This window comes from Orbicella faveolata, unplaced genomic scaffold (assembly GCF_042242905.1).
Source record: "Orbicella faveolata isolate gen_17 unplaced genomic scaffold, um_ofav_v1 contig_24, whole genome shotgun sequence".
Taxonomy (NCBI): Eukaryota; Metazoa; Cnidaria; class Anthozoa; order Scleractinia; family Merulinidae; genus Orbicella; species Orbicella faveolata.
The window spans coordinates 13619197-13691112 of NW_028301552.1; the positions used below are offsets into that span (position 1 = coordinate 13619197).

Sequence of the window (71916 nt, forward strand, 5' to 3'; positions counted from 1 at the left end):
GCCAAAAAGTTATGTTGCGGAGACAAAATTTTGTCCAGGTAACTTGAGCCAGGAAATTCAGGTGGTTTGAGTTTGTGCGTCTTGAAGCAGGGACAAAATGACCTCAGTTTTCAATGTCGCATCGTGTGCACTGCTCTTGCAAACTTCCCCTGTAGACAAAAACCAAAATCCGCTTCTTGTGTACCAGCTCTCGTACTGTCACAACAACATGCTTTCTATGCGTATTTAGTATAAATCTACTAGCGTTCTATCACGAATGCATTCGCTAATGGGCTACGCCACTCACTATCTATTCTGTGATAGATAGTGAGTAGCCTAGCAGTGTGCCCTTGTCAACAAAATGACGGCCGCTTCTTGGCGTTTTCGAAGTGTCTGTGAAGAAGATTTGGATAAAGTTTTGAACGACTAGTAGATTTATACTAAAACAATTAGATTATTCGCTCTCGATTTCTATGCGTGATAGAAATCTCGAGCTCATAATCTAATTGTTAAATACGAAAGGGCTTGTCCGCGCAACATGTGCCTTGTGAATCCCACTTAAACCTTTTTCGGACCGAATTATGGAATTGGAAAGTCCTATATCCGAAATTGCAATTTCGACCGATTTTTCTGATCGCACGTTCTTCCTCGTTATCGAGAGAGATGTTGAGTGTGCACAAAACACATTACTGGTTTAACATTAAAATGGTACATCAAAATCTACACCGTATTTCCACGAAAAAAACGCCGCCTTGGTGTAAGCGCAGAACATTAATAAGCGCCACACCCCAGAACACAGCTCGCGCTCAAAAGCTGGGCTTACTACGCTCCTTACTTCGCCTTACGCTCATTTGCATTGATATGGCATTGAACTTATAGTTACAATGTATATCCATGCAAAAAGTACCCTCGAGTACTGAAGTGCCGCATCGAAACGTCGAAGAATTTAATGAGCGTTCTTTGAGTATTCGTACCTTTTTCGGAAGGTCAAAACAGCTTATCATCAATTAATATACCCAATTTGTCCCCGCGTATATGTACAAAGGTAGGAAAACTTTCAAAATTTCGCAAGGAAACGTCGTTAATTTGAATATTAAAGCGCGTTTACGTCTGTGGACCTCCTACATGTGCCATAGGACGGATGGAGTAAAGGAAAAAAAAGGTAAACTTTGCCTGCTTATTTGTCAGACATTTCTCCCAAAACATTCAGATTTACCTTCTTTTTGTTCCAGTTATAGATTGATGAACGTCCACACTACGCCAAAGATAGTTGAAAACGCAGCTTTATTTCTACGACTAGACCTACCGTCCACACTAATCCGTCAGGAAAACGGAACTCTTCGAAGACACTCTTCAAACCAGAGGAATTTGAAAACGCTGGCTCTTCGTTTTCGTTTGGACGGAAAACATTTTGTAGACGGAGCTTTACGAAAACGATGACGTCACGATAATCATGTGATATCCCTGCCCGAGTTTTCCTCAAACACAAATCCAAAATGACCAGTGATTGTTGCGTTTTTAAATTCCTCCGGCGTAGTGTGGACGGAAAACATTTGATACATTTTCAGAGTGTAAACACTGTTTTCAAATTTCTCCGGCGCAGTGTGAACGGGGCTTAAGATTCTTGCGTGCGCTTCCAGCAGCCAGCACGTCACAGTAATTTGTCACACCCCCCCTATTTTCGCATAATTGTGATGACGAAGGACTGATACAGCTTAACTTCGATCACGTCAACAACATCGATATTGCATACGCGATTAATCAACAGATTACTGAAAGTTCACTCCAGGTTTCCTCCTGTTTCCGACATGAAACATTTTCCACAGCCCTCTTACGTCAAAATGTGCGATACTAGCACTGCCGACTCGTGATAGAGAAGGTAGCCTCTGAATTCCTTTTAGCTTTTACGGTACCTGTTTCTCTTTAATAACTGTCGAGTTCGAACTGGACCCATTCAACCGGGATTGATATGTTTCAAAAAGATCATTTTTGTTTTGAAATGAAAAATTGAAGCTGTCAGTTTTTTTACAGAACATTATTAAATTGAGGAGAAACTAAGTCTGCGAGTGCGTGTTTTTGTCATTTTCTCGAGTGCGTAAGCTGGACTTGTGGGAGCGAAATTGCTCCGGCAATATTATGCCTAAGATATTGATATATAACATTATTGCACGAAACGGAATCGGTAAATTATACTCTTACTTATATATACTGTGGTAAATTAAGATTAGTTTTCAGCCAATCAGCGCGCATCCGTGTGCGTGCAATATCATAGTATAAAATGGATGCCTCATTTCATCAGTTTTACGCGGACATCAGATTGGAAACATTTAAAAACTTCTGTGTTGAGTAATATTTACATTAAAAGATAAGTTTTGATATAATTTTGGGCTGCATGCACTGACTGATTTTAATGAACTACATTCAAAAAGCTTATTTTTCCCGTCAACGGTAAGTTATAAAACATAGCGTGAATTTACGAGTGACTGAAGATCTCTCTTGTTCAGTTTTCTCTTCTGACGTCAATAAATTGATCGCTAGCCGAGCATGTCACGTATCACAATATAGTGGAGGAAATGGATTAGACCCTCGATATTCTATTGATAGTTACATTACTTATATTGTAGCAAATTTACACTTGATGCTTGCGTTGTTCCCTTGTAGTTAATCAAGGCCGAACATCCGGACATCAAATGTCAATATACAAACGTGTAAGGCGTATGTAACCGAGCCTCATTCAAAAATAGATACATTACATATATAGCCACCCACTTCAAAATATCACGATATAATGGGTTACTATCGAGAGCTTTGATTTAATGACAAACACATGACGCTCCATAAGTCAGCTGTCCAAAAACTCTAAAAAAGAAAGACAAGTAACAAGTTAGTCGATCTTTTGTTTTTCCGAGATGTTGAGCTTAACTTGATAAAACACGTATCCGAACTGCCTACTTTCAACGATTAATAGCTGGCAAGTAGCCGACTGAAGTTTATACTACTCTTGAAGTTTCCGTTACAAAGTGCCTTCCTCAGTTTTGGACCTGCGAATTCTATTTAGCGCGGTTATATTCTAATACCCCGCAATAAGTTCACGGGTCTTACAAAATCTAGCACTGATTTGTTCTAAAGGTGCATGCAAGGGATGGCTGAGAAATTAAGCGAGCAGAGGAATTTAATACAGGCAAAACCAAGTAAAATTTTATAACTGCTTGTTTAATATGCTGAAACATGAAAGCTAGAGAACACGTTTCAGCTGTTAAATTGTACAGGGGTGCATGATTTAAGTGTACCAAACTAGAGCAAAATTCTGGCATAAAAAGATACTTTCTGTTCCGGGCTGGAGTCAAGCTATCAACAAAGGATTATTTTGCTACGTGGCAAAAAGTCTATCTGCTTATTTTTGAGGACTCTCAGTCTTCCATGAAGTCACGTGATTATCAGTAAACTGATTAACATTTTATTATAGTGCTATCAATAGAATTATTAGATACATGTAAAAGCACTAAATGACCACGTCCTTAATTAATTTTGCTGGTGCAAAAAAAAATTTAGCTGTCAACTGAAGAAAGTTTACATTGAATTGCAAATCATCATGCCCTTTGTCTCGGAGGACCATGTGAGCGTGTGTTGTTGAATCGGTTTCGAAGACAAAATATATATTTCCATGAGCATTGTATAACTTCACTCAAGCCGTGTTAAATCTTTGTATATATATGCTAGAGAGATCTTTTAAGCCGCGGAAAGCATAGACTGGTATGTATAGCGGTAGTTAAATGAACATACGCCTTATTATGAAAAGAATTTGATAGTGCCTTGTTCAAGTTGTTGTGACGGCCATCTTCAATTTGCACGGTGGAGCAAGACCGGGAGGAGATTGACAATCGCTTTTTCACTGACAGAGAAACTAGTTGTAGCTAGTTTTTGATATGAGAAATAACATTTATTTAAAGCGTCCAAACAGATCAAAGAAGGAATCTTTACAGCTGCAAGTTAATCTGATTTAAAGAGCGATAACCGAAACAAAACCAGAAACCCCAGCGTATTATCAGTTAAGTATTCGCAATGGTGTATGAATAGTAAATTGGCCTTAAGACTTATGGCCTTTTGGTCCTTTTGGGCTGTTAGTAACCCCGTCAAGGATAGTGTAAATAAATAAATAGCCGACTAAAATATTGTATTGTATTGTGTTGTATTGTAAGAAGAGTAAGTATTGTGCCGTTTTGTTGTAAGCAGCTTCAGTACAATGTAAGTAATTATACGTTTTGCAATGAAAAAAAAAAAAAAAAAAACCATCAAGGATTCTTGCTAAGTTGGGTTACGTTAAACGCTTTTTACCGGAACTAATTAGAAAATACAATCGTGAAACCACAACTTCCGATCGAAACTCCGTTCTTTTACATCAAAGACGACAGGAACAAGAAAGTTTCTAGGGATTGACTGTGGAGGTGTTTTCTGACAAAGGTCTTCTTACGCTTGTTAACTTGGTTAATCACCAAAACAAGGAAAACGCTATACTGAACAATGGGAAAACACTAAGATTACATAAAGTCCGGGATATGACGTCACAAGCTGAAGAACATCGTTTATACTACAGGTAATGAAAACCAAAAATATATGCCTTGATTCAAATCTCATTGCATAGATAATCTTGGGACAGCGTTCATTTACTATAAATAACTAAGCTGATGAAATAGTTCTTAAGTAAGCTTGATGAAGAAAACTTAACTGATGTTAAGGTCTCGATGAGTAACAACCAAAAGTAATCAAGGGAGAAGCGATTTTAACACTGACACAGAGGTCCGGCGATACGTACATTACAACTAACTCAAAGGGAAGTCCGTTTGTCCATACACCAGGTACGTAGCCAAATCAAATATAAACGACTTGTGAATGCATTACGTCTGAAACGATTGTTTGAAAACTGAAGGGTAAGATCCAAGGTTTAACTTAACATTTCCTGGTTTCAGTTCTTACAATTCTCGGACGCGTGCGGGAAAGTCTACTGTTGTATAGGTCGTTGCAGCGAAGAATCAGCGAAGTTTATGAACTAGGAAAGTCCTATAACAGTTGACTTCGGTTATATTTGAATCCTGGTCATTTTATTCATTCATATTGCCGTAAAATCTATACGTTATGAGTTCAACCGATCATTGGTGGTGCTTTTTCGCCTTGATTGCCGGAAATGCTGACTTAGAAATACGTGAATTTTCCGCCGTTTGCTTTCGTCAGCTACACTATTAGAACAAAAAATGCATAGATTGCAACTGAAGTCCCATACACCCAAATCTATTAATAGCACTTGTAATAAAATCAAGTTGTTGTTGACATTGCAAGTAAATAATCAAGATCTGAAGATGCGACTAGTTCACGATTCCTCTGCTAAAAAAGATCCCTTGCACACCACTAATGCTGCAGAAAGTCGGATCTGTGATTTGACTGACGAGGAACTACATGTAAAGGTATGTTCTTTAACAGCTCTATTTACTCATTACATCACTACAGAACAAAACTGGCAATACCTTTTTCTTACTGGTTAGCTTCCGAGTGACGGTTACTGACAAACATCACTAAACAGTTCAATTCTCTCTCGATAATAGCAAATCTTTAGCGTACTTAGTTAATGACAATAATTAATTAATACGCTGTAGAAATCACTCAATTCTGAAAGACCAATACACTTCATACGCTCTTAATTTCCTTGCCGCCGAAGAAATTGAAAATTGTACCGGCCTTCTTGCAATAAGAGAGTTTTCGCTTGACCTATAGCTAAATATATACGCGCTAGGCTTAGAAGACTGTGCCAAGAGTCAGACGACAGATAGCGAGGGTGGCAAAGAGTTTATGCGAGACACGTGATGAGGGCAAAATTAGCGTGTAACGCGTGAAAAGCAACGAAAACACATACGTGATTAGTGAATTTATGATCAAAAACCGTTATTAAGCTATGGGACGTATGTGTAACGCGTGAATTTTGTCAAATTTTGTCAAACTCTCGAGTGAAACGGGATCACAATCCTCCTTCGTCCTGCTAGTTACGATTGATTGCAGTCGACCCAGGGCAGTCGATGCTTTGAGTGAGTCCATAATTTTACCATTTCTTTGAATAAACCATATGATACGTGTATCGAAGGATACCTAAATTCGCAATTAGCCAGTCAGAAGCCGTGTCAGAACTGTCTTGATATCCACGAACTCTCGGCCAAATTTGGGTACGGTAAATACGTACCTAATTATTCCATTTTTGGCTCGCTTTGGCGGCGTTGTATCTGGAAATGGGTATTTTGGCTGGAGTATGTCTAGTCAAACTCGCCTGATTTGCCGCCGAAGCCTAACAAAAATTGTATGATTAGGAATAGGTTATATGACCAAACCTTTCACGGTCACAAGTCAAAAATGCGCACACTAGAGATATGCAGATTCAGCTGCTCGGTACAACTATTAATAGAAAATCACTGAAATCACCAAGAATGGCTTATCCTTTGATACACGTAACTATGCTCTCGTGTGCTCAAGGCTTAAGCAATTAATGAACGAGTCATGAGGTGATGTAACGAAAGTGAAAGACTGTAGCTTTGTTTATCTAATCCTGGAGGCTTAAAAATGTCAAAAATCGCAAGAATTTCTTCCGCATGAATACTTGACGATCTTTACACATATTTCTTACGCTAAAAAACCTTCAGTCGCCGAGAGTTACGTAAGAAAGTGAACCCTATGACGCAAGAGTGATAAAAGTCGAAGATAAATTCAGCTACCTTAACAGCAAGTTTGATCGAAATGAAATTAAGCTATTACTCATCGACTTCTGGGAGCAGTTTTTCTCATTCCTTAAAAAAAGAAACCCTTGTTTGCTTGTTGTTCACTATGAACAAACCTCAACAAAGATAATTGTAGTTAGTAATATTCCACTAGAAAATAAAAAGCATGTGATTGTTGTTTTTATAAATTAGAATGAATTGCATGCGTTGGCCGAGACAAGTGCCTACTTGATCAGAACCGTTATCGGAAAGGTGCGGCCGGCGGAACCACCTACGCCAAAATGAATCTCTGGAATGAATTTCAGATCATGCCAGAAAAGTTATTTTCAGTTGAAAACTGACTCGTTCTTTCAGGCGTAGATAGCACGGATTTGACTCGTCACTCGAAAATTATTCTTTGGGGAACTTGCGTCAGTCATTGATTAGTTTAAAATGTCATTATTACTAGGAAGCCTATCTTGAGCCCGCACCACCTGCTCTGCTCAGCGAGTGGCTGTAGTAGTTATCCTTTAGTATGATCATCCGTCCTTGAAAGAACTGCTCACTGACAGGACATACAGTATATTATTTCGAAACGTGTCGAATTGCGGAACATAACCGGAAAAATAAGTACTATTTATTTTCTTTTTTCCGCCTTTTTGGAAAGAAAGGCAAGTCGACATATAACCTGGAAGAGTTTTAGCTAATCTAGCTAGCATAGCCTAGCACTTTGAAAAGCGTCTGTAAACGAGTTGTTTTGCTGAAAATTTATGCGTGACTGAGTTTAAACATTGAATCAAAGCCGCAAACAATTAGCCAGTTTCGAAAGCCTGATCGAAACCTGTTCTAGTAGTCTTAAGTTTATTAGAGGAAAGATTAGAACTCACGAGGAACGAAACTCCATTACACCGGTGAAGGCGATAGATTGATAACAGTTGGGTTATTATCAGCCTAACTGCATGAGTTATCCACCAACGTGATTAATAATTGTACCCAGCGAGGTTTGTGAATGACGTCAATGATTGAAAATCAAAGCTCTCAGAAAGCGCGACTTTGCTCAGCCTCATCAAGGTTAACAATGTGTACAGAAGAAGAGATTTCACACTTCAGTACTCAAATACAACAAGTGCACCGAACATGTCTGAAACACTCGTATAACGATAATTCAGTCACACGTTATCGACACATGAACTACCTCACGTCGTTTCAGCGACTGTTACAAAAGACCGACTTATGCAAAACAGCGATGATAACCATTAAAATGATGCTATGATTAGGATTCTCATCAAAAATCGCGGGATGGAAATAAGTGAAGGCATATTACAACAGACCAGTTTGCTTAAATGTTTAAATTATCCCTTCTTTTCTCTCCTGATTCTGCCTAATTTTCGCTACTGTTGACATACAGATCAGTCCTGTTTTCTCTACAGAGCTACTCACAATAATGGCGCCCAATTGCTTACAATTTTCGTTTCTAGACCGGCGCTATTCATTTCCGGATGAAATCTCAGTAAAACCAGTCTTTGCAAGCAAGCTGTGCGCGGACGCTGCGGAGCTGTTAGACTGAAAAGAAATCAGAGAAAAGGGAATATCAGGTCGACGTGGGTCCAACCTATTAATAGTATCGGATTAGATGTTGATTCCGTCGCCAGTCATGGACACAAGTCCCTCAAGGAGCAATCTGTCTTCGCCCTTTAGACAGCAGTGGCATGTATGTGGAACCCCACACTTACCCATCATTGCGTGACTCTACTCCGGAACAAAGAGTATCATTTTTATTACACATTTATGCGTTTTAATTACTTCCTTGTAAAGAGACACTGACATCAACTTTTGCTTTGCTTTGGTGAAAGACTTGAAAGGGATTTCACTGAGCAGTGTCCTTGAGGACAAATTTAAGATCTGAATGAGGATTGCTTACGAAATACTCAGAGGTACACATTCAGGCTGACTTACTCGCATTTCAGTTATTTCCGTCATCTGATGCATAACAACACGTACTATTCATCTGCCTTCATCTATGACGCCGTTCCTCAGTTTATCAACGTAACGTGAAAAAAGCCTAAACATCACGGTCATCTTCAATAAAACCTGGCTATTTCCCAAAAAGTCGCTTGGCTGATTCATGTGCACTCCATTGAGGCTTACTTGTTTTTGCTATACGAGCCCTCGGCTGCGCATTTTAGTTCGCAGCTGAGAAATTGCCTGACTGACTTGCAATTGGCGCACACTTCTTTAGCTTTCTCTCACAAAATATTGAGTCCGACGTCGTTCGTAAAGTCGCTCGTGCGCCGAAGCGAAAAGCCAAATACCAGCCCTTAAGCGCGAAACTCAAACACTAGAGCCTGCTTTCTAAACTAGAAAATACAATCTTGTTAGCAACTTGGTATCGGGATATAAATTAGCTATGATGATGATAATTTGATCATCAGGCCTTCGTATCTTGTTATTTTCGTGATTTCAGTGCCAGAAATTGTAATGTACGTAACTCTTGGTGATTGGTGGGATTAAACCTTAATTACGAATCGGCATGACAGTGCAAAGATTTTCTTCCAAAATGCTGACGACTCGGTCACAGGGCAAAAAATAAAAGCAATAATAATATAGCTATTAATAGATTTGAAATCGTTAATCATGTGACGTCAGGGTTTAGTTCCAGTTTATGTCACTCGACATTTCGTGACACCCCGCATGAGGTGATCTGATGACGTCACAAAAGTGAAAGAGTTAAGAAATCCAGGGAATCAAAACAGTATTACATTGAACAATCTTTCACATTGCTAACGTCTTTCGGACGTTAAGCCTTGCGTTAATTGCTGTGACGTGTATGCAGCACAGGTAACGAAAATATTCGTTAGCCATGATGTTCAGGCGACTGACATATTGCAGGTTGGTTTTAAGCTCTGACTCACACTGTACTGTACCTTCAGTCGAGTCTACATATAGTCATGATAACTAGTCAATATCCTCTCAGGATTTACCCCTGAACTCTTATTAAACATTGGTGATTCAATGCTTTTCGCGATATTTAGAAGAGAGGGAAGGATTTTGTATGTAGCCTGTAGCTACAGAAATTCCGAAATCACTGAGACTTTGGTGCAAATCCAGCCGATAATTTCTCATCAATTGCTCAGACATTGTGAAACCTTGAATGACCCACAGCATTGACGTATTCAACGCCTGGATTTAACGTATATTGCTGATACGATGGGTTACAGGAGCTGGAACTTACGCAATTTCTGTGCTTATTGTCAGTGTTAATAGTTTGACGTTTGTTACGGTAAAACTGATATTGATTGTTGCTTTTTTAAATTCCCGCGACGTAGTGTGGACGGGAAACATTTGATGCGTTTTCAGAGTGAAAACGCTATTTTCAAATTTCTCCAGCGTAGTGTGGATAAGGCTTACGATTCTAGCGTGAGCTTCCAGCCAACACGTCCTAGTAATTTGCCACCACCTCCACCTATTATTACAGATAATGACGAAGGACTGATACAGCTTAACTTCGATCGCATCAACAACATCGAAATTACATACGTGATTAATCAACAGATCACTCTTAAAATTCATTCAAGGTTTCAGTCCTGTTTCCGACATGAAACATTTTCCACAGCCCTCTTACGTCAAAATGTGCGTCGTTAGCACGCAGACGTGTGACCCTGAGAGACGGTAGCCTTTGAATTCCCTTTAGCTATTACAGTTCCAGTTTTCCCTTCCATAATTTTCGAATTCAAAATGAAACCATTGAACCGGGGTTGCTATGTTGAAGTAAATATTTTTGCTTTGAAATGAAAATTAATTCAGTTTGTCAGGTTTTTTGGTTGACCATTTAGATTGTAGAAGCTAAGCAATAGACTGCAAGGCTGATACTACGTGAAAAACGTTTCGAGACACCAACATGACAAGAACCGATAAAGTAGGATCACAACAGCGGACAGCTGTTTCGCCCTTCTTGGGGCTCGTCAGCACTGTGTAGCGAAGATATGTAACGCCAGCCCAAAAGCCAACGCACATAAATTGCAAAATGACACGTGCACTAAGAAACTAATGCTGCGAGGGTGTATTTTGAGCCGATTTTCTCGAGTGTCCAAGCTGAACTTTTGGGAGCGAAATTGCCCAATATTATGGCTAAGATCGTACATTAAGATATTATTATATAACAATATGTACGAAACTGAATCAGTAAATTAAACTCTTTGTTATATATACTGCGATGAATTGAGATGAATGTGATCAATTGAGACTAGCCAATTTTCAGCCAATCAGTGTGTGTGGGCGCAATATCGTGGTGTATAAAAATGAATATGCATTATTTCATCAGTTTATGTGGACATTAGATTAGAAGCGTTTAAAACTTCTGTGTTGAGTAATGCTTGCATCAATAGATAGGTTTTGAGATAATTTGGGGCTGCATGCACTGACCGTTTTTATTAAACCACATTCAAAAAGCTTATTTTTCCTGTCAAAGATAAGGGATAAAACATAACTTACGAGTGACTGAAGATTTCTCTTGGTTTTTTTTTTCTCTTCTGACGTCAATAAATTGATCGCCAGCCGAGCATGTCACGTATCACAATATAGCGGAGGATATGGAGGCTTAGCAGACCTTCGATATTCTATTGATAGTTACATTACTTATTGTAGCAAATTTGCACTTGATACGAACATCCGGGCATCCAACGTCAATGTACGTGTAAGGCGCATGTCACTGAGTTTCATTCAAAAATAGTTACATTACATATATAGTCACTCATTTTAAAACATCACGATACTTCGAAGCACCGCGATAGATACCGGGTTAATTAGAATCACGAGTTTTGATGTCAAACACCTGACGCTCCATAACTCAGCTGCCTAGTTCTCAAAAAAAAAATGTCATAATAATATAACAAAAAATCAGTCCATCTTTTGTTTTATTAAAGTACTATTGTTAGAATTATTAGAATAAAGCACTAAATGACCACGGCCTTAATTTTGCTGGTGCATGCGAAGATCTAGCTGTCAACTGAAGAAAGTTTGTACTGAATTGCAAATCTCCGTAGCGGTTTGTCTAGACCATGTGAGCGTGTGTTGTTCAATCGGTTTCGAAGGCAAAATATACATTTCCATGAGCATTGTATAACTTCACTCAAGTCGTGTCAAATCTTTTTTTTTAAATTTTTTTAAATTTTATTTTATTGATAAAAACATATTACAATATTGCAGCAAATTACAGAAGTAGTGCAGAAAAGAAGGTTGTTACAACTGATAATATTCTAATGAAAAATAGTCGATAATATATACGGTAGTAAATATTACAAAAAATATGTCTCTTTACCTTTGTAAAAATGTATATAGCCGGGGAAAGGGCAACATAGTCACGTCAAGTCATTTGTCTATTTCAAGCTGGATAATAAATTTAGATATGAATTCAGAAGTATCTTGTTTCTTTTACATTGTTTTGCAAGCATAGTGGTATTGCTTTGCATATAACAGAAGAAGACGCAAATCCTTTGTTTGGTTATCAGAAAGATTGGTGTTTGGTGTTGGTAAATTGAGAAAGCATTGTAGCGGGGTTAGGCTGACATTGATTTGGTGTAAACTATTGAACTATTGAAGAGACTCGTCACATAATTTCAAGAGAGATTGACAATCAAAGAATGCATGTTCAATAGAGTCAGTTTCACCGCACAGAACATATTTGACACAGTCAGTTATTCCAAATCGATTAAGTTCTTTATTAGTGACTAATACTCTGTGCAACAACTTGAAATAGAATTGTCTTAACTTATTATCCCGAGTGATTTTATAATTGTTTTGGATACAGTTCACCCAATTGTCAGCAACTTCAGGACAATTTTTCCGCCATGATTTAATAGCAGTAGGTTCTGTTTTGATTTCCTCAACAAATAGTTTATAAAACTGCTTGCAAAAAGTTTTCTTTAAATTGAGAGTGATATCTTTAGATAGTTGGAAATCGAAGTTTTCGCAAATTGAATTCAGATCCCCAAGGTCCATATGAACTGATGCGTAACTTTTTAGATAAGCGGGAATAGCTGAGGTGATTTGGTAGTATTGCAGAAAGTTAACTTTGATGTTATATTTATCGCTGAATTCTTGTGGTGAAAGATAATTACCTTGATTGTCCAGCAAGTCTTGCACAAAAAGAACATTACTATCCCGCCACACCTTCCAAAAGACCGATTTGTTTTCTATAGTTATATCTCTGTTGTTCCACAAAATGAATTCGCGTTTCAAGGGATCTTCGTGATTGCTACGCAGTTCTTGAAAGTGATCAAGGAGTTCTCGATAAAAGAGAGGGATTTTTCTGTCTAATTTCTCGACACTGTAATTACAGTTTAGAAGAAAAAGGAGCCCGCCATGTTTATCGAAATAGTAATTAGGGATAGCCGTCCAGGTGTCATGAGAGTTATTTAAGAGTCCACTTATCCAACTGAGACGTAGCGCTTTTATAACATTCCTGAAGCAGGGAAAGCTTAGCCCACCCTTAGATAAGGGGCGGAACAGAACCTGTCGCTTGATCTTATCTCTCTTATTCTTCCATAGAAAAGCAAACAGTTTACTTTGGGTTTGTTGTATCGCTGTTTCTGGGACAGAAAGCATGGAGGCAGTATAGATTAGCTGAGACAGACCTAGAGATTTTGCTAGCATAGTTCTTCCAAAGAGCGTCAGGTCCCGCGACCGCCATATATTAAGCTTCGTTTCCATTTTCCTTATTTTGACATAAAAATTATTGTTGTTGTTGGCAGCTGCATCGTGGGAAAGGTAAGTTCCAAGGAATTTTATGGGATCTTTTGGACACTGGAATTTTAAAGGCTCTATCTTATTTTTGCTCGAAGCACCAATCCACAAGGCTTTTGTTTTCTTTTTATTTAATTGCAAACCGGACAATACTCCAAATGAATTAACTATATTCATGGCATTTCTAAATGACGTAGTATCTTCAAGAATCAGGGTTGTATTATCCGCAAACTGTGAGATCGTAGCGTTCTGTCCATTTCGAAGTTCGATGTCCCAGCAGAGTTGGTTTTGGCGTATTTTGAGGGCTAGCATTTCGACCGCTAACACAAACAAAAGAGGACTCAGGGGACACCCTTGACGGACACCTCGAGAAACTTTGAAGTAATTAGTCATGAAACCCGCATTCATCACGCCACTTTTAACATTATTATAAAGACTGGATATCCATTTTGTAATATTTGGACCAAAGTTGTATACTTCAAATCTTTGTTTCCCGTACTGGCATATGCTAGAGAGATTCTCTAACACCGCGGAATACATAGACTGGTATGTATAGCAGTAGTTAACCGTATACATACTCTTTATCATGAAAAGCACTTATAGTACCCTGTTGTTGTGACGGTCATCTCCAGCAAGAGCGAGAGAAGATTGACAATCGCTTTTTCACTGACAGAGAAACTAGTTGCAGCTAGTTGTTGGTATGGGGAATAAAACTTATTTAAAGCGTTCAAACAAATCAAAGAAGGAATTTTTACAGCTTCAAGTTGATCTGATTTAAAGGCTTTAAATCAGATCAACTTGAAGCTGTAAAAATTCCTTCTTTGATTTGTTTGAACGCTTTAAATAAGTTTTATTCCCCACACCAACAACTAGCTGCAACTAGTTTCTCTGTCAGTGAAAAACCGATTGTCAATCTTCTCTCGGTTTCGGGTTCTGTTTCGGTTATTACGGCGTAATAACCGAAACAGAACCCGAAACCCCAGAACTGTAAGTTGAAGTATTCGCAATGGTGTATGAATAGGAAATTGGCCGTCTGGCCTTTTAATTTTGGGCCGATAGTAACGTAGTCTCCTTCGCAGCCGTTTTTTGGAATGTCACGAGCGTTCCGTGACATCCCAAAAAAACGGCTGCCAAGGAGACTAATAGTAACGCCAACAAGGATCCTTGCTATGTTGGGTTACGTAAAACGCTTTTTTTTTTTTTTTTTTGACCGGAACTAATTAGAAAATATAAACGTGAAACCACAAAAATGCCTCATACTAGCACTTCTGATCAAAACTCCGCTCTTTTTTTCAAAAAAAAAAAAGACGGATTGACGTCAAAGACGAACAGGAACAAGACGATTTTGAGGGATTGACTGTGGAGGTATTTCCTGAAAAAATTCTAGCTACGCTTGTCAACTTAATTAATTATCAGAACAAGGAAAATGCTACATTGAACAACGGGAAAAACACTAAGATAACTTAAGATTACTTTAAGTCCAGGATGTGATGTCACAAGCTGAAGAGCACCGTTTATACTACTATGTACTACAGGTAGTGATAAACAAAAAATATGCCTTGATTCAAACCTCATTGCATAGATAATCTTGGGACAGCGCTCATTTAATATTAATAGGTAAGCTGATGAAATCATTCTTAAGTAAGCTTGATGAAGAAAACGTAACTGGTGTAATAAAGCTTTCGATGAGAAACGACTAAAATTAATCAACGGAGAAGCGATTTTAACACTGAGACAGAGGTCCGGCGATACTCTACAACTAACTCAAAGGGAAGTCTGTTTGTCCATACACCAGGCACGTAGCCAAATCAAATATAAACAACTTGTACCTGCATTGCGTCTGAAACGTTTGTTTGAAAACTGAAGGGTAAGATCCAAGGTTAAACTAAACATTTCCTGGTTCCTTACAATTCTCGGACGCGTGCGCGCGAGTCTACTTTTGTAGAGGTCGTTGCAGCGAAGAATCAGCGAATGATACAGTAGCTAGGAGATGTTCTATAACAGTTGACTTCGGTTATATTTGAATCCCGGGCATTTTATTCATTCATATTGCTGTCAAATCTATACGTTATCAATACAACCGATCAGTGGTGGTGCTTTTTCGCCTTGATTGCCGGAAATGCTGACTTAGAAATACATGAATTTTCCGCCGTTTGCTTTCGTCAGCTACACTATTAGAACAGAAAAAATGCATAGATTGCAAAGTTCCATACACCCAAATCTATTAATAGCACTTTCCAATAAAATCAAGGTGTTGTTGACATTGCAAGTAAATAATCAAGATCTGAAGAAGCGACCAGTTCACGATTCCTCTGCTAAAAAGATCGCATGCACACCACTAATGCCACAGAACGTCTGGTCTGTGATTTGACTGACGAGGAACTAAAGGTATGTTCTTTAACAGATCTATTTGCTCCTAAGACTAACTTCAGTACAGTACTGGCAATACCATTTTCCCCTTATTTTAATAGCAGTTCAATATTCTCTCTCGATAACAGCAAATCTTCAACGTACTTAGTTATTTATTAGTAACTAATGCGCTGTAGAAATTACTCAATTCTGAAAGGTTTTTAATTTACCTGCCGCCGAAGAAATTGAAAATTGTAGTCGCCTTTTTTGCAATAAGAGAGTTTTCGCTTGACCTGCAGCTAAATTAATATACGCGCCAGGCTTAGAAGACTATTGTAGCTAAGACTGTGCCAAGAGTCAGACAACGTTTTAATTACGAGTTTATACGCGACACGTGATGAGGGCAAAGTTAGCGGGTAACGCGTTAAAAGCAACCAAAAGACATACCGGTACGTGATTCGTGAATTTATGGTAAAAACCGTTATTAAGCTAAAAGTATGTGTGGCGCGTGAATTTTGTCAAATTTTCTCAAACTCTTGAGTGAAACGGGATCACAAGCCTCCCTCGTCCTGCTAGTCTTGATTTCTTGAACAAACTAGTATGCCGTACGTGTATCTACCGATACCTAAATTCGCAACTAGCCATTCAGAAGCCGTGTCAGAACTGTCCTGATATCCTGCTATATTACGTAACTGGCCTGATGTGACTACGAACTCTCGGCCGAATTTGGGTACGGTGAATACGTACCTAATTATTCCATTTTTGGCTCGCTCTGGCGGCATTGTATCTGGCAATGGGTATTTTGGCTGGAGTGTGTCTAGTCCAATTTGCCTGCCTGATATGCCGTCGAAACGTTCCAAATAAGGTATGATTAAGAAAAAGTTTTATGACCAAAACTTTCACGGTCACAAGTCAAAAATGCGCACACTGGAGATTTGCAGATTCAGCTGCACGGTACAACTATTAATAGAAAATCGCTGAAGTCACCAAGAATAGCTTATCCTTTGATACATGTAATTATGCTCTCGCGTGCTCAAGGCTTAAGTAACTAATGAACGAGTCATGAGGTGATGTAACGAAAGTGAAAGACTGTAGCTTTGTTTATCTAATCCTGGAGGCTTAAAAATGTCAAAAATCGCCGGAATTTTTTCCGCATGAATAATTGACGATCTTTACACAAATTTCTTACGTTACTAACAACCTTCAGACGCCGAGTTTTCCGTAAGAAAGTAAAACCTATGACGCAGGAGTGATAAAAGTCGAAGATAAACGCAACTACCTTAAAGCAAGTTTGATCGAAATGAAATTAAGCTATTACTTATTGCATTCTGGGAGCAGTTTTTCTCATTCCTTAAAAAAAGAAACCCTTGCTTGCTTGTTGTTCACTATGAACAAACCTCAACAAAGATAATTGAAGTTAGTAATATTCCACTAGAGATTAAAAGGCACAAATTGCTTGCGATGCACTGCAAGTTATGTTTCAAGATCATTACACCGAAAGCATTTGCCAATGTTAACAGTCAGTAGCGTGTGCCGTAAATCACTGAAGAAAAATGACGTAAGCAGTACAGCACAGCATCATGCATCAACTCTTCTCTAGAATTTCAGAGCAGTTACGCGGAACACGTTTTGGAAATAACAAAATCTTTCAGCGGGTAGTGCAAATGACCTTAGTATTGACGTTCATGTAACGGATATCGCTGAAACGACACCTTGCAGGAGTTGTAGTCCACGCAATAACTTGCAATTATTACCAATTATTTTTGCATTGTTGTTTTTATAAATTAGAATGAATTGCATGCGTTGGCCGAGACAAGTGCCTACCTGATCAGAACCGTTATCGGAAAGGTGTGGCCGGCGGAATCTACCACCAACGCTAAAATGAATCTCTGGAATGAATTTCAGATTATGCCAGAAAAGTTATTTTCAGTTGAAAACTGACTCGTTCTTTCAGGCGTAGATAGTGCGGATTTCAATCGTCATTCGGAAATTATTCTTTGGGGAACTTGCGTCAGTCAATGATTAGTTAAAATGTCTTTCTTACATTTCTGGGAAGCTTATCTTGAGCCCGCACCACCTGCTCTGCTCAGCGGGTGGCTGTAGTAGTTATCCTTTAGTATGATCATCCGTCCTTGAAAGAACTGCTCACTGACAGGACATACAGTGTATTATTTCGAAACGTGTCGAATTGCGGAAAACAACCGGAAAAATAAGTGCTATTTATTTTCTTTTTTCTGCCTTTTTATAGCTTAAAAAAACTCCTGAGAAAGTCAAGGTAAGTCGACATGTAACCTGGAAGATTTTTAGCTAATCTAGCTATTGTAGCATAGCCTAGCAATTTGAAAAGCGTCTCTAAACGAGTCGTGTTTCTGAAAATTTATGCGTGACTGAGTTTAAACATTGAACCAAAACCGCAAACAATTAGCCAGTTTCGAAAGCCTGATCGAAACCTGTTGAAGTTGTCTTAAGTTTATTAGAGGAAAGATAACAGCTGGAGGATCAAAACTCCATTGATGAAAAGGCAAATTAAACAGGAAATGAGGTCACAAGTGAGCACAGTTTACACTGTGTGGGCGATAGATTGATAACTTGGGTTATTATGCTTTGAAATCAACCTACTAATCCACCAACGCGATTTGCAATAATTGTTACAATAACCCAGCGAGGTTTGTGAATGACGTCAATGAGTGAAAATCAAAGGTTTCTTTGCTCAGCCTCATCAAGGTTGAACAATAAGAGACTTCACACTTTAGTACTCAAATACAACAAGTGTACCGAACATGTCTGAAACGCTCAGTGATAATTCACACGTTATCGACACATTTTGAGGTCAACCGGAACTACCTCACGTCGTTTCAGCGACTGATACAAAAGCCGAATTATTCAAAACAGAAATGATAGCCTTTATAATGATGCTATGATTACGATTCTCATCAAAAATTGCGGGTTTGAAATTAGAAAAGGCATACTACAACAGACCAGTTTGTTTAAATGTTCAAGTTAAATTGTCCCTTCTTCCTCTCTTCATTATGCCTAATTTTTCGCTAGTATAGACATACAGATCACCTGTTATCTCTACAAAGCTACTCATAATAATATCGCCCTTGCTTACAATTTCGTTTCCGAGCTCTCTAGACCGGCGCTATTCATTTCCGGATGAAATCTTAGCAAATTAAAACCAGTTTTTGCAAGAAAGCTGTGCACGGACGGTGCAGAGCTGTTAGACTGAAAAGAAATCAGAGAAAAGGGAATATCAGGTCGACGTGGGTCCAACCTATTAATAGTATCGATTATATATTGATTCCGTCGCCATTCATGGACACAAGCCGTTGCATGCATGTGGCCACGCTTATCCATCATAGCGTGACTAAAGAGTGTCATTAATTTTTATTACGGCGTTTTAATTACTTCCTTGTAAAGAGGTACTGAGATAAGCTTTTGCTTCGTTGGGTGGGATTTCACTGAGCAGTACGTGTGTCCTTGATGAAATAACTTAATTTCGTTAAGACAAAGCTCTTATTAATGAGTGGCGCGTACGAAATACTCAGAGGTACGCATGCACTTTCAGGCTAACTTATCATTTCAGTTATTCACGTTATCCATGCATAACAACAACAGTTCATTTGCCTTCCTCTACTACGCCGTTTCTAAGTTTATCATCGTTAAAAAAAAGCTAACGTCAAATCGTGTTTAACATCGTGCCACTGTCAACTGCAATAAAACCAAGGTATTCCCTTATGCTACGAATTCTGCAAAGTTCGTTGCTAAGAAATGACTGACTTGCAACTAGTGCACACTTCTTTAGCTTTCGTCTCGCAAAACATCGAGTCCCTACCAATCTTTGTACAACTTTCTAAACTAGAAATACAGTTTTGCTAGCAACTTGGAATCGGGATATAAATTAGCCTTAGTATCTTGTTGTTTTCGTGATTTCAGTGCTAGAAATTGTGATGTACGTAACGTTTGGTGATTGGTGAGATTAAAGCTGACGAATCGGCATGACAGTGCAAAGATTTTGTTCCAAAATGCTGACGACGCTGTCACAAGACAAAACAATAAAAGCAATAAGCAATATGGCTATTAATAGATTTGAAATCGTTAATCATGTGACGTCAGGGGTTAGTTCCAGTTTATGTCCCCCAACATCTTGTGAGTCCCTGCACGAGGTGACACGTCAATCAAAATTATCTGATGACGTCACAAAAGTGAAAGAGTTGGGAAATCTAGGAAATCAAAGCAATAGTCCATTCGTAATGTGCACAATCTTTCACATTGTTAACGGCTTTCGGAAGTGAAGTTTTGCGTTGTTCTGACGTGCGTGGAGCTCAGATAACGAAAATATGTGTTAACGATGATGATCATGCGACAAATGGAAGGAAAATTTACAGGGTTGGGTTTAAGCTCTGACTCACACTGTACTGTTCCTTCAGTCGGGTCCGCATATGGTATAACCAGTCAACATCCTCTCATTTACCCCTGAACTCTTATTAATCTTAGGTGATTCAGTGCTTTTTCGCGATAGTTAGAAGAGGGGGAAGGGTTTAGTTATGTAGCTTGCAGCAGTACAGAAATTACGAACTGAGCCGGACTCTTGTCATGTGCAAATCCAGTCGATGAGTTCTCATTTCTCAGACATTATGAAACCTTGAATGACCCACGGCATTGACGTATTCAGCGCTCGGATTTAACGTATGTTGCTGATACGATGGGTTACAGAAGCTGGAACTTACGCAATTTTCTTCGCTTAGATTCGTCAGATTCTTAGTTTGACGTTTGTTTATTGTAAACCTGTAACATAGCCGGGGAGTTTTACATGATTCTAAGTCACGCAATCGGCGCGCGGTTCTTACCATTTCACAAACAAAAAAGCTTTGAAGAACGGCTGTTAGAATAAGAGTTGAAAATGTTGCTAAGAACATGAAGGATATTAAATTTTAGCAAGTTTACTAGGAGCTTACATGGTGAGGTAAAAAGCCGGTGCGTCTTGATGGCAATCAGGTGTCACATCATGCAAACATCACCAGATTTGCTAATAATAGCGTCAACTGATGGCGTGACCGAACTGTCGTTGTGTGGCCTGCAGTTGGTGCTTGTGATAGCGCTTATTCTTTATATTATCTATTTATTGCCTGTATGCAAACTCAGCTAGTTGTACGCTTGGCGAAGCTAGAAAGGTTTAGCCTCTTTACACTGATGTAACATATTTAAATCATTGCAAAATCTGAAAACTGCTAGTGCAGGTGGCTGCCGAGCGGCAGATTTGTAGCCGCCGACTGTCTGAATTAGGAGACACATCATTTTAGCCTGTTTCTGCATTTGAACTTGTCTTATGTTTCAGTATAAGCTATGATGGGTTTTCCGCCGTTTATTTCACGCAAAATTAAAATCGGATCTCTTCGCATACTGTTTACAGAGTAGTCACGTCTGACGCATCACAGTGCCGGCTCTGCAAACAAGATTTCGCAATGACGAAACTTCAATCCAGTCTTGAACTGGTTAAATGACATCAAACCGGTGCCTAGTAAACAAAAAACTGTGCAATCAATTCAATCGTTCGATAGCCATACATGACACGTAGTGAAGGCTGATCGTCACCTTCAGTGACATTTTGGATGTACTTTTCTCTTGACGTATATGGACATGAAATGGAAAATTCCAAAAGTAGACTAATATAACGTATTACAGCGTGCTTACGTTACGGCCTCTGGTCTTTGCAAACCGATCGATGCTGACAAGTAGCTGAATGCCCGGGCTGAATCGTTGGAGCATGTTGAAATGTCAAGGCTAATGTGCGGGGTTTTGCTTGTCTGCAAGTCTCGCTATTTTCGTAGGCCGGTTCGGGTTTGTCCCTAATCTCAAGGCATCCCCGTGACCTGGATGATATCAAACAGAAGACCTTTATTGTCCGTGTTTTCATTCCCCTCCTTATTAAGAGAAAATAGCTGATTATTTGTGTAAAAGTTCATCGGCGATATTTGCAGGAGGGACTTCTAGTTTCCTAAAACACGATTAAACGTACAATTTATTCAGACCGAATGTTGTCTGGCGTCGGTGCATTTTTTGAATACAAAATCGGCATCTGTCTGTCTTCACAAATCGCATTTAAGAAACATTTCCAGACAGCTTAGCTGTGTAACAGCCTTTTTTGCTACCACAATTTAATATTCTCTCGCCAATATTATTTAACAGCTTTTCCGATGGCCGGTGTTTTCGTTTCAGCTCGGCAGACTTCAGTTTTGTGTTTACATTTTTGTCTCGATTATAAAACTCTACTTTTTAAAATTTCTAGCAAGGGAGTACCGGAAAAGCGTTCTCTGGAAAGATTAAAAAAAAACCAAAACAAAAAAAGCAGAAAGAATCGATAAGTCGAAGGTAGATCGTGCCTAGAATTGAATTCTTCTTACGTTATTTCGCAATTCACTCTATCACGGCAAACCCAATAAGATACATAATTAACTACGTCACGCGCGTTCTAGAATATTCAGTCTGTCTCGTGCAAATCGCTGAAACTTGAATAAAACCGAAAGAAAACTTTTCTAAACGTTTTTATTCGCAACTAAGAAGAATTTATCTACCATGTTAGACAGAAAACTGAGCCATGGACCTCCAAAGATGAAAGACTTAACACTCGATCGCATCGTCGTGTACAAATAGATCGTGTTACTAGTCGATTCGAGCTCTTTGTCTTGGTTTCTTTTGCTAATGTTACCTAGCAACAGAAAATCAACCAATCTTGTGATTGGCCCGTGAAGCTTGCTGACGTGCAGTGATGTTTTGCTAATTTTAGAAGAAACGTAATGGTTGTGATGCTAATGTATTCCATCGAATAATATATATCTGCGTTTGCTGGGGCTTTCCCAGAATAAAGGTGATCTCAACAAGTCATATCTGGGAAAGAACCAGTGGACACGCGCGAAAAGTGAACCATTGTTTGATGCTCGATTACACCCACGTGCTGGATTTGGATAAAACCTCAGCTTCGAACATGTTGATGCGACATTTGAATTTGCCACTGCCTATGGACACAAACTCCAGCGACGAGCGAAATTTTCTCTCTGGAGCCGCGAAAATGCCAGTCCCTTATCATCTAGATGAATCCGACAGCGATTCCATCGTAAGCTGAAAATTTTCATCTGATTTTTATTTTCTCTGTTTGCGGGTTTACCAAAGCGAGTGCTCGCTTCGATCGAGTGTTCGCATTGAAACTCGAACGGCGCTTAAAACTTAAATTTGTCTCAGGATCACTTAGAAGTAGTCACGTTCGTTTTATTCGCGACTTGGGTTTAGTTTAGTTTATACTATAGATTCCACTAGGGGAAAAATCACACTATTGAAACAATTCCTTTAATTTCAGCCCTTCTTACATGTAAAATCATGGTTTATAAAAGACGCACTAAACCAATAGATGTAAATAATGTCACGATTCTATAATTAGTGTGTAACGAATATCTGACTCGACAAATTTAAGTTCCACTATGAAATTATTACTTGGACTGGTTTTAAGTTGAGATTTTCGCATTGCGGTTGCAGAACGAGACTAGAACATAAAAAAGCGAATGGTAATGATTTTATATCACTTACTTTATACGACGGTGAATTTCGCAACGTTAGGCAAGATATGTTAATGGCGCTGGTTGTAATATGATAAACAAGCTTGCTCTGGTTGACGTTATCAACATTAATCAAATGTTTTTCTTTCGATCTTGATTAAAAACAGGTTTCGAGCGAAGATGCTGCAAGCTACACCGAACTTGTTCCTTTGACAAGTGGCGCTAAAGAAGAAGTCAAAATGGGTCTTCGAAACGCGATACAAACAAGAAGAGTCGCACAGGGATTAGATGGAATGCCTCATCTCGAACCAAAAAGACCCAAGGTTGAAGTGGTAAGTCGATCGATCGAACCGCCTTATCCCTAGAAAATTTATTTCCAATTTTATTGCATTATCCAGCGCGCGCGTTTTGAATAGAACGCTGTTATTTTGCGGTTTTGTAAAACAATAAGTGTATGCTAATATGTTGAGAGTGTCATCGAAGGTCACCGTCAGAAATGACATTTTCTCCTATTTGTATTTCTCTCAGCTCTCCTTCGAGGAAGAAGAGAAAAGAAGGATACGAAGAGAGCGAAACAAGATCGCAGCTTTCAAATGTAGACAGCGGAGGAAAGAACACATGCAGAAACTTCAAGACGTGAGTGGTCAAGCCGTCAAATATTGTTTTTCGACAATACTCGTCTTGTGACTCTTGTCACGCATGAGACCGGAAGTAATCTGACCAGGCGAAAAGTCACGCGCGTCACATGATTAGTACACATCGTTCTTTGTCGTTTCCGTTTTGGTTCCGTTTGAACAGAGATCATAAATTGTTTTTACAAAAAAAGAAGAGAACGGATTTCTTTGACTGGCATTACACCCACGTATAAATTTCCGATTATTTAGAGCCTGCATTCCGCTCGGAGACCAAATTTGGTCAGACTGTTGTCGTGTGGGCGTGACTGCTGTGAACGCGAGGAAAGGCGTTGCCCCTCTACACATAAAAATTCTTTAGAAAATAATTTAGAGAGGAAATTCAGTTATTTGGTTCCGAACTATCTCGAGAAAATAGAGACACGACTAGCGGTAAACATTTTAGGTTAAAACAATGACAATACTGTTAAAATTAAAGGGAGTGCTGACACTTTATACTATTTTTGAGAAAATTTTTTCCCTTCTGAAATAACGGGTTTCTTTTGGCGATAAGTGAAATAAATAGGGCTCTCTCTATGGTTACGACGGAGTCATGTTTTTAAATGTTTTAGTTAAAAATTGCGACTCTCAGTGAGTTGTGTTTGTTTTCAAGAATGTCGTTTACGTTTTACCAACATTTCAAGGTACATATATTTTGAAGATTTATCAGTATTGACATTCATCAGATTAGTCTTTATAACGTGATGACACTTAACGAACCAATATGGCTGACGAAGTGTTATCTGTTTCGTTTTTGTAGGAAAGTGATGACTTGAACTCTGAAAACAGTTCTCTAGAAAGAGAATTAGAGGCCCTCAAAGCACAAAAAGAACAGTTGGAAAGAATGTTCCGAAGCCATGTGTGTGTCTTAAAGGACACGAAATCAAACGAAAACAAAACAACAGCGGCGGAACACTCGTGCGAAGCCAAATCACCACAGCCGTGTTCATCGGAGGTAGTAAAGTCCAACGAGCCCTCGAGTCCAACAAGCCCTGTTGGAGATTCTGTGAAAGCTTGATTTGTTAAGTTACTCATTAGCGTATAGCTGACTCGGTGTGGAATCATAGCCCCGTGCGACCTTCGTTCAAGCTCCATTTCCGAGAGATGTTCCAACCATGTGGTTGACACACTAGGACGGAGACACTCGCCAAAGTTTCGTTGGTTCACCCAAGCACTGAGCCAAGAATATAAATCTATTCCCACTCCTATAACTGCTTATCGAGCACAGAAAGGGATAGATATAATGAATAATTATTTGGTATTTAGACGAGTTTGTTTAAACGGTTTAAAGTACTGCATAGCTAAGTTTCAATTTTCACTTGCAGTAAATCGCTACAGAACTGTCAAACGTTCCTCGTAAATTTACATTCAGGCAGATTGATAGTCGAGCGATAAAAGATTTGAGCAGGAAACGAGTGTTGTGGTTATTTTAACGTAATTCTTTTTTTCTCAACTAGATTAGAAGTTTCGGATTAAATTTATTAACCTATTTATACATAAGAGGAGAACAGTTAATATATGGTAGTTTTTGGGACATTTTTGAAAATTCTAGTTTAGTTTGTGGCGACACTTTTTAGCTAAGTTATTCCGGAAAGTTTTTTTTTTGCTCTTTATGACGGAGAAAAAGTTCTTTCGGGCTGTGATATACATTTAGCAGTTTTTTCGTTTCGCTGTTGTTCGTTGGCTACTAACCGGTGAAAAACAGAAAGATCGAAAAACAAGGCGATTGAAACTAGTTAGAGAGTTTCCAATTAGAGGAAAATATTGTTCGTTTGGTTAAACATGTCTAGAGGAAGATGAAGTCAGTCAAAGAAGAGAAGACATTCTCCGCGAGTGTAAGCCTTTCGGTGTATTTGACACGACCACATTTTCTGGTAATAAGGTATATTAAAAATATACAAGTATTTATTTGGTAATTTCACTGAAGAGAACCTTGCAGGACTGAGCTTTGTTGGCTTGTAAAACAGGAGAAATGTAGAAACCATTAACTAATCAGAGTGTACATAGATACATTGCCATATCACGCATGGTGAAAGTACGTCCGTTCAAGCACCGGAAATTGTAGTAAGTTATTGATAGTTAAAGTTTGTGGAAGTTTCTTTCAGACTGTCCGTTTGAGTTGTACGACTTTTGTAATATAGCCAGACATAGAAAATGTTAATGTTTTGAGCGTTACAGCGTGGATGATAATAAAAAAGAAATTCAGTGATTTTAAAAATTGTTTTGTCTTAGTATTTGGAAAATTTTAAAACCACAATTGGACGTGACTCGTAGCCAGGAAGATGACATTCTTTCACTGTGACGTAGTTGGTTTTAAAATTCTTTTTTTTTTTTCTGCAGTTACAACACTGTTGCATTTAGTAAGCACATCCTCAGTAATAATTATTTGTTACCAGGAAACGCCATTCATCAAGACTGAATGGCTGCCATAATCCGAGTAATTCCTGGCAAGATGACGCATAAACGAGAAAAAGGAATTCCAACTAATATATTGATCGATGAGATAATAATTTTAAAATAGGCGCACGGATATTTCAGAAGGTTTATCAGGATTGTCTGAGAAAACAATAGAACTATCTCTTAAAACAATAAGAGGGGCGTGAAACAGGGTACGACTGGTATTACAGATTCTGAAGAGCTGCGCGTCTTCTGATAATTAAAGCCAAAAATAATATTCATTGCGATGGTACTTTGAATGTGAGAGGAGGTGGAAAATTTAAAAGTGCTAGATTTGAATTTAAAGAGAGTTAATTATATCTAAACAAGCTATTTAATAAATTTAATGATTTTAAAATGTTAATTCTCACTAGCCAATATTCAACCGAGAACAGAATAAAGGGGTCTACTTCCTGCCTCTTGAAACTCCAATAATGATAGAAAAAAACTGTAGTACCATTCGAGAACGAAGCCGAGAAAGAGGCATTTAGAGGTAGTCTTTAAGGTTCGAATCGTTAAGGTCAGTTGTAATGCACTGAACTGCTTTTCCATAGCGAATTCCATCTACTTTCAGTTCAAACCTGTCCGAAAAGAAGGCCCTGGCCAGCTTCCGTGTATCAAATGTATGAGACATTATGGATACTTTTCTGACAAAATGATCTAATTGTTCTGCTATAACTCACTTCCTTCCTGGTTAGCTGCCAATATTCACATGAGAATATAAAGAAAACTATTTCCTTTGTCTTCGATCCAGTTTTAATAAGACCAGCATATTTTCTATGTTTTTCCTCGAAAATATGTCCTCATCCATAAGCATACAGTCCTCATTGAACCTAGCGAAACTTCCGAAAATCGGATCTTTGGATATTTTTTCTTAGGTAAAGCTTGTCAAAGTTATCTTCAGACAGTTTGCGGGCGAGCAGGAATACACGGCGTTTCTGAGGGCTAAAATATAGCCGACGTAGACAATATTACTGAAATATTTGCCTAAGCTTCACAAAATGGAGATTTGTCGGCTTGATTCCGCCTTTCAGTGTAATGTCGCTGCTTTCGCCTTTTCTTGGTTACGTTTTGTGCTTTTGCTTATTCCCTGTCAAGTAGTTTGTTTCAAAACAAAACAATTTCGCTCGGTATGTGCGTCCCTTTTCCGTAAGTGCTAAGAAAACAGGGAGGTTACTCAATGTATACCACCTTGATACAACCTTCTTCTCATTCTGCATTTTTCTAGTAAATACCTGAAATTGGCCAACGATGTCACCAATAATTAATTTCATAAGATCATTGATGTAACCAAGAAAAATGCAGTTTACAGATACGCTTAAAATCGCTTCGATATGTATAAACTTAGCGATTGAAAAATGTCCCTATTGTCCACCATTCAACTCCCGGTACCCTTTCAAAAACAACCAAAGTGTCTGCATCGTTACACTGGGGAAAGGTCAGTAGAAATATATTTATAATTAAATTTATCAGCGACAGTGAACTGGGAGTGGAATCGGAGAGTTTAATTTCCGCGAGTGCACACGTGAAAGATCAAAGTTTTTGTTTTTTGGCAACGGTATTCTAATATAATCTCGAGTCTTATCAGTAGAGGGTCCGAAAAGGGTCAGTTGATTCAATATTCAAAGATTGTAAAAACAGCTCCCAATTTATACAAACTGAACTGAGATCGGCGTGATGTTATTTTTTACACACACACACACACATAAAATGTAGCCGAAACTATTAAGTAATCAGAACGTACATAGATACATTGCCATATTCATGTAAAGTTGTTTCAGTTCACGCATGGTGAAAGTACTTCCGTTCAAGAACCGGAAATTGTAGTAAGTTATTGAGAGTTAGAGTTTGTGAAGTTTCTTTCAGACTGTCCGTTTGAGTTGTACGACCTTTGTAATATAGCCAGGCATAGAAAATGTTAATATATTTAAGCGTTTTAGCGTTTATCACAGTTTTTGGAGAATTGTAAAACCACAATTGGACGTGACTCGTAGCCAGGAAGTGTACATTCTTTCACTGTGACGTAGTTGGTTTTAAAATCCTTTTTTTTTTTCCTGGCAGTTACAACACTGTTTCATTCTGTGTGTACATCCTTAGTAGTTCGTTTTAAACAAAACGTAGATGATTTCTAAATTCCAGCACGTTCAACTGGTGGTTCAATACATCCTGTTAATCGATGATATAATAATAATAATAGTAATAATAATAATAATAATAATAATAATAATAATAATAATAATAATAATAATAAAACTCACAAAGTACAAAGATCTTGAGATTGAAATCGAGAAAACGTGGGGGATGAAAACAACAACTGTCCCAGTGATAATTGGAGCTTTCGGGCTTGTCAAGAAGGGAACAGAAAACTACATCGGTAAGATCCTAGGCACTATTAGAATAACAGAGCTACAGAAGACCGTCCTCCTTGGAACTGCTCACATACTTAGGAGGACTCTATCCATCAAGTAATCCGGCAGACTTACAACTGCCCTAGGCTCACGGATTGACCTCGGCACCATAAGTTAATAATAATAATAATAATAATAATAATAATAATAATAATAATAATAATGGAGGGTTCCATCCACGGGACTGCGTGGCACGACTTTATGTGCCAAGGAAGGACGGAGGGAGAGGTTTGATATCCGTAGAGGATTGTGTCAATCAAGCAAAGATATCGCTAGAATGTTATGTCCAAACAAGCGAGGAAGAACTGTTAAAAGCCGTCAGGAGGGATGGGGATGAGAATAGAGAAACAGCTGCCAACTTTAAAGCGAGGAGAAGAACTGAAAATATTCAAGACTGGAAAGAAAAGCCGTTATATGGACAGTTTGCAAGACAGGGTGAAGAACAAAGAAGCGAGGAAACATGGACCTGGTTAAAAGAAGGAAAGCTCAAGAGAGAAACAGAAGCTCTTATCATTGCTGTACAAGATCAAGCAATAAGAACAAACTATATTAAAACGATGGTTGACAAGTCACAGAATGACCCGAAATGTAGAATCTGTAAGCAGAGTAACGAGACCATTAGCCATATTGTAAGTTCGTGCTCGAAACTGGCACAAAAAGAATACAAAAGGAGACATGATAACGTGGTTAGAGCAATCCACTGGGACCTGTCAGGAAAATGTGGGTTTGAACGAAAGGAGAGATGGTATGACCATGTTCCAGACAGTGTGCTTGAAAATGAGGATTACAAACTTCTATGGGACTTCAGTGTGCGAACAGACCATGAAATAGGGGCTAGGAGACCGGATTTGGTGATCATTGACAAGAGAGACAAGAGCTGTCAGATCATAGATGTGGCAATTCCAGAGGATAATGGGGTGAGAGAGAAGGAAGATGAAAAAGTTGAAAAGTATCAAGATCTAGCAAGAGAAGTTCGAAAAATGTGGGGTGTGAGGACAAAGGTTATTCCAGTGGTAGTGGGAGCATTGGGATCAATACCACTGAGATTGAAGGACAATCTGAGAGCCATTGAGGTGGGCATTCCTGTTGGACTGATCCAGAGATGTGCATTGTTGGGGTCGGCAAGAATTCTTAGAAAGGTGCTGGAGATGTAGAAAGAAGAGAAAAAGCAAACAAGGGGTGTTTCTTGGCTTCCCTAGGCAACTTGTTGTTGCCCGGAGCCAATGAAGAAACCAGCTTCAATATCATCAATAGCTGTGCGAATCTTTAATCATAATAATAATAATAATAATATAATAATAATAATAATAATAATAATAATAATAATAATATTTATTACAGGAAGCTCTCTCACCTACCGGTGATATACCGAGGGATCCTGTTCTAAATATATCATTAATCACATAAGTAAAGGAATAAAATATGTTCTAAAACTAAAATAATGCAGAAAGAAAAAGAAATTACACGACTGAGAATGATTCCAAAAATTTACCTTTAAAATCGGATATAGAACAAGAGTTTCTTAAATCTCTATATAAATTTTTCCCATCTTTGAAGGCATGGTAACAAGTTCTTTGCTTTCCCCGATTTCGTTTTACAGATGGAAGTCTAAGATCGTCTTTGTTGCGCGTACTGTACCGCGCTGTTTCTTCGCAGGTCTGTACTGTGGGAAGTTATTCCATTAACGCATTTCTAAACATAGAGGCAACGATGAAAGAGCGTCCGTTTTTCTAAGCTTAACCAGCCGCGTTGACTAAGTGCCTCCGTTGCGGAAGAATACAAAGGTAAGTTTAGCAGCCTTATTTTGTAGCAACTGTAGGTTGTTCATTAGAGCAGCATTATCCTTGCCGCCTCATACCATGTCAGGGTAGTCTGAAATGGGAAGGACGAGGCTTTTGTAGCAAAGAAGGCGTGCACTAAATGGTAGTAGTGCTTATTATTAATTCTGCGCAGAAGACCTAATCTTTGGTTCAGCTTAGATTTTACATGTTCAACATGTTTAGACCATGTAAAATTAGAGGACGGTATAACTCCTAGATATTTATATCAGCATAAAAATAGTTATTTGTTATCAGGAAACGCCATTTCTCAAGAAATGACTGCGATAATCCGAGTAATTCCTGGCAAGATGACGCAGAAACGAGAAAAAAGAAGTCCAACTAACATATTGACCGACGAGATAATAATTTTAAAATAGGCGCCACCCATAGTTCAGAAGGTTTAACAGGATTGGCTGAGAAAACAATAGAACTATCTCTTAAAACAATTAGGGGGGCATGAAACAGGGAGCGAATGGAATTACAGATTCTGAAGAGGGTGCGTCTTCTGATAATTAAAGCCAAAAATAATATTCAGTGCGATTGCACTATGAATGTGAGAGGAGGTGGAGAATTTAAAAGTGCTGAAATTTGAATTTTAAGAGAGTTAATTATATCTAAACAAGCTATTTAATAAATTCAGTTTAGTTATTTCCCACTAGCCAATATTCAACCGAGAACAGAATTAAAGTGGTCTCCTTCCTGCCTCTTGGAATTCCGATAATGACAGAAAAAACCGTAGTACCATTCGAGAACGAAGCCGAGGAAGAGGCACTTAGAGCTAATCTTTAAGGTTCGAATCGTTAAGGTCGGTTATAATGCACTGAAAAGCTATGAAAACTGCTTTCTCATATTGAATTCCATCCACTATCAGTTCAAACGTGTCCGAAAAGGACACGTTTGAACATGTTTGAACTCCTCGTTTGCTCGCATTAAACCAGCTTCCCTTATCAAATGTACGAGACGCGTAGGGGGCGATCCGTTCAACCAAAATTTCCGGAAATTTCGGTCTAAAACTGAATGGATCGGTTCGGCCCAACCGGAAAAATTTCGAAAAAATCGGCCCACCTTTCTCGGTGGACCACCTTTCTCGGTTAGACCGGTCCGATCGAAATGGACCGATCCATTTGACCATTCCGACCCATTCTCAATCCCAGTACCTCGCTGTTCGGTATTTTCCATGTTCAACATGGAGGAAAACACTCTAATGCGAGCAACAGTGATGCGAGCAACATCCTCCAATTTAAATGGGCCCGAAACTCGTTTTGCGAGTGGAATGGAACGAGATCGTCCCGACCCGTCGTGATCCATTGGACCCCAAGAAATTTTCGAACCCCAGCCCGGAAATTTTAGTTGAATGGATCGCGCCCATAGACTCTGACAAAATGACAAAATGATCCAATTTAAAATTTTCCTGCTCTAACTCGCTTCCTGGTTTCCTGACAATATTCACATGAGAATATAAAGAAAACTATTTCCTCTGTCTTCCTTCTAGTTTTAATTTAAGACCAACATATTTTCTATGTTTTTCCTCAAAAATATGTGCTCATCCATACACATACGGTCCTCATTGAACCTAACGTACCTTCCGAAAATCAGATCTTTGGATATTTTTCAGTTTCTTAAGTTAAGCTTGTCAAAGTTATCTTCAGACAGTTTGCGGACGAGCATGAATGCACGGAGTTTCTGAGCGCTAAACCATAGCCGACGTCGACAGTAATACTAAAATATTTGACTGATATTTGACTGATTCGTCGGCTTGATTCCGCCTTTCAGTGTAATGTCAGTAGATGGTTTCAAAAGCTTTTTCTTAGTTACGTTCAACGCTTTTTTTGATTCCCTGTCAAGTAGTTGGTTTCAAAACGTTGTCTCACTCGTATGTACATCCTTTTCCGTAACTACCAAGAAAACAGGGAGGTTATTCGTGTAACTTCATACCAGTGAGTATACCTGTACACTTTTCACTTATACTTGCCTACGATCGGTAATGTAAACAAGAAAAATGCAGTTTACAGACATGAGAATCTAATATTAGATTTTAATTCATTGCGAAGCCAAAGTGTTAAATATTACAGAAAGTGGAGCATTTTTAAGCCGTTAAACTTAAGAGAAGAATCGCTCACAAATGTATAAATTTAGCGATTTAAAAATGTCGCTGTTGTCTAACATTCAACTCTTGGCGGCGCCCTCTTAAAATAATCAAATTGTCTGCATCCTTACAGCTGGCAAAGGTCAATAGAGATATTTATAATATAATTTATCAGCGACCGTGAACTGGGAGTGGAAGCAGAGAGTTTCCGAGTATGATCAAAGTTCTTTTTCTTGGCAACGGTATTCTGACCAGTGTAATCTAAAATCTTATCGTAGAGCGTCCGAAAGCGGTCAGTTGTTTCAACAATTCAAAGATTGGAAAAACAGCTCCAAGTTTATACAAACTGAACGGAAATCGGACTCATGTTGTTTTTCACACAGTAAAATGTAAGATTCATGGGAAATGCAATATCTTTTTCCCAGCAGAACGTTTAAATGCCTGCGTTGGTTCACTTCCCGGTATATGTACTTGATGCTGACTTCCGTTCAAGTGCCGGAAAATTGCTGAGAGTTAAGGTTTATTGAAGTTTCTCTCCGAGACTAACCAATGACGTCTGAATTTGAGTGTTACCGGAACCTTAACAATATAATGAGCCAGATATATCGAGAATCTTAAATTATTTGAGCATCACAACGTGGATAATAATAGTAATAATAATATAAAAATAATATAAAATTGTATAAAGGACAGTAAATCTTTCAAATGATTGACAGGTTCTGTTGGTTTTGCCAGAAAAAAGTGGAGAAGAAAAATCAAATCTGAAATTTTTATTATAAGTAACTGAGGAGTGACATATTTCCAAGGTCATTTAGGTCGCGTTCCTTTGGGGTAATCTCGATCAGGATTAGTGATCCAAGATCACTCGGATTATGGGGCATCAAAGGAGCTGATGAATCCATGACCAGAGTGGATTCATCAGTTCCTTTGATGCACCATGATCCGAGTGATCTTGGATCACTGATCCTGATCCAGATCACCCCAAAGGAACGCACCCTTATAAACACGCAGCCCTCTCACCGGCCCAAAAGTTGATGTTTCGTGGGTTTAAGTGTTGAAGTAGACTTTCACAAAGTCCTTTGCGGTTTGAATTAGTTCAATAGTTTTAGACCTTCGCGTCCTTTACCGGCACAGTCGGACCAGGTTGAGAGTTAAGGATACTATCTTCGTTTAAAGCTTGGCTTTCGCAGCTCGACTCGTGGGTACGCTTAGGGTTGCAAGTGTTTCTGGGTATCCATGAAAATTTGGTTGACATGTTTTTTTTCTCCAGGATTTGAGATTAGTGATTGAATGACGTTGCACAGATTAGAACATTTCGCTTCAAAGATCTTATCTGCCCCGCAGTTTATCTCTGGTTGTTTTCCCTTATGAGTTAGCTAGTTAACTATGGTATTTGCCCCGTTCAATTACTACTTTGAGTAATGAATTGCCTTATTACATAACTGAGACAGGTTAAAAGACCAATACTTGCAATTAGCCAATCACCGTGCTCAATTGCCCGTGCAATATTTTCACAATAATAGACCAGTTAAGGTTTGAAGGGTTTGGCTTCAATCATTAGTCGTGTGATAAATTTGTTATCTATCAACCAAGCTTGTTCGGAGAACCACCAACCTGGCGCCCTACCTGTCCTGGGTCAACTCCTGTACTCTGAGATCGATCCGTTCTGTCAAGAACTCTCCCAGCACAGCCCTAGAGGTTAATTATATAACACCTTTTATTATCTTGCTGACCTGGTCCAAAACGAAAAGACCCGTTCTGTTTGGTTCTCTGAGCAATACGATCTTTGTAATATGGACCGATAAACCAAAGATGGGCCGTTAAAAATGAAGTAGACCGATTTTGTTTTTCTTTTATAAAACACTGTACAAAATAAAACCCGTTTTTCTTGCTGGTCTACAATTCTAGTTCATAGTTTTAGAAAAAAATGTTTTTTTTCACACACTTGTATGCGCTCGATATTGTCGCACTGGTGCATTTTACGACAATAATGAATGTCAGTTCTCATTTACTTTACCACAAAGTGCTTTATAAAATACTACACTGAACTAGCCTCTCAGGTTCGTGTCGTGACTGGACAATATGGGAACGGTATTCCTCTGTTCATGTTTATTTGAAGATTTAATAGTTGACAAATATTGGTAAACGTCATACAATTCACTGCCTCGCTCAATATACGCTAATTCTCTATTTAGTGGTAAAAGTTCTCACCAGATTTCTCGCTCAGACCTACTGTCTCAGATCCGTCAACTGGGTGCGGAATAATGAACTCTCATTGTAAGGAATAAACCTTGCAGATCTGGCTCCAGCTGTTCGGAGGCTGGATAACGCTATCCACCGGATAAATCGCTATCAAGTGGATACGTGTTAACAAAACAAACCACGCTATCCACTGGATGGTGATTTATCCTTTGGATAGGGTTATCCACCTTTCGAACAACCAGGGCCTGATGGGGTGCACGTGAATGGACGATAGAAGACTGGGAGCGAGAATGACAGGAAGTGTAAAAAGTGTCAACAAAACGTAAAGCTGGTACCAGTCATGTAATCACAATGTTCGTTACACTTTCTTGTGGATGTCACTGGTTGTCCTTTGTTTCATCCTAAAAGAGCTGCAGAACTTTCTAGTTCTTTGTTTGGAAGCTGAGGATTCAAAAGTTCCCTCGAGTTTTGCGTGGGACGCTCTGCGTTGAAAAAGAAAACCGCGATTAGATCATCTTGCAATCTCGTAACCCCACAGTGGAGCAATTATTTAGCGATAAACGGACCAATCAAAGTACAGTTGACCTTATCAAGGACACTTAGCACATTTCGCGGTGCTTTGATGGGACAACATTGTCGAGTAAGTGGACAAGTTAGCTGTGGGCCTCCGTCTTCTCCCTTAGCGGGGGCCTAGCGAAGGACAGAGGCCCGTATGGAAGCCAGGGTCCCCGTTGCACCAGGTTTTGACGAGGTATGGAACTGAATTCTCTTTGCAGTTATCGAGAATAGTAGGGTTAATCCAATGGTACAGAGAACACACAATGTCTTTTGACGTTAAGGGGTTATTCTTGGTTTATGATTAGGTCATATTGTAAATGTCGTGCTAACGAACGACGGAATCGTTGGATTTCCTCGTCGAAAGCCATGTTTGTTAAACCGTCTCAGAGAATTTCATCGGCGAGATTTCTAGGAGATGTAGCCTGGGTTTTTTAATGGGGGAGGCACTAATTACACGGTTGAGTTCACAAAGTGTTCGTTGTTTGACAGAATGTTGTAGAGGAGCTAGTCACCAGGTACCAGAAAAGATCTTTTCATTATTAATGAAGATCTTTCCTCAATGAAGATTAGTACATGCACACGAAAAAACGCTGATTACAGCGTTTTGCACGGTTGTGGCTTTTGATATCGTCCTTCATATTTCAGAATTGCACGTCTATGACGCATGAGTTCTCTCAAGTACCAAAGGAATTCGGCCCTGGGTTGGTGGACTGTCATCCGCAGAGCAATTTCAACTTGTTTGAGATGCAGATCAAGCCGGAGTTAAGATGTGCTATTGAGGACGGTGGAGAGGATGTCGACATGGAATACATGATGGAAATGTCCTTTGAATGCGATAATGGAAACGATGCGGTTTGTGTTTACTTTAGAGTACTCTTTGTTGGTTATTCTCTCTAAGATTTGTTTACTCGCTCTTTGTTTACCTGTAAATCTCACAACTTTTATTTGATTTCCATTTGAATCATGAGCTCGCTTTAGACACGATCGTTCTTTTATGAGCACTATATAAGAAATTTCGAAGAACTTTTTGGAGGCAATGCTGTCCAAGGTTTTTCGGAGTTATAGCTGATTATTCGCCAAGAGTGTGACCAAGGGTGATCACTTTCTAAGTTCTCGTTTCGTCATCCATACGCTTTCAAGCAGACTGGTAACAAGACTATGAAAACACATCAGTCATGAGAGACGGCCATCTGTGAATTCTTTTCAACAAAGCGCACACAGTATCATCTGAAAGCTTCTAAATTAAATATGACTGTTTACGACCCTGACATTCATGGTCTCGGGGTAACAAAACTCACTGTCTCTCTTGGGGCCAGTCATTAAGTGCTTTCGGCTTCGTCTTGGCGTTTCCAAGCGAGGGAGACTAGGACATGGTTAATGCGAAAATGGAAACTGGGTTTCCAGCAGGTTTGGCCCAAACTCCCTTGAAATTTTTCCAAAAGTAGAATCATGGTAGACAGATCATAACGAATTAAGAAATTGCTTTCCGTCATTCACTTAAGCAATATTTCTAGTGCATTGTGTTTTTCTCGGTGTGATCGTGTGTGACAGAGTAGTTCTGAGGGACTTTAGGCATTCAGCCTGAGCCGTAATCTTCTTCACAGGCAAGTGCAAATTTTTCAGATAAACATTTTGAGCCTCATGGCGCATGTTATCCTCCCTGAGGTAATTACTGGTTAGTAGAGAGGTCCTCATTGAGACTGTAGTCACCAATTCTGTAAAAACTAGGAACTCTATACGCTGGGGCCCCTCCTCGCGATCCCCGTTTTTTTATATCTCCTTCAAGGCTGTTGCCTCAGTAGAACCTCTCCTTCGAATTCCGGACAACTCCATAATAGAGACACTTCTTTATCAGCAACGGACAGCTCATTTGGTCTCAGAGAAACCAGAATTCATATAATTTCTTCCCAGCTCCATAATCATGATGGACACTTTCATGATACTGACACTAAGCTCCGTCCCTTTGCTGTTCGTGAAGAAAGGTTAATTAACCCTTTGACGCCCAAGTAGCCATATACGACCACTTAATGGTCGTGCTCTTTGTACCACTTGTGACATCATCAATTTAAATATCACCTGATATTATTGATAAGCAGATGGTAGTACTTGGCTAGGCCTTTCCGCACAATGGTCAGGCTTAGATATCGACGACATTCCGATGTCGCAAATCGAAAGACAACGTTATCAGTTTTGGTGCAAAAACGGTGGTAAAATGGTCCACCCCGTCTATCATCGATCAAGGTCCATTTCTAGGCTTCGCCCGTAATTAACATCCAACTTTTCACGGCAGCCAGAAAGAACATACAATGCAAAAGGTAGCCAGTGTAAAAGGGCCGAGAAAAACAGAAAGGAAAGGGGCAACGAACAAAATTGAGAACGGTTAATGGCAAAAAGAAAGTCCAAATTTTGGCTTATGCGCATGCCCGGAATTGAAATTTTGCTCAATTTTGTACCTAATCCTCGAAAAATCTCTCCTTTTAGTAAAAAAAGCTTTCTTAGCAAAACGTAGGCCTATTTAGCGTCATGGCAGCTATAAACCTGACTAAACGGTTAAAACGGTATTTTTTGGCGAAAGTTTGGTATTCAAAGGGTTAATTGGACAGTATATTGACCCGCTTCTTCAACAATGTCTGTACATCTGAGACGATGACGCCAACTGATTCTCGTACTCTCTACAGAGGTTAGAACCAGGAAGATGACATGCTTGCCGCAGAGAACATCATTTTAAATCCTCAGTGCCAACCATCCATTCTGTGACGCCAACAACAAGGCTGCTTCGCAGCAGTCATTTAGTAGACAACAAAACTGAACAATCGCGCTAACAACCAAAGAAAGACAATGTTCTTAAATTATTTTTTGCCCTCGAAAGATGGCTTCGATCAGAAAAATTCTCTGGCAAACCTGTTCTAGCTAGCCTGTGAACAGGCTCCGTCAGGAAGGAAAGGCCCGGTGAGAAGGAACTGGTTGGAAGGGAATGGCCGCGAGTAGAGCCTAACTCTCTCTTACTCGGACGATTTCATTCACATCGTTATACTACTGCAGGATTCAAACAACTCGCAATATTTATGTAAAATCCAGCCTCCTTATTAACGTAAAGGTAAAGTCTGCATACAAGCAAAGTGGTTTGCCAGGGCCAGGGCTCGAACCCTGATCGTTTGATTCATAGACGAGCGCAATAACCACGAGGCCACTGCGTTTCTTTCTTAGAAACACCAAAAAGACAGAACTGAGCAGTCCGTATTAGAGAGGTGTCGTTATTTTAGAGGTAGAAATTATGTGAATTTTGATATTTCTGGGTACAAAAGATCTGTCCGTTGTAGAGAGTTGTCCGTAAGAAGAGATTAGACAGTACCAATAGTCGAGGCTAAAATAATCTACTAAATGGCTCAAGTAACCTCCCTGAATAAATAGCACTGCTTAAGCGATCTGTGTACATAATAATTCTTAAAAGGATTCTGAAAACAGATCTTCAAGGTGTTCAAAGAAGAAGAACAACAAAATATTATACCGCCTTCTGCGATCTTCTTCAATGAAATGTCTCTGCAAGACCTGCAAGAATGAAAGAATCCAAACATGCATCTTAATGAAGACGCTGTTATTCTTGCAGAGCCATTTCAGCTGAAGAAGACCGCCGAGTGCGCGGTCGAAAATTTAGTTGTTGTTCTGTTTTGAACATTTTTTAGATCTGTTTTGAATGTTTTTAAGAATTGTTTCCCTGTTTTAAGTAAACATCTTCTTTGCCCGCCATTTGGTGATTTTACTAATAAAATATTGACCGAATTAAATTATCTTTACCTATAAACAATGTTTCAGGTGCCCGCGGCAATGGATATTTTTTTCTTCACGTTAATCTTTTCAATCTAATTCAGAAATAACTACAGGCAAATCCTTGTCCGTAGTCAATTCAATTTCCATTCACTTGGATTAAAATTAATTGTCTTTTTCTTGTCGAAGAAAGATTTTCATGAACTCACAAACTCTGAACGTAACAAGCAGAAATTGTCACTTAATGTGTAAAAAAAGGGAGGGTACCATAGCTGTAAAGGAAAAGAAGTCGATGGTGGCGACACGACTTAGATAACAAGTCTTTACCAGGTTACAGATGAAGAATATACACGGCAAAGTTCCACCAAGTTCCGCTCGACTATCCATTTGTTTCTCGATTTAAAGTTTCATGGATTGTATGGTATGGCTTTTGACTCGATCTGCATATTATTCTGTTTATAATCATTGAAAGTTTGATACGACAACTTTTCTTCTACAGTTTCTTGTTCGTCATCATGTGAGGCTCGAATATTATAGGTATCATCGAAAGAAAGCAGATGTGAAAGGCAAAGTCCTCGGTTAACAACTATAATTTTTTTTTACATGGTCACAACTCTGTCGTCAACGACATGTCTTCATGGACTCTGGACAAACCCGTTACTGCCCAAGTTATTTTTATTCTGCTATAGTCTGCGTTGTATTATTTCACATTACCTGCATGTGTTATCCTAATCCTAAGATTAAGCAGAAATGTTGTAGGAAAGCTAGGACTGCTTTGGCCAATTTGGTGTGGACTGGGAGGCTGTAAATTACCAGATCCAATGCACTTTCATATTTATTATTATTATGACCCAGTACAGTTAAGCAAAATCAGTCATTAGTGTCATGAAAAGAACATTCTGACCTTTCCAACACTCATGTAAGTAAAGGAAAATAAACCTTGAACGCTTTAACAGGCAGATAACAGCTTAATAGTGGACTATAAATAATTAATCAGATGCAAGATTGTTTTTATTTGTAGCCCTAAGGGAAACAAGTTTTTGTTTGACGCCTAAGATAATTCCACTACAAAAAAAAAAAAAAAAAAAAAGTCAAATTTCTTAGTCCTAGCAAACCTAGCCATATCAAGCACGTTAAGGCTCGGCTCAAACTTCAATTTGTCCATCCCTCTGTCATCCCGTAAACAAAAGTATTTTTCTGTGTCAATTGCATTGTTACTTGCAAGGCATTTTATTTTCATTACACCGTGGAATGTTTGGACGACGTTACGAAAGTAGTGGGAAATAATTAATAATCAGGTTATTAAGCGCTCGATTTTTGCAGGAATGTTAATAGCACTTTGTATCAGATATAGGCCCCTCTTTTGTTAAAGTGCAACTAACCCTCCAAATTATATTTCGCCTACATATGTCTCGTTGCCTTTCTGATCACCATGGCGAAAAAATGGTCTTTGTAGCTAGTTTCGTTAATTTTCTTTTCGCAAAATTGACCTTTTCCACGGCCACAATGTTCCCCGATCGAAGCGAAGCCAAGGAGAACACCGAGGCTCAAGGGGAGCAAAACTCACTGTTTCCCGAGGGGTCATTCATTAAATGTTTTGTTGTACCTCGCAACTAGAAAGTAAAATGAACTGCAAGAAAAAATTATTTGCTTGACGCCGACTACTGTACGTGTTCGTAATCTGTGATCAATCATCATTAAAGCCCCGTCCGCTATAGGCCAGAGATTTGAAAACGGAGGTTTCACTCTGAAAACGCATCAAATGTTATCCGTCCACACTACCCCGAAGGAATTTGAGAATGCAACAATCAACGGTCATTTTGTGGTTGAGGAAACCTCGGTCAGGGATATTACATGATTATCGTGACGCTGCCGTTTTCGAAAAGCTCCTAGCTTTTTCAAAACGTTTCCCGTCATCACGAAAACGAGAAGCCAGCGTCTTCAAATTAATCCGGTTTGAAGAGTGTTTTCGAAAAGCTCCATTTTCAAAGTGTTTTCTGCCTATACGAAAACGAAAAGTCGGCGATATCAAATTTCTCCGGTTTGGAGAACGTTTTTCGAAAAGATCCGTTTTCGTGACGGATTATGGTGGACGGACGGAAATTAGATAAAGCTGAAATTCCTCCGGCGCAGTGTGACAAGGACTGAAGAGACGGATGCTCTGTAACATGGAATATATTTGTTTTTATATAATAAAGAAACAAACAAAATGTTAATGACGTCATCTATGCGTCTGTCCTCAAATTGTTCATAAGTAAGAACCAATCAAAATGCGAGAATAGCTCGACATGTGATATCAATACTAGTTGTGCCTCCATTATGGTCAATAAACAGTTTGTCGACTTCTGAACGGCTTATTTTTGTCAGGTGACTGCCGATGAACAAGAAAGAAGAAGAATACGAAGGGAGAGGAACAAAGTGGCCGCCTCTAAATGTCGCAAGAAGAGAAAGGAGCACGTGAAAACACTAGTCGAGGTAATCATTCAGTTTGCAGTGTTGACTCTTACCAGTGAGCAGAGAAATCCGCAAATCTTGGCATGAGAAAGGTTCGCAGGACACATTGCAATGAAAAAGCTCATTGTATGTGGACATGTGTTGCCTAGATCACGGTTCAGCGGTGTACATGCCTTTGTCATGCTCCCCTGTTCCTTGTCTCTGGTCAGCACTTTAAGGGAGCCCCTCCCCTTTCACATCGGTCGGAAGAGACGCAAAATAAATGCAATAGCCTCGGCAAGTGAATATGAGTTGTTGACAAAGCTTGTTCGGTCAATATGGCTGGATATTGGCCAAAAAAGAACGAGGCCAATATCCAGCCATATTGACCGAGCAAGCTTGGTCAATAACGGATTTATATATAGCTTTCGCGGAGAATTTTCTTGCGGGACACAGCAGGTAGTCCCAAGCGGGCAAGGTAGTGACATCCTGCCCGCTCGGGTAGCCGATCACGGCGCAGAATTTGGTTGATCTTGTCCGCTCACGGAACTAGTCATATCACAAGTTGTACTATTAGGTGGCCCCTTACTCGTCTTGGTGGTAAGGCATCTTATTCAATATAGACTTTATCAAGAATTGTCACAGACGAATTGTCACAGAATCGAACAAACCATTTATTTTCATGTAGGCATCCGAAGAGCTGGAACATCAAAACAACGACCTTCAAGGTCAGATCAGCAAGCTGCAGGCAGAAATAAAGCAACTGGAATTCATGTTGGATTCCCACAGCTGTGCCAAATATTCCCACGGACAACAGGATGATAACGAGCTTGGATTAAACGTTAATTAGTGATGGGGACAAGTGAGAGAGAAAAAAATCACCTGGAGCAATGCTCCATCATTATGATTTAAGATGAAGAGCTATAAATACCACGCGTGTGCGAGCGTGGAACGGGTGCCACACCGTGACAAGAAGAAATCCCGCGTGCTCTCACCTGAAGCGCGTAGGTGACAAGCGTGGTATCGCGTTATTCTTCATCATTTGTGCTAACGTAAGGGAGGCGCTTTTTGAACGATGTAAGTTTTTGTTTGCTGTATAAGAGGCTTGCTGGTTTACGACAAATTTGGTAAAACAAAATCCTACAAAATAAGGAGTAATCATCCAACGAAACTTCGGAAAGTTTATTATGGATTAAAAGTCGTTTTGAAAATTAAACCTCGGAGGATGAATGTTTTACTGAGTCAAGTGTGGTTGCGTTGCTGGTAAAACGAACGTTTTTGTTTGTGAATGAAAAATATGATAAGTTAATTTCAAAAGTTGCGTATTAATTAATTGATAAAAGAAGCTGCAGTCTGCTTGCATTGAAGATAAACTCATAGCGCTGTTTAGGCTTGTCACTTGTATAGATGATTCGAAAATTAAAGTGATTAAAAATTGAGAAAGTAAAAGCTTAAATGTGTCTTAACTATTAAAACTCCCCTAAATACTGCTAGATCCCCTAGGTTGATTAACTTCTGTCTTCTCCCTGCAATAATTTCAATATCAGTTAAGGACGGTGCCTACTAAATACAAAGCCGTCCTTTCGCCAGATTAGGACCATGTGGAAAAATTAGACCTTTTGCAAGAGCTATTGGAAGCCGCAAAGAAAACTAGGGATAGCCACGCATTTTTCGGAGATAATTAGCATGGAATCTCCCTCGAACAAAAATGCTGACGTCAGAAGTAATTAATTAATTATTTTTTAATTAGTATTTTGACTTTAATGAGCCCCCTCCCCCAATTGTAAAAGCGACATTCTAAATGATTACTTGCGCGAACTATTCAAACTCAATTTTCATTGGTTATTGATACTCTGGGGAAAATGCAAATGACAGTACAAAATAATTTGCATATGTACCAACACATCAGTCTACTCGAAGCGAAGAAAGGGAAGAGTTGGCAACCTACCCTCTCACCCAACTAGTAAGTCAGTCTGGATCGTGTATGCTTCTATTTTTTGCCTGGTCTTGGGCTTGTCCCAGACCAGAGAGATTACCCATACCTTATTACCATGTCATGAATAGCAATACCCAGGGTGGAATATTACACTGTGTAGTCTACTTTCATCTGAATGTTAAAGTGGACAAAGACATCCACGTAACGCGCGTGGTAACCCAATCCGCGGGAGAACTGAGTACCATCCCTTGAAATAAACACAAGGGGTATTTCCATAGAAATAAAGTCTATATCATTAACGACCTATATGGGATTCTCATCCTCTCTTGTTTGGAATAAACAAGAGAAAGGTTTTAGGGACTGTAGAAACCCCCTACTGTTAATAAAAGTATATTGAATTTTATTAAGTTATGTTTCTCTGCGATTTGTTATGCCAAAAAAAAAAAAAAAAAAAAGAAACTATTGCCCCGCTCCGTCCCTAACAAACCCTGCCCCCTTTAATAATCGCCACCCCCTTTGAGTCACCAAACAACAACAACAACAACAACAACAAAAGAAAGAGCAACATCAATCATTATTTGTGGTCATTCTTGCCTACGATTTATAATTGAATACATAGTTGCAATACGTAAAATGGAATAACCATAGTGACTAGTGGATCCAGGCAGCCAGTTGATTAAGCTGTAGGTGTTTTGATCAAATCTGAGTATGGATCTGTTGCTATGGAGATTTATTTTCCGTCGTCTACCAGGCTTTTATATGGGTTATGTGCAGGGTGAAAAATAGACACTATGGTAACGCCTACTTATATTCGAACGATGATTGCCCCTAAACCCGATAAAAACGTTTATATTGTCCAACTATCACTTCATAGAGATCGAGAACGAACTTAATTTTTACAGTTTGATCATGGCGGATCGATTTATGGAAACGTGCAATTTTAATAAATGTTTTACTTCCTTGATGTTACAGATTACAAGCTTAACAAATTACATTTTGCGGATTGATGGCTTGCGAAAACATTGCCATAATATAGTCCCTCATCTCTTTCTGTCTACAGCAGTAGATCAAAGGGTTTAACAGAGAGTTCAACATGGCGAATGTACGAAACCATGGCAGGAACACGTCGTATAATCCACCATACCCCTTCTTTGGCCTGAAGAGCAGAGCCATTGCCATGGGTAGAAAGCTGAACAGTACTGCGCTGACGATGTACACGGTGGTCTTGAAGGCTTTGTAATCTCTGACATGTCTGTCTATTTCACCTTGAGGTAGCTGTTGGGTCTTGATCAATTTTTGGTGGCGACGAATTTCACCGAACAAAATTGCGTAAGAAAATACTATAAATAGAATACAGCTCATCAAAATAAATGCTACTAAACTGGCAAAGTATTCTGGCAGGCCATTAACAACGTTGCCAAGAATTTCAATCAGAGTGGACAAGACCCACGTTGCTATCACCACCAGCCGAATGTTCCTTACGGTGACAACCGTAGGATACCGCATGGTATATTTGATGGCAATGAGTCTTTCGCCGGTTACCAGTGATAAATGGAGCACCGACACAAGCGACTGATATCCAAGTAGATCGTTGTGGATTCCGCGAAGCAGGCAGTTGTTTGGGGTACCGCTGACTTGAAACACCTTCCAGACAACGAGAGATGGCTGCACAGCGACACCGCAAAACAAATCTGTTCCAGCTAGGCAGGCCAACAGGATATTAGTGTTACTCTGAAGTCTTGGTCTTCTTTTCACTGCTACTATCACCAGCACATTCAGTGTCGTTGTACAGACGCATCCGATGCTGTTGATGATTATGACGAAGATAAAGCTCACTTCGGTCAGAACTGTTGACTCGCCATTGGCGATACCGTTATGATATCGATCTGGGCACGTGCTTTGAGACTCGGTTGAACCACTAGGAAAGTCGTTTGTATCGTTTTGTGTGAAGTTAGCCATGGCTGTCGAATGACTTGTTTGGAAATCAGATTCTGGATACTGATCCAGACAACCTGATGAGCAGCAAAGCCAGTTTTAAACTAAAAAGTGTTACCAAACGCTATATATGCCAGATACTGTGTACCACCTTATGCAAATCGTAATCGGGCGAGCAAAGTTTTTGAAATTATGTTCTTAAAAATAGCCTTTAATTTGCAGGTGGTAAAGGTTTTTCATCGAGAATTTAATAAGATCTAATGAAGCTTAACAAGGTTCCGCTATAAAAGAGGGCTACTTAATTTGCCGACTTTAATCATGTTCGTTCTTTTGAAATTTATATGAATTGCGTATCCATTGTTTTTCTACTCACGAAAATCATGAAACCGCACGGAGCGTTTTGCTGTTTTTAACTGAAGCTCTCTTTTCAAAACTTGCTGGAGACTCTTAATAAAACCGCTAACATTACATGCTGCCTATTGACGATATTTCGCAGATGGCGCTTTCCTGTATATCAATATTAAACTTTTGGTGAGGTTGCAACGTGATCAAACACAAAGACCTAAGAATAATATCTTTTTGCGGCTGAATTTTCCCCCTAAAAGTATAAATACATGTATTTCTGCAATTGAAAGTTTTAATATTTTGGCGGCTTCGACATCGGCGCGCGAATTTTTTGTGCATTTTAATCGTAAATCACGGCATAGCTTTCGCCTTTGTCTTGTGCAGAGTTAACGCCCCGTCCACACTACGCCAAAGAAATTTAAAAACGCAACAATCACGTACTGGTAATTTTCGATTTGTGTTTGAGGAAAACTCGGTGAGGGAATCACATCATCGTGATGTCTTCGTTTTCGAAATGTTTTTCGTCCTCACCAAAACGTAAAACCGTTTTCAAATTCCTCCGGTTTGAAGAGCGTGTTTGGAAAAGCTAAGCCTAACCAGAGAAAGAAAGTGTGTGATATGTGTGATAGTTTCGTTTGTAATAACAATTTATTGGCTGCCCCGGACAGCTGGTTGAATTGTCCGCCCGTTAAAATCTTTCCGAGTATGTGAGGATATAGGAAAATATTCAAAAATTTCATGTTTGTTCCTTCCGACCTTCAGGACTTTTGAATAATCAGAAACCAATTCCTGACGGGTTTGATCAAAGTAAATGGAGCTTACGCAAATACTTCCTTTCGCTCTGCGTTAAAAGTTAATTAGTTTAGCTTTGTGAGCCGACCTTGACAAAGCTGCACTGATATCAATAGAACAAATTACTCATCATTTAGACCCAAGTTACAAATGCTCAGTGTTCTTTTCTATTTCAGATGAAATGAGAAATCGTTACAAAATATTGCTCTCAACCTTCAAATTGGACCAAAACTGATAACATTTTCTGTTATCTACCCATATTGGCTGTGACAAATTTCGCTGAGAAGGAGTTGTTTCCATTCGTGGGTAGCATTTTTTTAGTGCTTCCTTGATCACTTGTCCGGATTCGCGGTAACAAAAGCAACACTTAGATTTTCGATTTTAATTCCAGATTGGCTAGATGAAACACATGTTCATTGCTTGAAAACTCTCACGAAAATCATGACATGGCACAACGTGTTTTCTGTTTCGAGCCCACTTTTCAAACTTTGCTAGAAATTCTTATCCCATCGCTTACCAAAATAATATGTGGTATATTGGCAAGATAGTTCTTATATGGAAACAGTTTACGAGTACGTTGCCAAAAATTAAAATAATCACCAGACCTAAGGTTTAAACTTGGCGAGAAATATAAGTTATTGAAGTAACGTAAAGTCCGTGTTGAGAAAATATTTGGTCGAGTTTTTCGGCGGCGAGGTCCATAAACTTGCAAGAAAAGGAACGAAACCAATATTCCCTAAAGGCAAAAAAACTTTTAAAATCCTTCTGATAAATTAATTCATCAAGTGCTCGCCAAAATTAAGTATATATTTGCATTTTTCAGGTCACTTTCGTGAAAGTTTAACTGAAATTTCCTCCAGAAATAGATGAAAGTATATTTCTACGTACTAAAGAGGAAACTGTTTTGTGCAATGTTTTGGAAAAGCAATTTGCCGAAGCTTTTCCTGAGAAGTCCATGTTTGCGTAGTGTCCTCAACAGCCGCTTTCTACTAATGTCGGCGATCTGTATTGCAAAATTCGGACCACTCAATGAACCAATCAGATTTCTCATTTTCGTCGTGTTAAAGTAAAGTAAAGTGAAATGCGCACTCACGAGAGACGTAAGGTCACTTTTTTAACACTGGGAAACAACGCTGCAGTCAGAAGTATAATGTATGCTGGTGTTTCTCTAATTTGACAAGTATGATTTCTATCAAAAATTGTGAACATTTCCTGGGAAAATACCGACAAAAGCTCTCCTTCCCTCCAGAAATAAAAAGATAAAAAAAAAAACGAAAAAATTGAGAATTTTATTCTATATAACAACCCATCGCTTACTGAGGGAGGTCTGTAAATAGGATAAACTGGAATTCCTGGATAAAACAATCCAAATCGTTGTCGAGCAGGAAGGTTTCTAAACGGAGACACGCGATAAGGCTGTCTTCGTATTCTCGGTTTGGATTGAAACTAGCTTGCAATGGAGGGTCAGGCGGGGGAATATCAAGAGATTAGCATTAGCCTCGGTTGCAAGCTAGTTCCAGTCCAACACCGAGAATACGAATATGGTCTATTATACATCCAATGAACCACTGCCAAACATTACCACACTAGCGTTGTTGTTTGCAGAGCAAGTGGCAGCGAATACTCTTCTCCATATCACTATCTAGAATCAAAATACTTCAACTGGTTGTTTGGGTTGTGTTAATGAGTCACTTGCTGGGAAGAACTTAAAACAACAGGTACCGGAAGTAAAACAAGCAAACGGAAGTGAAAACAACTTCTATTCCTTAATTAAACGGGTTTGCGCTGTGTGATTTTTGAATACCTGCCATTTTGAAAATGGAATAATGAGGATCTAGCGAAAAAAGTAAAAAGTAAATCGTGTATATTGAATGACGTTTGTGATAATTGCAAATTCAGCGTTTTTGCTGCAACACTTGCTGATGAGTATGGAAGTGTTACAGAAGAAGTGCACACCTGCTGAGTTTCACACCGAGAGATTCTTGAAGAAAAGAGAAATAATTCTATTAAATCATTCCATTAAAATTTCTGTCGATTTTTCTCTAAAGTGACTTAATCGAAATAATTTTAGTTATTTAAGCCAAAACCATTTCTTTTCCTCAAATCATTCAACCATAATAAGTCGAAGCATGGTTACTTGACGTAAAATCGATCTGTGTGAACTGATTGAGATGCCCTTGCCATGCAAAGACCGGCTCTTGATGCGATTTCCGTCATGTTTTCTCCCAACCTATACGTAACCAAAAGCTTTTGGACTTTTAGACGGAAGTTTTCTTTAAATATTTCGATTTGCTATTATTTGTTTTTAAACATGACTTCCGAGAGAGCTCTTTTCCAATTGGGCAGTTCAAAGCTGTACAGAGAAGAATGGCGTCAATTAGCCGAAATGAACAAGGTGATTATTTAATATTAATAATGTCATCAGTCCCCAAATAAGTGTTAGACGAACTCTTGGGAGATTCTCCAGGTGGCGTCAGTACTACCTGAAATTAAAAGCAAACTTCACGGAAGAGACAGGAAGAAACGTGGTGAGGTCCGGGCAGTGCGGAAGGAAGATATTTTGACATGGAATTTCCAATTAGCTCTCAGGTAACGCTATTATTTAGAACAAAAACACAGTGCAAAACTTATAAGCAAGCACGGAATTGAGAGCTCTTGCTCCAGAGCAAATTATAGAGCATCGCTTCCGACTGCTTGCTGTAAAAAGAAACTTAGATACTGTAAGACGTTAGGGAGCCTTTGCAGTCATCACCACGAGGCCAGTATCCACTTGCGTACCGACAGATATCGAAAATACTTACTCCTGTTGTAACTGTAGCATTTATTTACCAGGCCATACGGGGTTAATTGACACTTGGTGTAGTCTATTATTGTAGTATTTTGACAAGGTCCACACAGCAATGATGGCAAGGAAACATTAACCGAAGACATTTATGTCGAAGAAGTGGTTTAAACAAAGACAAATTAACGAATGTCGATACAAAATAGTCAAAGGGTGTTGATAATAGAACAGGTTAGAGTTTGAACACTAGAAAAGCAGAAAAGCGAATTGTAATATTCAGGCACAGTTGTGGATGGAAGAATTAACCACCTGTTTGTAAACAATGAGAGATGACAGGCTCCTGAATCCAACCTGTTCCCGGGGACCTTGTCGTCTTCGATTATAAACTATACCCAGTCGTTATTGCAAGGAAGCCAATATCGGCATTCCATAAAAAACGCATTCAAACCTCATGGCTACAAAAAAACTCTATATTTTAGGACGATGAAAGACTTCAAAGAAACTGCGCCATTTATTTTTTTACCAATGTCGCATGATGACAAAACAAGATACAAAAATAGATTGCATATGAATTCTGCCAAATTTCTCCTACTCGAACAGTTTGCACTTGCTCACTTTTCATAAATTTTAGCATCCGAATGAGCAATAAGCGTTGGAAGTAGCCGCTGAAATTTCTTCTAAAGGCAGGAAAGGGTGTAACAGGTGTCCATTTCTAACGGGGGTAATCAATTAGTTAATTTAATTATGGGGCAATTGTACTAAGCTCTTCAATCTAAGAGAAAAATATGTGAGTGAATCATAAATGGTTTAATTTTATGTAAGGGCCGCCTAATTATTGAGCTATGGGTGGTAAGTTCTTATGGTGAGTTAGCAATAAAGAGAACGGCAATTTCAAGGGTTTTTGGGAGCAAATCTGGAACTTTTAGATTCTTGCCGGAATCATGGAATTCAATATTTTGTTTATCAACAAGTCTATTTTGCCCCCTTTGTCTGTGGATGTAGACTGTGGCTATTCAAATTACTGCTATTGAGCAGTTCTCAGCTAAGCTCAGGCAGTTTTAGGCGGTACTGTTTATTATGCTGTATAGCTGAGTTGGCTCCAACTTATAAAGGCTTAGTTTGTGAGAAACGATGGCAGAACTGCGGTGCTCAGTTGAATAAAAGTGTGGTGAGTCACTGAATAGTGCCTGGCACCTAATATCTGGTTCTTGTACGAGCTCTCAACATTTCCCACAACTATAGGAAATGGTCAAGTTGCCTGATAGGCCATTTCCGATTTCTTTAAGCCTCTTTCTCAAAGCGATTCTTCATTGGCGCCCATCCTTTCATATGTAAATGAATTTCTTTCACGTGCAAATAAACTCATTTTCATGAGAGTGATTGTGCAAATCTGCCTCGTTTTGATAGAAAGACTTAAGGCAACTCGGAAATGGGCTTTTGTAACAAGTCCAAAAAGTGATATCAGTGTGCCTAAAGTGTTTGCAGTAAATGATCTGTCCAGTGCTCTTACTTGTATTATTATATGGCTAGCTCCGTAAGCGGGCAAGATGAATCAAATCCTGCGCTGTGATTGGCTACCCGAGCGGGCAGGATGTCACTCTCTTACCCGCTCGGGACTACCCGCCGTGACCCGCAAGAAAAATTTCCCGGAAAGCCATATAATAAATCCTTTATTAACCAAGCTTGTTCGGTCAAGATGGCTTGATATTGGTTTCGTTCCTTTTTTTGCGAGTCTATAATTATGGACCGAGACGGAGTTGAGGTCCATAAACACGCAAAAAAAGAACTTGGCCAATATCCAGCCATCTTGACCTCACACTTGGTCAATAACCCATACTTATTATTCAACTGCTCATAATAGAAACGCCAATGGAATTCCTTTCTGCAGGCTGGTAATGGAGTGTACATGGAGCCAGGGGGCGTCATTCGTAGCATTGGGAACCCAGTCTCCGACGGTAACATAGTGATGGATCCTAACTTCGAGATTGCTGACCTTCCAGTGAAGCTTGAGCTTCGTTACGTCATAGAATCGAAACGTGCTGCTCACGGCCTGGACTCCCCAAAGATCGACTACCGCTCCAAAGATTCCAAGAACCAACAAGTATTTTATACTCTTTCAAAGTTTGTTTAAGGAGCTAGTACAAACTATTTATTTATTTATTTTTTTACAACAGAAAAGGGTCTAAAAATCATAGCATGGATTCTTTAAATAGTGGTCTCAAATAATTGAGAAACACAGCAGAAATTCTGACAAATCGCTTAAGGTTAAAATTGGAAGACAATCATTGATGTTTTAGATTCAGTCTGTTTTCTAAAATATCAGGATGCTGATATAGAAGTCTAACTTAATTTACTTGACGTAAACATTGAGTAAACTAAGTTAAGCGAGATTGAAAAGGAGTCCACAAAAAATTCTTTTGGGTGACAAGCAACAAGTCACATCGTAATGTACAAAGTCCATAGTGTGACCCTCGCACGTATCACCAAAAAATAGGCTAACTTGCCTAATGTTTATAAAGTCGTTTCTTTACTGAAATTATTTGTATGAAAACTATGAAATTCTAGTTCAGTGACTTATGGTACAGTTCCAATCGTAAATATAATAAAAGTCCGATTTTAAGTCCCCATGTCTAATTCTAAGACCCTGCCCCCTCTATATATAAAGCTCACCCTCTAGATCTTCGATTTTCGATTAGCACCCTCCCTCTATTCAGCCTTTTAGTCTTACTTTGTGCGCCGCATTCTTGATCTATAGATGAACAAGCCATTTCTGATACCTCTGTTTCAAAACGACTCCTGCAGCAAACCCTTTCATATGAAAATGAGTTTGATTTGCATAAAAAAGGAAACAAGTAAGCAGGACACGTTTTCATATGAATGGTTTCGCACGAAGACTCGTTTTGACACAGAGGCAAACGGAAAATAGGAAATAGCCTATTGAGAACGTTCTTCTAGAATGAATTTCGGAGATCAGTGAAAGAAGGAAATGCTCGAAAATCTTATATTTGCTATTATAGGTGCTTGAGACTCCATTTTTATTTTACGTTTGGAACTCGAGTCAATAGTCCTTGAATCCAAAATGGAGTGACAAGTAAGACATGTGTAGTTTGGATCCACGTTTTTTTTAATGGAAAACAGATAACACCAAGACACAAAATAATCATCCGGGAATGCTGGGTGAAACGTCTGATATTCATTACAAGGGTTTCTGACATGATCGACTTTCTTCCAAGCTTTACATTCATGTCGCTTCAGTTTTATGATGCCCAGAAACCAGGATTGCAGCTTATTCATACAGCTTTAGTTTCTCCTGACGAGAAATAAAAACAAAGTCAAATCGAACTTGGACGACACCTTAAGTAATTGCATCGCTGTCACGATGTTGTTTAACTATATATTTTACTGAAAAACTACAAAGGAAGATATTCTTTTTTTGTAAGGTATTGCTAACTGCGTAAATCATCTCAGGGATGAACTTCTTATACCGGAGTGGTATAAATGATACTCTCTTCTGGAATATATACATATAGCACTGGAGAAATTGCCTAGTCTATTTTGAACTAAGCCTCTTTCATCGCGAAATCCTGGGAAGTCATTTGAAAGTTAGAGGTAGTGATTAGATACCTCAAGTTCTAAGTGAAAAGGCAAATGGCAAGTAAAGAAAGTGCAATCTGGTCATTTCGAGTCGACAAGACTTTATAAAGCTTTAGTCTGGATTCAGGCTCTGGTACGGAGTTGCTTTGTTGTGTTGACTTCATGGGCAAAATACCTTTCTTTCGGATGTAACAGCGTTTCTATCTAACTTGTGGTTTAAAAAAACCAGTTAAAGGAAGTGTACACCAACGATATTTACCACAAGACGAAAGTATACAAATCGGATAAGCAATTTGCATGGTTGTAAACTTTCCATTTCACGGCCATTGAGATGCTCAAAGACAAGTCAAAGGTCGACGTGATATATGCTCATCGTTCGTTTATTCAAATGTTCAATGTTAGCTATACGCTCATGACCTTTAACCTTAACCCACCTTATTTTCAGTGCGTGATTCGCACAGTTGAAATTTAATAGCCGTAAATGACAGAGGGCTAGTGGGAAATTTGTAGTCACGTGATAATTTTCTCGTTAGCGGGAAGAACAAACGTTGCACCTGAGAAGATGAATCGGAACGTCGTGTATTCAACAAACAAAAGAAGTACCTAGGGTCGAAACTATGGGGTATGAAGTTATAAGCTGACCTGAGCGCTTAAAGAAATTGTTATTGACTGAAACATTTCAAGGATCACTTGCTGATTGGTGAGGTAGTAATTCGATAAGAATTCTATTAGAGAATCAACCATGCCAGTTCATTGTCACTTGTAATACTTTTAAAAGACAATTGTTTCTTTAATTTAACTGAAAAGTATAAACCGTGCTTGTTTCCTCTACTAATGATCTTCTTTCTGGCAATCACTGTGAAAGCTAAACAAAACCAAACGTTATTCACAGAACATTTATTACTCACGACAAACACAAAAATCTTTCAGTCATCATGTCACATTAAAAGGACTAATGTCAACGCTTGAATGGAACGCTCCTGTTTCCACTCCCGCACAATTAGAGCTCAAGGAATCATTTATATCGGGGTTAATTCATTCTTTTGAACGCTTGAGAAGTTGTGAATAGAAAAGGTTTGGCGGCCATTATGATAGGGCGCTTACACCTGTTGTCGCAATTAACACCGTGAAATGTTTACATATTTTGCATCGATTGTCCTTGACTGGTGTTCGGGAGGGGTTAACACCACAAGATCCACTATATCCCGTGAAGTGTGGACCATTTATAACACGGTGAAACGTCAAAAATATAAATATTCTTCACATAAAGGCATGTTCTTCGATGAGATACGGGCATCACTTAACATTAGCCAGGGAAACTGGCTCAGACCAGAAATTTCCCAAACCAGCTTAGACAATTATGCAATTTATTGTTTTGAGTGGTTTCGGTAGAGCAATCATGGCCTTATCCTCCGCCCCCCGCCCCCGGAAAATGACCTGTCATAATCTTTTCATTACTTATGTTTATGTAAGAAGTGCTTATCTGATTTCTCGTCAGCTTCCTCAAAAAGGTGAATTAAGCGATTTTAAGTTGCCGACTCCGGGTGTGTTTCTTAAATTGTGTTTCGTTGTTCCTCTACATATGTTCGTGTGCGATTCTTTTTTTCCACTCATGCAGCTCACCCCAGACGAAGAACAAAGACGCAAGCTTCGACGAGAACGAAACAAGGTGGCCGCCTCGAAATGTCGGATGAAGAGGAAAGAACATGTAAACACATTGAGAAAGGTAAGTGCCACTTGTGTTACGTTCGCTCGCTTAATCGTTCCAATCTGATGCAATCACAACGCAGCTGAAGAGGCTTTTGCTATCTGTGGGTAATGTTATTTCTGAACTATGTTTTGAAAAGTTGTAGAGCCCTGATACGTACAATTCAGTTCTAACTTTAGGAAATGAATACGCGTGTCGCCCAACGAACATGCATGTAATGTCAGTGTTAGTTTAATAATTCTTTTACATCATAGGCTTGAAAAAATAATAATAAAAAAAAACCTTTCTATGAGCTAAACAAAGAGGAGATGACAAGGTGGGGTGAATGCTTCCCCTCTTGCATCGAAGCCGAGATCCCAGAAGCTTCTCAGCTAGCCCTACAAAGTGGCCTTGGTTTCATCTAGCCCAGAAATCCTGGGAGTTCCCCGGATTTGCTCCGAGAGTGTTTCTAACATTCCAATAATTTTGAGGTCACAGGTTCAGTTGTAAACTAAATCGTCGTAAACTAACATGTCTAGATTTTTATTGAGTGGTATCACATGAAAGTGATAGGGTTTCTATGTTATTTATAACATTCATTCCCAGGCCGCGGAGGAGCTGGAAACCGCCAATAGCCAGCTGGAATCCGAGATTGCTTACCTCACTGCAGAGCGTGAACAACTAGAGATGATGCTCGACGCGCATGTCTGTAATATGGACAAAGCCGCTGGACGAGGTCCTGCCTGAACATGGCAAAAAGCTAGGAGTGCCAATGCTACCTTGTAAAAGATGAGCTAAATGATACAAATGACTTTATTTGACAAAAGCAAAGGACCTCCCTTTCATCGAGTAATTGACTTGACTTCGCTTTAAGATTTCAAGTGCCTCTGCGGATAAAGACGTTTTCAAGCATCCTGTGTTTTTGTAATGAAATCCATTGCCAACTGAAGAGAAGTGATGCCCTCCGCCCTTTTTAAGTTATTACGAAAAAGACATTATGTTTATAAGTAGTTAGAGAGGTTTTCAACTGAGCGTCGTAAAATCCAAAACCAAATTACTTACTCCTAGTGGCCAATCAAAAACGACCAGGAAAATGCATTAAACAAATCAAAACTCGACACGGAGTCACGTAGCTGACGCGAAGCGCGGGAAAACGTGTGCCAGCGAGTCACGATTGGTTTTGGTTTTACTTATGATTGGATGAGAAAGTGGCGCGATTTCTTTTAAGCCAATCGTGTAACGTAGTGATTACTTTGATTTTGGTTCTGCGACCCTCATTTGAAAACCGCTCTATCATCCTTAGTTTAATTCAGCAGGTTACTCAAGGTCACTCATAATTGAACATAAGAGAATTTGTCACAGCACGTAAGGCTTATGTTTAATTTTATTTATCTCAGAACAGGACAACAGTCGGTTTGACTTGCGCAATCCAGTCTCGCGGGTAGAGATGAAACCAGTGTTTTTAAATTAATCCTTTTTTTTCAAAACCATTTATATCTCGAATAAGTTTTTTACGTTACCTTTTTATAAAAACTATTTATATCTTAACCTGTACATTACGTCGGTAGTCCTAGGCAAATAAACAGAATGAATGAATAGATACCACGTAAATCGTTATTTCGAGATCATCATGGCAATTGCTAAAGTTGTAAACTTATTAGCAAAATTCTATTTTTTTTTTAGCCCATTCTTAAAGCTTGAAGCAACTTTTCAGTCAAAGGAACAGTGATGGATATTTTGCCAAAAAAAGGTTTACATGTAACGAATTTTTTTGTACGATCACAAAATGCGGACAATATTAACATATTTGTTTTGATCGGTTTCTGCTATTTGTGGATTAACCTGCTTTCAACTGACAATATCACATGACCAATATTCTAGAAGGACAAACTCGTCGACATATAATTGCAATTCATGCAAGGTTATTCGTAGTTGTTATTTTTGTTCGTAACTTTATTTTGTTGTTCATATGACAATGATACGACTCCCTTAAATGAAAGAGGAAGGTGACCCATTTAGGAACGTTTCCAGTTTTCATGGACCAAAAATTACCGCCCCGGCAAAGAGATTTCCGTAGCGGTGATGCAGTATTCTCATCAGTGTACATCTTTTTATATTTAATTCGTGTGTAAATTATCTATTCTAATTATTTAATAAGTAAATTATACTTGGATTCTCGTCCGTTCAGTTGTTTATGTATGTGAGAGTTAGTCAAGTCAGATGTCACTAGTGTCTCTTCACGCGAGAGGGTCTGGAAACGATTTAACAGATTGTGAAAATTGGTCAAGAAAAGAACTGACATCGAAAAAAATCTTCTGATAGCTAAGAAATGACTTGAAATTTTTAAAACTTATAGCTGAGAAATCCGCCACTAATTACTGTGATAACCGCTGAGATTCTCGCGCGAACGCCGAGGCCTTCATATCACGTGTTTACATTCTTCCATGTTTAAACATACGCATGGCAAAATGGAATTTATTTATTTGTTTGGCAGATAACAGTCGAGAACAGAGTGGTGACCTGTCTTGTTCACGACATAGCAAGAAGCTAATATGTTCCGTTAACTATTAGACCACGAGTAGTCCCTCTTTCGCTTAGACCGTCGTGCTTGACGCGAAAGAAAACTGCGAGAAAAAAATGGCCGCGCGAAATCCTGGGGGCGAGGAGCACGCGAAAGTTCCTCCTTTCGCGCGCTTCTCGTCCCCGGGATTGCGCGCGGCCATTTTTTTCTCGCGGTTTTCTTTCGCGTCAAGCACGACGGTCTAAGCGAAAGAGGGACTACTCGTAGTCTAGTTCACTATTGAGATTATGTACAAATGGCGGGATAAATAGAAATTGCTCCAAATGACTTCATATCAGTACGTTCAGAGTTGTAAGAGCAGTGTAGCAACGCTATAAGCGTTAGTATTTGATTGAGAGAGATCTTTGCAGTGATGAAAATCATCTCCTCAAGTAAATGGTGAACGAAATTGCGTGACCTGCTCTTTAGTACACGTGTATAACTAAATAACTTCTTTCACGAAAAAGTATTTTAGTGGAATATAGCTGCAGTGCATATATAAGAATATATTATTTAGCCAAGTTACAGTCGTAGTCTCGTTTACCTGAGAGTAATTTATGAGCGTGAACTAATTTTAATGTTTAAAGATGACTGATCATCATGTGTATAGCATAGGATATGTATTTTGGTCTTAGAATGTTTGCTACGAAACGTGTACATTGCCATCCTTAAGTTTAGTTGAGTTCATATATAAGTGCAGTGCAAGTATATTAAAAAAATAAAGTTTTTTTTGCACCAAAATGAACGTTTCTGCTCATTGTCAGATATTAATAAAATGCCGCATACCCCTACCAAAGCCGTGGGTTTCGTAAAGAATCGGGCAAATGGACCGGAATTTTTACTACTTTAGAGTTTCAGATTTATCATATTTAGCATGTTTACCCCACGTCTTTTCAAATCCTTCTGAACTGTTCGCTGGTAGAACCAGTACCTTAAAATCAAAACATTCATCTTAGTCCTAAAATTGGGGCCGTTTTGGTGAGTGACACAGTCACTATGTATTGAATGGGGCTAAATGGCGTGAGTGGGTCGAGAATCGCGCGTCTTGGGGTTTGCGTTGTGTTTGAAGGCAAACCAAGATTTGCTATTCAGCCAACCTCTCTGTGTGACCACCTCTCGAGCGCTGGTAACACCCATAAGCAATCACTTTCCTTTCCAAAATGCTGACATTTTGTTTGTCAAATCGCTAAAGTTGAACCTCTTGCAAGCGACCACGAACCGTGAGCGATCGCAATCAAGCGTGTTTCTTTACACATAGTCTCAGAAACGGCAAAAGGCTATGGACGTTTTCCATTCAACCAAAAACTCCGAAATTTTCCAGAAGAGGACAAATGGTAAGGAAATTTCCCCGGAAAGATTCAAGAAAATGCGATCCGGAAATTGTTGAATTTCCGAAACGCGAACCATTCAACCGAAAATTCCGGAAATTCCAGGGTGCAAATCAAATGGAACAGAAATTTCTAGGAAAAAGTTTTCGAAAGTTTGGGTATACCTCAGGAGGTTGTCCTCTTTATCGGAAATTATGTAAATTCGCAATTTTCTAATCAGGGCTAGTTCTTTTAGCCGCGATCACAGCGAGTTGGACATCCCAGAAAAAGAGGATGACGACGCGTATTCAAAAATGGATTATATTACTTTACTATTCTCACTGAAGATGGCATTGAATATTCACGAAAAGGGATTTACAATTTCAAAATCCATATCAGATCGTAAAAAGGGAAAACTATGAAATATTTTGTGTCTCCGAGCTTCTAATTTAGCGCCAAAAATGGGTCGCCGGCGTCCGGCAGCAGGTCGGGTAATAGCTGTGTTATTTTGCACAAAATATGCCCTTCCTCGTCAAATTAAACCTGGAATTCTCCAGTTCACTATTAAAAGAGGCCAAAGCAACTTTAGCATTATCTTTATTCTTGTTAGATGCTGCGAAGAAAAGGGCTATTATCGCGTCGTTTCGGTGGGACAGCTCAGTTTTGACTGCCGCTCGTATTGCGGGCGTAGCCGCCGTATGTAAGGAGGTTTACACCAGAGGAAATTGTTCCGGTTCCTGAACGTTTTAGTACCGTATTGATTTTGCCATTTACACACAAGTGGACAAATCCGAAATAAAAACTCCCTGGTTTGGTCATGTGTCCCGAGATTTTGAGCACGGAATTTAAAGTGGGAACTTTGAATCCGGAGAATTTTGTCGTGTAAACGATTTCCTCTCGAATCCGGATATTTTTCCGCCCGCAATCTTTTGAGTTTGCGGTAGAACAAAAATGGAGGATCTAGTAATGAAGTCGATGGAGTCACAGTCGTAGACAAATTGATGGCTATTGATGGCGGTCGCTGGTTGCCTCATTCTGTTACCATTGGCGGATCCAGACCTTGAGCTAAGGGAGGCGGGGAGGGGGGGGGGGGGGCAGGCAAAATCAGTTAGCAAAATAACCCACAATAAGTGAGGGGGGGGGGGGACGGCCCTTTTGTTTTGCTTGCCCTGCCGACTTTTGTTCCTTCTGTGATTTCTACTTTTTTTTACCCAGAACTATCGACGCAAACAATGTTGACGGCCTCCGCACTTTATCGGAGACGACGATGGCACGGTCAAAAACCTCGACGATTCAGGATAAGACCAGGGCAAATGCCTGGTGGGACAACATTATTGACAACAATAGCGTGTTAGGCTAGTGGAAAAAAAAACTTCAGACTGTCTCAACCTAGTCTTTTTTTTTTAACCATCTCATCATGAATTTTTTTTTTTGTTTTTGTTTTGTTTTCATGAATGTTCCCGGAGTTTTCGTTGTGTGTAACCGCTTAGGAATCCGAGTATCCTTTCAGTGTAAACGCCAACGAAATTGAATACTCTAAAATTGATGAATCCGGAAATATTTACCAATCCGGAAAAATCTCCTCTAGTGTAAACCAAGTCTAAATCTTTTGTTTTGCAACGTTTTCGCTGCCGTTGTGGTTTGTATAGGGCCCTACTGTTGTGGTCTATAAAAAGTCACAATGTCGACGTATCAGTGCTCTATTTGCTTCTATATTTGCGATTCAAACCTCGAAGTCATTGAAAAAAATCCAAGCGAACAAAAATGCGGCTTAGAGTTCTCACTCTGGTGCGGTCAACCGGAAAATTCTGTTCCGCTCGAGCCAGGAATTCTCCGAAAACTCACAGCGGAATTTTTTGGTCGAATAGAAAGCACCCGTATGACTCAATCAATCACGGTCACTCACGGGAGGTCCGATTGTATGTTGGCGAAGGTGATGATGTATGAACCCAATTTTGGGTCGGCAACAGCTCTCGTAAGGTCTCACAGAAATAGCTTAAATACCCTTTGAGAGAACAAGTTAACAAACAACAGAAACAATGCCTCTAACCCCAAAACAATAGGTGCTACGCTATGACCACAATATGGTGGCCCAGCATTCTCATAGGAAAATCATATTAATATACATAATATTTTTCAGAAGACTAGATGACATAAAATAAAAATAACAAAGAAGTAAAAAAAATTGAACAATAACAAAAAAAAAATTAAAATTAAATAAAAATATGAGAAACATAGAACAAAATAAAAATGTATGAGAATAAAATAGATCAAAAAAATAAAAATAAAATAAAGTAAAAGAAAAGTAAAAGAAGATATAATATAATAAAAATGACATTGAAAATCAAATCAGAACATTTGTTTTGATTTGATTTTCTGTTTTGAGTTCGCTATGAGAACTATGCGCCATCAAAACACAACATTTGATTTTCAATTCTGTTTTGAATTTGCGGTCAGAACAATGGGCCATCATGTGACCCGGTGTTCTCATAATAAATACAAGGTAAAAAGCGAAATGATTTTCGAATCTTGACGACGTAGCCCAGTGTTCTCATAGCACTGTTTTCTGGCGGATTGTGTCGCTGTAAAAAGCGCATGCCGGCTGCAAACCTAGTGGTTTATAGGGGTTACGTTAGACTAACTTTTCCTGTATCTCTGGGAAAAACTGCTATTATTCAACTATTATTCTGCTTAATTGGACCTACACTACGGCCCATTGTTACTACAGCCCGAGGTACATACCGCACGGCGGATTCATGTGTGCTGCTCTGAGAAGGGGCTTGGATTTGACGACCGGTTGATGAGGTGCAGCGCCAGCCGAGTTTGTCTCGCTACCCCTTACCGCGTCTTTCCTTCAAATTGACATGCATAATTTCAAAATCAGAGGTGGGATATAGCGTTTACTGTATCTTTTACGTTTGAGAACAAGCAGCGAAACGCATGTTAAAAACGCGGGAATGCTACCAGCTTCATTCAACTTTCAGTTCACTGCTAAAATCCATCACAAAACACTCCGCTGACCACTTCGAGACGTTGAAAAATCAGCGGTTATCCTCTTTCAATTCGGTAGGTAGGTCATGTATGGTAATACAAATTGTACCGCTTAATATCGTCAAAGATGGCGGAATGTTTTGTGGCGGGCTTTGAAAGAAATAAATCTGTATGTATAACACTTACAGCAGTGATGGTTCTTCCTGGATTTTAAACGGCCTTTTGAGTACCTTTCTCGACAAATGTTGATATCTCCGATGACGAAAGTGGGATGGCAATGGATATTCTCTTTAAACCTCGGGTCGAAGCAACGGAACAGATGACACAAAACTGAACATTCTGTAATCCAAGAATCAACGAAGAGCGCAAAATTGCGTCTAAGGGACATATATGTCGTATTATTTCTTATTCCCCTTCTATTGTACGCCTGAAAACATAAGTCGAGGGAACTTAAGCGTTAAATCTTCTTCTGCCGCGTTTTATCGATATCGTGAGAATGCCACAAAACGTAGCTCTGCGCTTCTTTTCGCCGAATTTATACTGGAAATTGATAGGAAAATACTTGGGTAGATATTTCTTGTTGATTTAGAAAAACGGTTTTTGTGTTTTAGTGGATGCTCATGAAATGGCCAAAAATCGTAAAGTCCTATGTAAACAGTATGCCAGCACAGAAAAAATATTGAAGTCCCCAAACATTTAATGGCTTTTTTGAGAACTTTAATGATTGTTCTCACTATTCATGTAAGAATAATGTGTATTTGCTGTTGCCTAGTACAGATATTTGCCATCAATTAAAGGTTATTCAAAACACCACGAAATATTCACCTTACTTAAGATGGAGCCACGGAGAGAAATCAAATTGTCTAGTTCAAATGAATATCTGTGCTTTGAGACTGATAATATTAAAACATGGTCTAGTGGATTTTATTTTCATCTGGCCTTTCTTGTTGTAGAAATACTAAATCAAAGACAGCTAATTAAATATGCATAAATTAGTGACAAACGGCCATTTTTGGAGGGGGTCCCCTTAACTTAAAAGAATAAAATATTTCGACCTAAGTTTTCTTGCCATGATCATTTACTCACCAAAACCAAAATTTGTGCCTAGTTTGAGCGAAATCGGTAATTTGAGCAGTATCACCTCCTGCCTGGGTCTGCCTGGGTCTGCCTGGTTTTCTCACGGATACACTGTTAATGATTACGTTACACAAAGTAAGAAATGACACAAAAAGATATATGTTTACCGATTTTGGTCAAATTGAAAACAATTGAATCAAAGGCTTAAATTAAAGGTTTACAATTTCTAACAACAGCTGTGAAGGCGATATAAAATACCGTCTAAGAAAGTAACACACAAGGAACAATAATTGGATTGTATAGATAACCAATGAAGCCTTTGACAGCTACAAGGATGAGAACAACATGTTCAGCATATTAGTTCTAATCTAAGACATATTGCGATGAAACTAATGAAAACAAAATACAATATAGTTCTTTTGTCTACTATAACTGGAATATACGTCAATTCTCATAAAAACTAATATAAAACAGGCTAACTCATCGCTGCACACCAAGCCATGTACCACACACACTATTCTGTGGGAAATGAATGGATCTTGGGGCAATAGCTTGTTGAGCACGCAATGTTACATCACAAAAGCTATGAAAAGGCGGGAAACGTTCGTTCATTTCCTAGGCCTAGTACCTTGTTGGGAACAACTACCGCGCCATATCATAACAATTATCATATGTTAATCATATTTGCTATGTTGCTGTAGCATCAGTTTATTTAAGCAGGAGTATACCAACATCTATGTTATGATTCTAACGCCCTCCTTGTACTATGGTACAAACTTGAGGCCTTTTTTGAAATTTAGAACTGTAAACTCTACAGGCCAAACAATTACTCAGCTATGCCTCCTTTACTATTCTGTTGATTGAAATATTAAACTTTAAGTAATAATTATTAGGTTTGTTAGTAAGGCCATGGTACTTATTGTCAGGAGACACTCAACACTTCCTTTTGGGAATCCCTCTTGTAAACATATTAGGACTGCAGTTATAGGTCTCGCGCATGCGTCAGGAGTTAGGAACACGTGGCGGGTTCGACGGTGTGCTTTTATCTCGATCTAGTTTGCTGAGTTCTGTTTGTACCGTTGTTTGGAATAAAAGTAAGTTAGCAGTAACCAAGGCCCACAAGATCTCTTTACATGGTGTCGGAAGTGGGGTGGCGAAGTAAGTAAACATACTTGATGACAATTTAACTCGCTACACTGGTGAAAGGGGAAGAGTGAACAACACGATCGATTGAACAAACCAAAATGGCTGCCAGCGCCTCGTTTATCGACAAAGGTCCCTCCCTGGATTGGAGCACAGACGACAACCTATACAGCCGCTTTAAAATGCGGAAACAGAGATGTAAACTGCTGTTCACTGGCACGATGGTGAAAATAGAGGAAGAAATACAGTGCAAACACCTCCTGTGCTGGTCTGGCGAACACGGTAGAGAGCTATTCAACAGCTGGGACTTATCAGCGGATGACCAAAAGAAACTAAAAAACTACTGAGAGAGATTCGAAAACGCCGTAAAACTTCACTCAAACGAGCTGATCGCAGCGTGGGAGCTGCATAACCTCCTTCAAGGTACCTTATCACCTGAGGAATTCATTGCTAAACTAAGAATCCTTGTTAAAGAAGCGAACTACCAAGCAGAGCATCACGATCGATTCCTAAGAGACTTTCTGGTGCTTGGCATGAACTCTGACTGTGTTAGAAAGGATTTTTTCAAGATAGGAAATACTCTATAATTTAATGAAGCCAGAGAAACGGCAAAAGCAGAAGAATCAGCTAATAAACAACTTCAGCTAATGAGCACAGCCGTAGAAGTGCACCCTGTCACTTCTGAGAACAGAAACTCAAATCCGAGAGACCAATAAGATGCAGCAAGTAGTACGAAGCCAACCCAAAATGGCAATCGATGGGGAAAAACACCAACCTGCAGGAATTGTGGTTGGGGTTCTCATGCACGTGAACAGTGCCTAGCAAAGAATGCAACATGTCACTACTGTCAGAAGGTAGGACATCTAGCCAAGGTATGCCTGTCAAAGCTTAGAAAAAAGAATGTGCATGAAATTGAAGCTTCCAGTAGCAACAATGCCTTAGCCAACTCGGAGTCCACCCGGCCAATAAGCGATTATGTGTTTTTGGGCCCAATTGAAGCAACACCTCTATCCATGAATGTCCACTCCATATCCTGAAGAGAAAAGGCTCTACTAGAGGTCTCCTTGTTGCTGGGACCGGATTGAAGTCAAGTCAATGCACTCTGTAAAATAGACTCAGGGGCAGAAACCAACATTTTACCTAAGTCCCTATACCAACAGTTGAGTCCTGGGAGGCTGGATTTAGCACAACCCACGATGAGACTATCTGTATATGGTGGAATAGAGATTCCTAACCTTGGATCTTGCCAAATATATGTAAAAGGCCCTAACAACCCCAGCCCTAAACCAATCCAAGCGAAAGTTGTTAATGTCGATGGCCTAGCCATAGTTTGTAACATGTCAGCTCAAAATCTGAACCTCCTAGAGCTCAACTGGCCAATTACAGCCAACCAGTATAGCGATGATCTGATCAGCCATAGAGGTGCACCCACTCCTCAAGTAACCCAGAACACAAAGCCCACGCACGATCTGCATACAGTTAGGTTATTTGACATTATGAGAGGCAAGCAGCACCCATTCCCACTAACAAAGGACTATTTGTTAAAAATGAAAACGTCTTTACAGGAATTGGTTGCTTCCCAGGTGCACCATATCACATTGAAACCGACCCCGAAATACCTCCAGTACAACACGCCCCAAGGCAGGTTCCAGTACAACTACAGCAAGCCGACATAGAAGAACTAGATCAACTAAAGAAATGGAGCATCCTTTCTGAGGTTCACAATGAGTACACACCGTGGGTTAACTCGACTGTCGTAACAATAAAACCCAATGGATCGATTTGCCTGTGCCTAGACCCTGAAACCTGAACAAAGCTGTTAAGCGCAATCCCTACTATGTGAGAACGATAGATGATGTGATACCGAAGGTGAGTGGCTCAACCCACTTCAGTATCTCAGACGCGCGTAGTGGGTTTTGGTAAGTTGACCTAGACGAGGAAAGCAGCAGACTATGTACTTTTAACACTCCCTGGGGAAAGTACAGATGGACAAGGCTTACATTTGGTCTCACTTGTAGCGGAGATGTCTTTCAAGAGAAAATGGACGTGGTCTTCGGTAAGCTGGAAGGACTAAGTGGTATTGCGTATGACACATTCGTCTATGGTATAGCTGAGGCAGAACGTGACCAGCGCATAATTAGCGTCCTCGACACAGGGAGGTAGAACAATGTGAGATTCAACGAAGACAAATTTAAGTTCAAGGTAAACGAGGCATCCTTCTTCGGACTCACTTGGACTCCTGAAGGAATCAGACCGGACGAAAACAAAATCAAAGCGATCCTTAACATGCCACCTCCAAAGAACCTTGCAGAGCTGCAGTCCTTCATGGGCATGATCAACTACCTGAACAGATTCTCACCCATCACAGCCCAGACTTCAGAACCTGTAAGACAGCTGATGAAAAAAGAGGTGCCATTTATGTAGCAGGCAGAGCACCAAAAAGCATTTGAGAGTCTTTAACAAGTAATTACTGAGGTACCAGTCTTGGCGCACCACAATCCAGAGAAAGACAACCTGATCCAGTCAGATGCAAGCCTTCAAGGCATTGGATGTGTGCTGATGCAAGGTGGTAGACCGTTGTGCTATGCAAGTCAGTCGCTAACCGAGACTGAGTCGCGTCACAGCAACATAGAGAGACAGGTACTTGCCGCTTGGTGGTCACTAGAGAAGTTCAACCACTATGTCTTTGGCAAAAAGGTCGTCGTTGAAACAGACCATAAGCCGCTGGAAAACATATGGAAGAAGACCATAATGAGCGTCTCACCACAACTGCAGAGACTTTTGCTGAAAATGGCAAAATATGACGTAGAAATCAGATACATTCAGGGCAAAACCAGTGATAGCCGACGCCCTTTCAAGGGTGAATTACTTGGAGCCTCCCCTGAAAGAAGACGAAGTGCCTTTGCTTGAAGTTGACGCAATTACAAGCAATCGACCAGCAATTCCTGCCAAACTGGAAGAAATATGACAATGCACCGATCAAGACGTTGTACTTGCCCACCTTAAAGATGTTGTGCACCATGGTTGACCAGAATATCCGAACGAATGCCCCCAAGACTTTTGGAATTTCAGAGAGGATATGAGCATTGGAAATGGCCTCATTTTCAAGAGCCACCGCCTCGTGATTCCCAGTAGGCTCCGCCCACAGATGTTGCAAATAATACACCAAGGCCACATGGGAACGGACAAGTGCCTCCTGAAAGCAAAAGAAAGCTTACTCTGGCCAGGTATATCAAGAGCCATAAAGGAACTGACAGCCAACTGGGCCACGTGCATACAAATCTCCAAACAGCAGCTAAAAGAAACGTCCTCACAGTGTGCCCAGTTTTCCGCGGCAGAAGCTTGGATGCGATTTGTTTCACTACCAAGGTGCACAATACCTTCTAGTCGCAGACTACTACAGCAAATACCCCATCCTAAAGAAGCTCAACTCGACGACATCTGCTGTTATAATCCATCATCTCAAGTCAATCTTTGCCGAACATGGAATAACAGAATCCCTGGTTACAGACAATGAACCCCAATATAGCAGTCGAGAATTTGCTGCATTCTGCAATCATTGGGGTATTAGTCACATTACCAGTTCCCCACTGTATCCAAGAAGCAACGGAGTTATAGAACGAATGGTCAAGACAGTAAAGAAACCGTTGAAGAAATCAGACGCTGCCGGACAAGATCCGTATCTCGCACTTCTATCATATCGAACCTCACCCATTGACAGCAACCTAGCCTCACCAGTTAAGGTATTAAACCAAAGAGATTATCGCACACAACTACCTTGCAGTGGACGACGACAGCGCTCTCAAACCATGGAATGCAACTAAGAACAACCACAGCATCGACAAGATGTCCAAAAATAGCAGTATGACGGGAAGTCCACGTGAACTCCAAAAGCTAGTACCAGGTCAAGAGGTGTCTGTGTTCCAACCGCGAACCAAGTGGAAGTGAAAGAAGAAACTAGCCAGCCAAGGTCATACATAGTAAACACAGCTGGTGGTTCGGAGCTAAGGCGCAACAGAGTGCAACTGAAACTGTCGGGTGAAAGGGTGCCAACCTCTGAAGAACAGTTGGAGAACAATCGAGACACTTCCTCTTATCAGCCCACCACACCTATGGCGACATCCCAAAAAGTTTTGCCACCGGAGCCAACACAGAAACCCCACAAACCAGCTCAACCCACTGAGAAAAGTGATGGTTCACCCATGAAAACTAGGAGTGGCCGTGTTGTAAAGAAACCACCTAAATTAGACTAATAAACTCTGTTGCAGACTGATAGAACATTTCAGTTAAGCTATTATAAACTTTTGTTGTGTTATACCCAGCTAGTCATTTATTTTGTTTTGTAGTTGGTCCCGCTGTCACACCCACTAGACTTTTCAATTTGGAGATGTAAACATATTAGGTCTGCGGTTATAGTTGTCGCGCATGCGTCAGGAGTTAGGAACACGTGGCGGGTTCGACGGTGTGCTTTTATCTCGATCTAGTTTGCCGAGTTCTGTTTGTACCGTTGTTTGGAATAAAAGTAAGTTAGCAGTAACCAAGGCCCACCGGATCTCTTTACACCCCTGTTGACTGAAAGTTACCATTATGAAGAGGCTACTCAGTGTTCCGGATAAGTGAAGGGTCTCGACGAAAACATGACAAAGACAGGTAGATGACCCGATAGATTAAACAAAAATTTATAATGATTTGGTGGGTGGGATTGCCTCGTTGGAATTCTTATTGACACCCCGTCTTGAAAACTTATCTGAAACCGTGCTATTGGTTTATCAGCTTTTCTGTTTTGTGATACCCCCAATAAACGAAGTTTGTTCGTTGTTTTGCTTGCTTATTTTGCTGGTAGAATATTACCACTGGCACATCTAAATACCATCTTGATATGGTTAGTTAAAAATAGACATACCTCTAGGCTTCTCATATAACCTATACATGCTACAAAAACAAAAGAGCGTTATTTGCACAATCAGTAGTTTTGATCTGTAGTTATGTGCACGGTGATCCGATGCATCAAAAATGATTTTCAAAAATTCCTGAAGTTGAATGTAATGAATCAGTGTTAAATACTACAGTCAGTAATAAAATAACCCATGCAATCCAGCTGAGTGCTTAGCTGGATAAACTTAATCTATCAAAGAACATGAGATACCTAAACTACTCGAGGCGCAGTTCATTTACAAATTGCTATGAATGTTCCCATTAATGGTATATATCTTTAGGTTTGGATTAAACGGATGTGCCATTGCTCTTTCCACTTTCCAGCACAGCTGCCATCCATTCCTGCCTGGCTCTGGCCAGGCTCTGCTGGTGAGTGCGCTCTTTTGTGAGCTTTTAAACCCCGCTGCCAATAAAACTTCCTAATAACCCTCCTACGGCAATACCAGCGGCCCCACTCCAGGGTCCCAAGACAAAACCGACTGCGCCAATGCATCCACCAACACCGACTTCTATCTGGGCATCTGGGTTCGCTAGTGACAATCATGCGTAGATGACCCCGAAGGCGAAGAGGATCGTGCATACAGCTTCTTTAAGGAAGCCTAGTAGGCTCTGCAGCAGTTGGTCCATGCTCCATGGGTTCTGTAACATAAGGCGGAAAATGAGAAAAACAGGAGGCACGGCAATTCCCAATTTACCATCATCAGGGTTCAGCGGGGTACTGGTTATGGTCAAGAAATTTCTCACATTCAAGATCGCCTCTTCGACGATTTCGGATGTGTCTCTTATGGTAGAGAGTTTCCTTGCGTCACGGTAGGCTCCTTCAAGGACACCGATGAGTGATGTGTACCCTTCATAGCGGCCTGGCTCTGAGGTGAATTACCCAAGAAGAACTCCATCTTTTCCTTCCCAAAGGCTTAGCAAATACGGCTTTTCAACTCCTCCCGATGATCGCAGCAAAGGTACAGATCCTGTTTTCCCTGGCCACGACGGTTTCGTTGCTTTGAAGTTCTTATTCTTGCATGAAGGATGACGTAAAGGGACGTCATCTGACTTGACAAGTTGTTTGTCCTTTCGCAGCGTCACTGTCACTGTCACGTATCGTTTTTGTTTCCAAACAGCACTTCCGCATCTCGAACTCGCCTTTGTAAACTTTTGGCATAGTTAACATCAACGTGGCTTCTCCTTTTTGTCCCTTTGCTCGCTCGATCACCAGTTTTCCAATTTGTCCCAGAAAATCGTTCTTTCAATTCCGATGAGTTTCTCAAGAGACTCCTCCATTGTTGGGATTTTTCGATCGATCGTTTGCTCAATCTTTTCAAGGAATTGGGACTACCCGTTTACACTAAAAGCACTTGGGAGAAATTTTAGCTCTTTTCATATAAAGGGCTAGATCAGACAATAAGTTCTCCCCTTCCAGTTGTTCTTTGATTACATACCCCGGTTACTTAGAAGTGACAGGGAAAGAAACTTAAGTGGCAGTCTCTCTAAAAGCGGTCCACTGCATTTCTGGTCAGAAAAAAGTTTTCCCTCAAACTTTTCTCAGTGAACTATCTTGGGTCATAAGTAAATGCAAAGACTTTAGTTTTTGCAAATACGTCAAACTAATTTTTTAGAGCTCAAAACAATCATAGCCGGAAAACGCCTAAATTTGAACGTTCCAAGGACGGAAAATTTCCTAAATTGACAAGCTCGCTGCTCAAAGACCACCAAACGTAACAAAAAATTGTTATTATCCCTACATTAAGTGATCCTTCAAGGGTGAGAAATGCACGTTACCTTTGATATATTTTGTTTTTGGGGATCCTGAAAATTTATCTTTTACCACTCGTTATATCACTCTCTGAAAACCTGCGAAAGTAGCTTGTCTTCACTGGCGTTTATTTCCCAAGTCCAGGCCCGGCCGCTCAAAGCTCCTACTGAATTCTGCTAAACAAGGGTTAGGAAGCATAGAAATGTAAAAATACCTTGCGCTTTTTATCTTCCTTTCCCACAGTGACTTAAAACTTTCTGTGCTTTGTGCGAATCTCACATTTCATTCTGCAAATTAGGCTGTCACGCTAATTCAGATTGTTTTCATTCAAAACGCTCTCACATTGTTTTAATTAATCATGCCACGTTTAAGATACAGGGATCCGACAAAAACTAAAACTCAGAGACGGTTTAAATAGGTAGCATTGCTGAATTATTAGCAGTGATCTCCATACGCTTTGTGGAAAATCAGGAAAACGTGGCCGGAATATTTGCAAATTTAGTCACGGTCCATTATTGCTATTAGTCCTGTTTATAGACCGGTCAGTTTACAAAACTTTTCTAGTGTTTTGATTCTTTCTTTCCATTTTCTACTGATGTTTTTAAAGTGAACCGTACTATTTAACCGATTTTAAACCTTGAAAATTGATATCAAATCTTGACAGAACGCTGTAACTGAAATCAACAACATCGTGACCTTCGTAATCTCAGCTTTCTTGGACAAGCCACAAAGATTTTACCTCCTTATCTGCTCCAAACACTGTAAAGTCAACCAGTGTGTACAGGTTCGTACAGTGTGTATTCGCTTTAGCAATACTCATTATCTTACAATGAGACCTTGCTTGCTCTTTGGTTATAATGGAATTGCGATGCATTTGGAAAACACTTCAAAATGAGCATCGACTTGGTGGACAATTATTGTTCTCCTAACTAAGTAAGTACTTCTTTATTTAATAACGTTTTCGTGACCAAATCACAGATGATTCTTATATGTTTTACTATACTCTAGAAGAGCGAGAATCAGGATGATCCAAAAGTCAACACGAGGATGAGGATGGGTTGTGTTGTGGTGAGGGTGTCCTGACCTAACAGCTATGTGAACTCAGATCCCTCTCAGGGCGGCTAATTTGACCTTTTCTCTATGGAGCAGTGCCCCTATTACCTCTGAAACTGCTTTCAATACATTACAGCCGGATAAAACACCAAAGGACCCTAAAGGGTCTTAGCTGCGGTAAAATCTATTTCAATCGCTTTCTTGAGAAATGACTTTAAATGTCGTTTTGATGATATACATATAACATAACATATAAGATATAACATATTTTATAAGAAGTCAGAAGTTTGGAGCATG

At 39.5% G+C, this 71916-nt stretch overlaps 4 protein-coding genes and 2 long non-coding RNA genes across 7 annotated transcripts; 4 read left to right on the top strand and 2 right to left on the bottom strand.

Moving 5' to 3' along the window:
- The first annotated feature begins 4361 nt into the window (after nt 1-4361).
- On the top strand, nt 4362-8822 carry LOC149110483 (uncharacterized). Its single transcript, XR_016207959.1, has 3 exons — nt 4362-4835; nt 5314-5438; nt 8192-8822. It is a non-coding gene; the product is annotated as an uncharacterized LOC149110483 (long non-coding RNA).
- A 12331-nt stretch (nt 8823-21153) lies between these two features.
- LOC149110484 (uncharacterized) lies at nt 21154-21679 on the bottom strand. The gene is made up of 2 exons (XR_016207867.1): nt 21498-21679; nt 21154-21321 (listed from the first exon to the last, which is right to left on the bottom strand). It is a non-coding gene; the product is annotated as an uncharacterized LOC149110484 (long non-coding RNA).
- Nucleotides 21680-22650: 971 nt separating this feature from the next.
- LOC110059262 (uncharacterized) lies at nt 22651-26242 on the top strand. Its single transcript, XM_020765965.2, has 4 exons — nt 22651-22917; nt 23521-23685; nt 23882-23989; nt 24785-26242. Exons 1-4 carry the CDS (start codon nt 22738-22740, stop codon nt 25040-25042), a joined length of 711 nt encoding a protein of 236 aa, XP_020621624.2. The 5' UTR covers nt 22651-22737; the 3' UTR covers nt 25043-26242.
- A 9342-nt stretch (nt 26243-35584) lies between these two features.
- LOC110059327 (uncharacterized) lies at nt 35585-43181 on the top strand. The gene is made up of 4 exons (XM_020766023.2): nt 35585-35727; nt 36180-36386; nt 41667-41774; nt 42421-43181. The coding sequence occupies exons 1-4, from the start codon at nt 35689-35691 to the stop codon at nt 42580-42582; spliced, it is 516 nt and encodes a 171-aa protein (XP_020621682.1). The 5' UTR covers nt 35585-35688; the 3' UTR covers nt 42583-43181.
- A 1044-nt stretch (nt 43182-44225) lies between these two features.
- Nucleotides 44226-45627, bottom strand: LOC110059227 (melanocyte-stimulating hormone receptor-like). Its single transcript, XM_020765923.2, has one exon. The coding sequence runs from the start codon at nt 45625-45627 to the stop codon at nt 44650-44652; it is 978 nt and encodes a 325-aa protein (XP_020621582.2). The 3' UTR covers nt 44226-44649.
- A 3585-nt stretch (nt 45628-49212) lies between these two features.
- On the top strand, nt 49213-58104 carry LOC110059243 (cyclic AMP-dependent transcription factor ATF-3-like). Of its 2 annotated transcripts, XM_020765949.2 has the most exons (4): nt 49213-49329; nt 51411-51623; nt 54735-54842; nt 55410-58104. In XM_020765949.2, the coding sequence occupies exons 1-4, from the start codon at nt 49306-49308 to the stop codon at nt 55548-55550; spliced, it is 486 nt and encodes a 161-aa protein (XP_020621608.1). In that variant the 5' UTR covers nt 49213-49305; the 3' UTR covers nt 55551-58104. The 2 variants fall into 2 exon arrangements, with proteins under 2 accessions (XP_020621608.1, XP_020621607.1); XM_020765948.2 differs by lacking the exons at nt 49213-49329; nt 51411-51623 and having other exon boundaries at nt 53019-54842.
- Nucleotides 58105-71916: the final 13812 nt, after the last annotated feature.

Bases quoted from the DNA above. Each gene is read 5' to 3' on its own strand.
- LOC110059262 (XM_020765965.2), top strand. From the start codon at position 22,738: ATGCTCGATTACACCCACGTGCTGGATTTGGATAAAACCTCAGCTTCG. The intron at 22,918-23,520 runs GTAAGCTGAAAA...GATTAAAAACAG, and splicing joins AATCCGACAGCGATTCCATC to GTTTCGAGCGAAGATGCTGC. The intron at 23,990-24,784 runs GTGAGTGGTCAA...TCGTTTTTGTAG, and splicing joins ACATGCAGAAACTTCAAGAC to GAAAGTGATGACTTGAACTC.
- LOC110059327 (XM_020766023.2), top strand. From the start codon at position 35,689: ATGGAAGCCAGGGTCCCCGTTGCACCAGGTTTTGACGAG. The intron at 36,387-41,666 runs GTTTGTGTTTAC...TATTTTTGTCAG, and splicing joins GCGATAATGGAAACGATGCG to GTGACTGCCGATGAACAAGA. The intron at 41,775-42,420 runs GTAATCATTCAG...ATTTTCATGTAG, and splicing joins ACGTGAAAACACTAGTCGAG to GCATCCGAAGAGCTGGAACA.
- LOC110059227 (XM_020765923.2), bottom strand. From the start codon at position 45,627: ATGGCTAACTTCACACAAAACGATACAAACGACTTTCCTAGTGGTTCA.
- LOC110059243 (XM_020765948.2), top strand. From the start codon at position 54,477: ATGCAATTTATTGTTTTGAGTGGTTTCGGTAGAGCAATCATGGCCTTA. The intron at 54,843-55,409 runs GTAAGTGCCACT...ATTCATTCCCAG, and splicing joins ATGTAAACACATTGAGAAAG to GCCGCGGAGGAGCTGGAAAC.